A 59210-nucleotide genomic window follows, 5' to 3' on the forward strand; every position below is an offset into this window, starting at 1 on the left:
CTGACTATTGACCTGCATTTCGTTTTGACCGTTGGATATATATAATACGCATTGAGTTGTAAGAAAAGCGCGCCTTCATGCACCGACCATTTACTTTGTTTCTTTAACAAGACCATATGACTTGTGTCCCACTGTTGAATGAACCCATTCTTATTAATTTAAGCCACCACCAACGTAACTTAACATGATGTCAATATAATGCTCACTCTTCTCCTTCATTCATTTTGTTCGCCAACTCAGCTCTTCATTATCTGCCTAAGTCCACCCATCAACCCCCTTTAACTAGCTTCTTCTTCTTCTTCTTCTTTAACATCAATAATTATATTTGAATCTGCGTTTTCTTCCTTGCTCCCAATACACCCTTTTGTTCTTTTGATTTCATCAACGCTTGACCTTTTCATCTATGTATACACACACAAATTTAACTCTTCAACTATATGCCATGATGTCTTTCGTGGTGTGATCATGAAAGTTTTGGTAATGGGGCGCGTAATTTGACATTTTTATGATAAAACAAGAATCTAAACTAACTTCAACCTCTGTGTGTGTGTGTGTGTGTGATCACACGCTAATTGAATTCAAATTAAAGGACGAAGACAGGAACATAACATGTAATTAATATATGGTCTAATTGGTAGATCAAGAAGGAAATTGGCCGGCATCGATGGTATTAACTAATTAAATAGGATATGAAAGCATTTATTCATGGAAATGTAGGAATTGTGCACGCAATTTTGCTTTCAAAATTTAAATTTTGAACGACAAACTGGGTTGGAGACTGAAAATTCAAATCGGTCATTCTCAATTTAGTCACATTTAAATTAATAAAAAAAATAAACCGTCCTTCTGTACTACGATTTCTTATTATGTGTATAATTGGGTGACCGATTATTATCATCATTATTACTATGAGTGAACTAAAATAGGCAATTTCAATAACGTATAGCCATTTTGGTTCATATCCATAATTTTTTATTATTTTTGTTTTTCCTGTTCTTTAATATTTGTGAAAGGGTTTCATGTTCATTTTGGTTTTTTTCCCGGCCTTCTTGCCTCTTTTTAATTACATTAATATATATTAGGATTAATACAAATTTTTGTCCTTCAAATTTACTCTTATTTTAATTTTGGTTTCTCAAATTCCAAATTCTAGGTTTTGATCCCCAAATTTCTGTTCATTTAAAACATTAGTTTCTATAATCCAATAAAAATTTAGACAATTTTACTTTCTGAGAGACCAAAACCCGTGATTTGAAACTTAAATGATCAAAACTAAAATGAAGGCAAACTTGAAAAACCAAAAATTGCATTAACCCTCTATAATGATTGCAATTGATTTTGTCAAATGAAAACAGTAGTGCGTGATTCTCATTTCTCACATGATGGATACATAGAAAAGCTATGTTTTCACGTCTTCAAAATAAAAAGTTAACTTGAAAGTCGTATGAAACCGTATATACTTGAAAATTCGTTGGAAGAAGAGCACGGGATTGGACATTTAATTTAAAGGGTGTTTCTTTATGCATGGCCGATTCTTTTGTGACAGCTATTGTGAGTGAATTGATATCCATGTACAATTTAGGTATCTAAAATGAGTTCACATGCATAGGCTTTTTCGTCAACCTCTTTGTTGATAAATTTTTTATTATAAATGTGGTGTTACAGAACGAGAATTTTCTAATTTGCTTCTACTATTGTATATTCATATTCTTCTATTTATAGTTTGGTGGGTTTTTATCTGGCTACGGGATGTAGGCTGTTGTATCCTTTTATAAGGTGTCCGAAAATGCACGAAATCAACACAACCTAAAAATTAAGTAATTGGGTAACTTTTTAGCAATAACTTAATGATGTAAACAAGTCGCAAAAATATAAATGTGAGGCAGGGGAAGCTGCTTAGATTGTAATTGAAGGGAGACATCATTAAATTCAAAGTCTGCATACATTGGAGCATTCATGAACCACAACCTAAGATTATAGATCTGTCACTCACTCATCGAAACGGCATATCTTGTTTGAGTTGACAATAAGTTCACATGGCACCCATCATGGACATCCCCCCCTATCCCTATTTCGCCTTCCCCTTCACTTCTTATTAATTTCGAATTAAAGCTGCGATACCTCAATTGTATGAGTTCGTCTTTGCTACGTCTCTCTGAAAATAGAAGTGTGTGTGTGTGTGTCTATATATATATATATACATACTTTCTTTAATTTCTTTGTTTCGATTGATTTTTCGTCTTTCAATTAAAATTTATTTTATTAGTTTCGATGAATTTTACGAATGAGATCCAAAATTATGAACTTAAGAGGTAATAAAGGGTGAAATTACCAAAGAAAAAAAATCATGAACTGACAATTGCTTTAAACGTAATTGTGGCTGAAGTGTATCCGTCAATTGATTTTGAATGCACATACGCTTAATATTATGCTATTGTTGGTTAGAACATTGGTTTGCCAAACAATTAATAAGGTAGTGTTTGGCAGTTTTACTGTGATGCAGTAGTGGAGTCTGATATATAACTAAAAGCTTTATATATAACTATTGATTTTTTTTGACCTGGATATATATATCTATTGATCTGGGGATTAAGGATTGAACGACATAAATTAAATAGCAATATTACAAAATCCCCTCTCAACATTCTCATCTTCTTCCACTCTAAAACTTTTCAAAAGAACATGATTATAATCACTTGTATTATGTCAATTTTATAATAATTCTCAAATATCCAGTTTTCAAATCAAATTAATATTAACTGCTATTTGTCAGTTATACACGCTCATCGTCACTAACTTTAATTATATAGCAAAAAAGAAAACTGTGTAAAGAATAGATAAAATACTAATGAATTAAGGACATGTTGAAAAGATTAAAAAAACAAAAATTGACAGGTAAATGTATGAGCGTATGTTTGAAAACATGGGAGAAAATGCCTGCTGTTGATGAGCACATTAATTCCAGAAGGCTCATTTAATTGACATGATGCTAGAATGAAATAGAACTATATACCACTCTGCTCTATTTTATGATATCATTTTAATTAAATTGTATGGTTTAAAAAAATAATTAAAATTAGTTTAAAACAATAAATATGTAAAAATTAAAAAAAAAATTCAAGTATATTTTTACACAACAAGAAAGTAAATAAGAGAGAAAAATATAAGTAATGAGATAAATGTTGAAATATAATGTAGTGTGAGAAAAAAAAATAAAGAGAGAGAATAAAAAACTAATTAGGGATAAAATTAGTAAAAGAAACGCGTTTGAAGTTTAGAGACAACAAAGCAGGATCTTATAAAGAAAAAAAGACCAGACAAATACAAATTTTGAGATGTTAAGATATTTGTACATGTCAGATTCAGTAGAAGTAAGAGAAAATGAGGGGAGTAATTAAGTAGAGTAAGATGCAACATGGAAGTGTGAAACACGATCAGAGTGGCAGCTACTAAGGAGGTATTTGAATATAAATCAAATCATGATTTTAAAAGTATTTTTATAATATACATAGTAAATAGTAAATATGTAAAAAAAAATTTGTTTCGTTTGGTAAAAAACGCTTAAGAAAGGGCCATGTCTTTTGCTAAAACCCAGACAAGCAGTCGTGTGTGGTTGGGATTGCAGTGCACATTTCAACAACACCTCACATGCCTCGTCAACGCCCATTGTTCCCGGCCCCTCATCATCTCGCAGTTCACAATTTGGTATTTTCTTTTTACTTGTTTTTCCTGGAAACATTTTGTTCTTGTTGTTGCTATTTTCTAATTACACTTATTAATATATTGTCCTTCACTATCTGTCTTTTTTTTTTGTGGGTTTTTCCTTCATACCAAGATAGATAAAAATATATTTTGTAGAGGCTAGATTATATAAACATGACTTAGCATATACTAGTACTCGTATAAGAACTGAAAAGAGTTTTGATGAGTGGGATGGGGGACCATCATCCTGAGCGGCGCATGCCAGCGGGGGACCACTTCATTTGGATTTCGGGCCCCAAACTGACAGCATGGTGGTTGTCGTTGTGTAACATGCAAGGATTATGTACTCCTCCCAAGTACACCCCTAAATTAAACTATTTCACTAATTTAAATGAATTAAAATAATTTGTTAAATTAGTTATTTATAATAAATAAATCTTATTTTTTAGAATACTATTGCTAATCATGAGCTAAAACTATAATTTGATAAAATTTTTAACATGTATAACTATTATAAAGACTACTTTAAAAAAAATAAATAAATATGATAAACCAAATGAATTATGAGTCTTCTATTTAAAACTAAATTAATGTATAACTATTATAAAGACTACTTTAAAAAAAATAAATAAATATGATAAACCAAATGAATTATGAGTCTTCTATTTAAAACTAAATTGAATGTAAAATTAATTCTTATATTAAAGACCGTAAATAATATGTACTACCTCCGATTCTAATTATAAGAGCAAACTGACTAATTTGAGAAGATTAAAAAAATAAGTTAAGTTAGTTATTTGTAATGAATAGTTGTTGTCTTTTCTAAAATATCCTTGCTAATCAAGTGCACTGGCTAGAACTATTATTATTAGAAGGACTTTTTTGGAAAAAAAATACATAAATATAAGAAACAAAATGGATTGGGGTTTTATATTTAGGATCAAAATAAAAGTCAAACAACGTCTTATATTAAGGATCGGAGGTAATAAGAGTTAATTAGTAAGTTGTCCATGTTTAATTCAAAATGCAAGGTGTCAGTATTTTTTAAGGAGAATTACAATGAGGTCCTAAACAACAAAAATAATTATTAAAGAGTCCTAATAATAATCCAAACAGCCTGTAATGACAAGTTTCAGAATAAAAAATATTAAAATAACAACTTTTGAAACTCATTTTGTAATTATTTTTTCTATTGGGATCTCATTATGATTCTCCCTCTTTTTTATTATATTTATTATTATTTTAAATTAATTTAACTAATTCATAAACCGATACGTAATTAAATGACACAGACGAGTTATTTTAAAGATATAAATGTCACATCTGTAATAAATTACAAATTTATTTGATTTTTTAATTTAGCCAAATTAATTAAATAACTCTTGTATTATGTTAAGAATCAAAAGAGCAATATCAAGGGGATTATATATATTTCTCAACAGTGTGGGATTCAACAATGGAATTATATACATGCAAGGGATTGAGTCGTGATGAGTAATGGGATAGGAGGACCTGCTTCCGTAGGTGCATGCATAAATCCAGCTCCAATTACCTCGCTCTCTGATTTAGTCAAAACTGTCGTTCTATTACCGGACAGTTGCTTTCCCTAATATTATACTCTGGACCACTGGTTTTTAATTTGTTGGCTTAGCTAGCTGGGCTGCTCCTTCTCTCTTTCCTTCCACTCCTCCCCAACCCCTAACATCGTCACTCTCAAACCTCATTTGCAGCCTATTAGCCCTCTCACATGTTTGAGTCACCCCTTCGGCGTCTCATAATAATAATGTCCCTTAATTAGCTTCTTTTCTTTCATCTTCGTCCCTTGCCCATCCTTAGCACTCTTAATTCCCTACCAATATATACCTTAGCTTGCCTCCACTACTTCTTAACTTAATTTCTCAGGCTTATACATTATAACCCTTCAGTAATCGCCAGCCAGCTCTCTTGCTCCTGTGAGAGAAACCATATCAAACTTCAACTCGCACATAGGCTTGGATTTTATTTTAATTTAAGCATGCTAGTTTGAGCTGGCAAACCCATGGATGTGACCATCGTTATAAGTCGAAAATGACCAAGGCAATAAGAACAAATTTCTTTTTTGGACCAGCTCAATAAGAACAAATTTAAAACATGTTGGGATAATGACTGAAATGGAAGAGTTGAAAACAGGAGGAGGAAATATATGGAATCTATAGACGCGTGGAATTACTTGGGATGAAGTTGATAGGTCAAAGTTCATGAGCATCCAAACGTTGGATGGTGAGAGAGAGAGAGAGAGAGAGAGAGAGAGAGGACCTGCCACAGTGAAGTACGGAGCTTGCTATAACTGACGTGGGCTACAAGGATTTGATTTTGGTCAAATCCATAGATTAAGAAGACACGTAAATGTGACTTTCTTATTTTGACTGGTCAACCTCTTCACCCATCTGGTTTCTTCCCATTTATTTAATTACCACTTGACATCTCTTTTTTTTTTTAAACATCATCGTCGTCATCATTATTATTATTGTTATTACCCCATGAAAAACACACTCCGTGTGTTGCTGTTTGTACAGATATCTATTAGGACTTCCTAATTACGTCTCTATGCTGACTTGTCCTTCATAACGAACAGTGTAGCTTACAGATATTTCCAGTTATCCATCATAAATGTAGTCAATTCCGTAACTAATCTTACCTAATCCCGTTTATTTACAATGTAATTTTCATTACTCCATGAAAAACACACTCTTTATGTGTTACCGTTCCCATCATATATATAATGATAGATGCTGATTAGTCCCTCACTTGCTCTTCATTATCTAACCATTCGTACTTAGCATACTGATATTGTTTGCCTACATTAAGTACACACACATCTCTAGATATATATGGCATGCATGAACTTTCTAAGCAGAAATGTTAGTTGGTGGGTACAGTTGGGCTTTGGTTAATACCAAATACATTGAAAAATTTGGCACGTAATATAAATGCACACAGTAATTCTAATTTTGATATCATTGATTAGTTTTGATGCTACTTACAATTGGAAAAACTTATAGGTACGAGAGATTTTTTTTTTTTGGGAAATAGATTTTCCCATGAATTTTACTATTATAAACCGGAAATTCTAAAATATTAAATTTATGTGGATCAAGCTAAGCAACCTATTTGACCTTGACTGTAGAATTAAGATTTTTAAATGCTACTTTTAAGTTAATTTCTATATGTTGTAGCTAGATCATTTCTCCAGACTCTAATAAAAATGCTTCTCCTCCTATGATTCCAGCTTTTGAATACAAATCCCTTGCTTGGTACACTTGTGAGTGTGTGTGTCCACGAAAACATTATTCTAAGAACGATCATATGATGAAGTAATCATGAAATTCAATGAAACTAGCTACCTAGTGTTTGATTAATTAGTTTGCCGATCTCAAGGTCTAAAGATGACTTGGGGTCGTTCCCAGTTGGTCCGCCTAATTTGTTGGATCCGCAAACTTATTCGCATCTCCGAAATCACGCCTTCCCATGATGGGATCCTCCCAAGAAAATAAGTGTTGGTAAATTCAGATGATTAAATCTGCCTCCTAATATGGCTCCTGCGTGGGTGCTTCTTCATCTCCCATGTAATATAATGTTTGTTTTGATAGTCTCTTTCGTTTATAGACTCTGATTTCGTATCCGTATCTTCGTTGCACTAATTCGTGTCTTGTTGTTCAACAAAGTCTCGTGTTGAACTTGAACCCAATCCCATTGATCAATCCTCTGAGTATTTTTCCGATCCCTTCCTTGTTTGTCTTACCAACCGCACAAAAACTCCATGCTAAATAATCATCTCTCCTTCAAATAAGAAAAATTATATGAAGAATTACATGACTGACTTAGAATTGAAGTCAGAAGGAATCAATAATTTGCGTATATGATGAAGATAGAAACTAATGCACAGAGTGATGGAATAGGGAAGGAGGCAGGCGCCGTTGGCCGCATATATATAGCAAGAGAGTCAATGAGGGGAATGGCTCACGTACGTTTTCTGCTGTGCTTAAATGGGTCAATTGACACCATCATTAAATCTTTAACTTTCATTTCCAACTATAGTACTACTTCTATATATAACTCGTTTTTTAATGGGCAAAAACTATTTCCCATGCATCATATAGACATTCTTGTTCACGTTGTTTCAGTTAAAGTAATGATAAAAAGAAAATGTCACTACCTTTCAAAATTATTCTTAATTTCTTTTTTTTTTGGTATACAATCTCCCTGTATTAAAATTAATGTTATTGACAGTTTGTAAAATGTGCTATATTATTTTAGACGAACTGATAATAGAGTGTCCTGCATGGTGGGCGTAAAAAGGTGAGAATAATCTCGTCCTTTCATGAAAAAATAAAATAAAATAAAAATCGTGAGAATAACGATGGTAAATTGCGGAGGAGAGAAATGGTCAAAGAGGGAAATGGATAGACGCGTGTGTGGGTAAATGAGTTCAATGAATGGGGGCGGTCCGATCCATCCGTGAAATTTAATATACAAGTCATGAAAACCAAATAGCCAAACCCTATTAATTTCATTCATAAACATCCTATTCGATCTCCCAGCTGATCCTAAATTACTCCACATACATATATACCGCATGATGTGTCGTCGGGGCTTAATCCTTAAACCCCACTTAAGGTTTCATAAGCAGTGGTATTTTGTTTGAAGGAAGATGAAGAAAAGGGCGAACGTGGGTTGTCTGTCGTTAGTTACCTGCCTCTACGAGGATGCCAGGTCCACATCCTTTATGGGCAATTTCAGACTCGTGCAGGGTGCGGCTTCTATTCTTCCACTACTCCCACACTAATTAATGCTTTCATCCATCGTTAGATCCTTTCCGGCTCCAGTCTGGCCAACACAACTAAAGGCATCTCTTGTCTCTAACGTAAGAGTTAGTTTGATATTTAATTTGATTATAAATATGAGATCATGATGTGTTCAATTATTTATATGTTAATTCATGCATTTTTTTTAGCCTTTTTGATGTGTTTAATGGTTATAAATTACATTATTGATGAATAAATATTAATTAAGAATGATTACATGAATTAATTGAAAAAATGGTATAAATGTCATTATTTTCTTGATTAATTAGACATGTGGTATTATGCTAGGTGAATTCTGTAAAAGATGAACAAGGACAAGCAAATTTTCGAAACCCCAGTTAAAACCTCGGGACAATGGAGCCTGAATTTCAAAAATGACAATTCAAAATCAATGATGTTGCTGCTCTAGTATCCCAATTTCAGAAATGACTGTTTGGTTCCAAAATTCAAAAATCACTGTTTTGCTCTGCAGATTCAGATTTTTTAGGGTTTTTTTCTAGTCAATCTTGAGGGGAGAGAAGTCCAGAGGAAGTGGTTGGCCACATACCCCGAAATTCCATACCTCCATTCACATCACGATCCCCTCCATCCTCCATCGACCTCGTGTCCTCTGCCCTCCACTATCCCCCTCGTCATCTTCCATCTCTTACTCCACACCACCGTCAACCTCCATAACCACTGACGACCTCCACCATTCTTCTCTACTCGGTCACTCGTGACCTTCGCCCTCCATCTTCATCACTTTTGAAGCTTCCACAACCAGCGACCTTCACCATCTTCTCACATTCTCGTCACTATCGTCGACGTTGTGGCCTCCATCTTCCATTCCCCTCGTTTTAGTTTCTCTGTCCGACGCCTCTTCCCTCTTTCAGCTTGTGATTTGCTACAATGGTGATTGAAGGGTTGAAGGAGTCAGGTGGAGTGGTTTAGCCGACCATGAGTAGCTGAACCCGATATCCTTAAGGAGTAGAGAGCTATGCCAGAACTTAGAGCAATCAACTAAGGAGTTTTTAATGACATTTTTATCTCCAATTTTAGTTTTGCATTTTGATTTTTCTTAGCTAGATATCTGGATTGTGATTCTGGATTTGTTATATTACAGTTGTGGTATAGTTTGGGATTTGAATGTTAAGATTGGATCATTGTGTACTGGTTTGAATTGTTTAATGCTTGACTTGGTTGTTTGACATTGAATTCAGTTGATTTACCGGTAATCTTTTGGGTTAAGTTACTGGTTCAATCTTACGGTGTTAAGATTGTTGAATTTTGACTGTACATAGTTATTAATCTCTTCCAATGGAGCTTAATGAGAGTTCTCAATTCTATTCTGAACTCTTTTAATTAAAAGCTTTTGTTACAGGTTAATTAATCTAAGTTTAAGTAGTTGCTCAAGCTAATTGATTAATTGGCAATTAAAACTCTATAAATCTTTTGAAACAAGGAAGGCATGGTTTAAAAGCTTTACCGAGATCTTATCGATTGTTATCTTTTTAATCAATTATCTTTCATTTTCATTTTCATTTTCAATTTACTTGTATACTAATCGTTATAAGAAGAAGATTGAAAAAAAGTATTTAGAATTGTTTTCAATGCAAATATAGCTTTTTATATTTGGAAAATCAACAAAAACTCCCTTTTAAATAGTAATTTTGATTTTCATTAATATAGGACCTCATAATTTAGACTCTAATAAGAGATCGGCCTAGGTTAGCACTATATAACTGCATTATTGATCTAGTTTTAATTTGACCCCAAGGCGACATGAGAATCAAATTTGGTGTCGTTGCTAAGGGTTAAACTTGGTTGCCTGCATAACAGGCGAGAATACTCACCACTATACTATAAGGTAGTCTTTCATATATATATTTATCTATTTTTTTTAAGATAGTCTTTTATATTTATCTATTTTTAAGGTAGTCCTTATAGTGGCTGTCATATTAAATGTTTCATTAAATGGTAATTATATATAGCTAATAAACATAATTAGCAATGGTATCTTGGGGAAGATACTATTTATTTATTACAAATAACTGATTTAACTAATTTTTTGAATTTATTTAAATTAGTGAACTAACTCTTATATTAAATATAGGAGTAGTATTCCTCCGTTCCTTAATATGAGGCTTAATTGTTGAGTTGATTTTAGTTCTAAATATAAGACCTATTTATCATATTTATCAATCTGTTCTAAATTATACCTATTAATACTCACTAAATTATAATTAAGTAGGAGAGGAAAGAAGCATATTAAAGAAGATGATTATAATATTTTAGACCTAAATTGTCATATTTTCTATAATTATTTAACTTACGTAATTTTTATGACCTAATTAAATTAGTTAAATATTTCTTGACCATAAGAGTGTAATCATTATATTCACCGTCCTCTTTTATATTGTGGGGCAACAGGGAACGGAACACAGGTCCAGTCGCCGTGGAGAATAAAAATAACGAGGTCCTTTAATTTTGGCGGTGGCCGCCCGGCCCCACCCTCTCTTTAATTTTCCATTTGCCGTCCTCCCTTCTCCGCCAAGCAGCCCAAGGCAATCCTCTCCGGCTCTCCCGACCTCCTACCCTACCATCGACTCGAACAAGAAGAAGGGGCCCAAAAGGTATGGGAAAAGGAAAGAGCAGGGCGGCACATGTACATGAAGTATATGCATATATTATATCAAAGCGGCAGGGGCGCTGTTCTTGACTGCATATTCACACTGACTCACGCAACAATTCAATTAAGCTTCATAACTACCACGGAGTCACACACACACACACACACAAAATATATATACACACACTTTGATTCCAAACCTTACTACTGTGCCAACCAAGTCGTCTCAGAGCATGCGTCCATATGAATATATATGTGTGCGCGCGCGCAGCCACGCTGCTATACAAACACCACATCGTATCACTTATATGGGATATGATATCATACATATTACACTTTCAGTCTTTAATATAAGACCTATTTAACTAATTTAATTAAATTAAAAAAATTAAGTTAATTAATCATAAGAAATATAACATGTTTTTTCTAAAACATCATAATCATTTTTTTTAATATTCTCCCTCCCTCTTCTATTTGATTATAGTTGAGATGATATCTATAACGGTAATTTAGAAAAAATTAGTAAATATGATAAATAAATTTTATATTTAGGATCAAAATCAACTCAACAATTAAGTGGGTGTTTGGCAACCCTCAAAAGTGTTTTTGAGAAGTACCTTTCTTCAAAACAAGACAAATTCCTTCACATATTTACTTTGTAAACTGTAAAAGCACTTTTTAACAGGGTTTTAAGAGCTGGACCGGACCGGACAGTCTGACCGGTCAAAGCATCGCCCGATCCACACAACAACTCAGACAGAGGGTTTTGGCCTTTAAGTGGTTAATTCGTTTTGGACCGCCTTTTATTGGCTTTTGGGTCAGAACTTGTTCCGGATTTGTGAAAACTGGACGGGCTGAAGTGCTGAAGGACATCATCAGAATTTAAAAAGAAAAAAGCCCAAAACTGCCAAAAGTCCATATTTGATAAAAAAACGAAGACCCCTCTTTCTGACTTTCTGCTTGGCGCTTTTCGTCGTGAACACGGGACCGAATTCATGAGTCTGAGTGCCCTAGGTCCCCACCACCACTTCTCCATCTCCCTATCTTCTTCCTCCGTCTGCCGTGGTCTACCGTGCTCCGTTCATACACATCGTCGTCCGCCAACATTCACGGTTAGGTTTTATTTCTGATTCAGTGTCCATCTTCATCCGCACGTTCCCGCTTTGAAGGAGTTGGAAAAACCCAAGTTAGAGAAGTAGAGGCTTAAAGGCAGAGGTGATCATAAATTTGAAGTCATCACAGTCCAAATCTGTTGGATTCTAAACAGGTAAATCATTCTCTACTCATTGGATTCTAAATAGCTTTGTATCGGTAATCGGTTGTTTCAATGAACCTCCATGCTCTGTTTATTTTGCCAAAACCAAAGTTGACTACCAGTACCAGAGATGGAAAGATAGCGTTTGATGCTAATATATGTATTAAGTGAGCTGTAAGCCTGTAACTATTTGATTTTGACCTATGTATAAGCTTATATATATGTGTGTGTTGAGTGAGCTCTGAGTTGTGGCCGAGGAATCCATGTTGGGATCCATTTTTCTTCGCAGCGAGCTGACCAACTTGTGTTTACTTCAACTACATCGTGATCTGTCTCCTAAATGTGTGTTTAATCCAGGTTGAATGTACTGAAGAATATGATAAAACAATTCAGAAGCCTGTAACTGTCATATACGTATATATATATCTGTTTCCATTTGCATGTAACCAAGAGGATTTCGTTGAGTTTAGAATGAAGTTAGAAAGAAATATAAAAATAAACAATGGGACCTAGCTATGTGCACAGAGTCAAAGAGACAGAGACTTAATATTTTAGCCATCTTTTTGGCTTGGTATTCGAATATGGGGCATTTGAATATTTAACTATCTTTTTTATTGTCATATTTTATTTGTTGGACTATATTTGTATATTTGTTACCATTTTGATTATGCTCGTTTAGTGTATATCACTATATCTTATAATTCGCAAGTTTATACCTTATGAAACAATGATGATTGATTATTTATTCTTTAACTTAAAGAAGCTTGATGGGTTAAATTTAAAGAAGGCTAGTGGTGGATCTAATTTGAAAAAAAAAACTAAATATTACTTATAGTCCTACATGATCCATAAATTATAATTATATTTCCATGAACTATAATTAATTGTTTAAATAATTGAGTGCTTAAATTCAAAATCCTTTTCTCAATTAACATGCTCTCTAGATATGTTTACTAGTTATAATTAATTGATACTATTGTATATTTGTATTGTATAAATTAGAAGATGTCATCCCAATCCCAACAAGTATCCGGTAATGCTCCCTCTACACAATTTGTGAGATCGAAGGCTGATCCTGCATGGGAACATTGTGTTCAAGTAACTAGCAAAAACCCAAGTGGCAAACCTCGCTTGAGATGTTTGTATTGTGCAAAGGAATTTGGAGGTGGAGGGATACATAGACTGAAATAGCATCTTGCGAGAATAAAAAGAGATATAATAAGTTGTAAAAAGGTTCCGGGTGATGTTCGCTTTCAATTGGGAGAAAATTTGAAAGAAATTGAAGAGAAGAAAGGTAAGAAACAAGATATATATGAAGAGGACAATCCTTATGGTCCTAGTGTCACACCATTTGAAGGGATGCTCCAAATTTGCAAGAGGTTCCTTCGACACAGATTCAAACTCCTACTCCAACTTCTTCTCAGCAAAATATTCAAACTTCTATCTTAAGACCATCTCAAGCTGTGAAAAGAAAGCCATCTGCACCAATAGACAAATTCTTTGCCCCAAGGAGAAGTCCAGGTGCACAATCGGGAATTAGAAGTGTGTTTGCAGGTAAGGAAGCCGTGCATAGAGCAGACTTAGCTATGGCTAGGTGGCTCTATGATTGTTGTATTCCAATTAATGCTGTTAATTCTCCTTACTTCTAGCCTATGATAGATGCTATTGCAGCTATTGGACCTGGTTATAAAGAGCTATCTTATCATGCTTTTAGAACCAAATTACTGCAAGATATGAAAAATGAGGTTCAATTGTTAGTTGATGAGTATAGAAGCTTTTGGGCAGAAACTGGTTGCACAATAATGGCTGATGGTTGGCAAGATCAAAGAAATAGACAATTGATTAATTTTCTTGTTTACTGTCCTAGAGGGATTGTGTTCATTAAGTCTGTTGATGCCTCAGATATTGTGAAGGATGCCCAAACTCTTTGTAACTTGTTCTTGGAAATGGTTACATTTGTTGGCGTGGATAATGTGGTTCATTTAGTAACTGATAATGCAGCTAATTATAAAGCTGCTAGGAGGTTATTAACTAACAAGCATCCTTCTATGTATTGGTCTCCATATGCTGCCCATTGCTTAAATTTAATTTTAGTAGACATTGGCAAAATGGCTATTGTTACTAGTTTGGCATCCAGAGCTTCAAAGGTTTCAAAATTCATTTACAATCATGCATTTTTGCTTGCCTGGCTGAGGAAAACAGAAGGTTGGAAAGAAATTATCCATCCAAGGCCAACACGATTTGCTACTACATTTATTGCATTAAAAGGTCTTCTTGATCACAAGCATGATTTACAAGCCCTGGTAACTAGCAGGGCATTTTTAGATTCCAGATAATATAGAGATCAGAGAGCCAAAGATGTAACAATGATTATATTAGATAACAAGTTCTAGAATGATTGTGAGATTATTGTTGAAGTTGTAAAACCACTTATTCGATTGTTGAGAATAGTTGATTCTGATGATAGGCCTTCGCTTGGATATATCTATGAGGATATGTATAGGGTAAGGAAAGCTATCTAGAGTAATTTCATGGGCAAAAAAACTTTATACAAGCCCTATACAAGAATTATTAAGAGAAGGTGGGATACACAACTTCGCCAAGATCTTCACGCAGCAGCTTATGTCTTAAATCATGCTTTTCTTCATGACCAGGCTAACTTTTCTCAAAAGCCAGAGGTTATGAATGGATATCTTACGGTTATAAATAGGAAAATAGCTTTCAATAAAACCAAGTTCTTGCAAGAAGGCACACAATACCAAAATAGAAGTGGTAGCTTTAATCATCCTTTGGCCCTTGAATCTGCAAAATCAATGCGACCTAGTAACGTTTTATATTTTAATGTTTGATGATAGTTTGATGAGTCATAATTCTTGATTCTTAGACATTAAGCCTGTGACTTAATCATTTGATGATATTCTATTTTTGATATGACAGATGAATGGTGGCGATATTTTGGAGGTAGTTGTCCAAATGTGAAAAAGTTAGCTATTCAATTGTTAAGCCAAACTGCATCTTCATTAGGTTGCGAAAGGAATTGGAGTGTCTTTGAAAGAATACACTCCAAGAAAAGGAATAGGTTGGAGCATAAAAGGCTGAATGATCTTGTCTTTGTTCATTACAATTTTTCGTTTGAGGAATATGTATATTTTTCCAAGTTTTATATTTTACTTGAATTTATATTTTTCAAACAATTAATTAAATAAATGCTAATACTATGTTATTGTCATTTGTTTTTTAGGGTTGTTAACAAGAACAAAACTTCTAACCCTATTGATCATGAAAGTATTGATAAGATTGAATATTGGATAATTGAAGAAGTTGATTCTCCTCCACTTTCAACACTTCGTGCTGATGAGATCGAAGAAGACATCATTTATGATAATACAACACTACCAATGCCAATAGGTTTCATCAATGAAGAAGGTTAGATGTTTTCTAATCTTTCTATTTTTTTAAATTTATATTATACATTTTACTAATTTCAATATTATGATTGTTGCAAATTGTTTTATAAAGATAATTATGAAGAGAGGGGCAATGAGGCTCAAGTTAAGGATGGATGCTTTGGAATTAGAGTTGGAGTAGGTGTTGATTTAGGATCATTTTCTCAAGAAGATATTGATAGTCATAGTGCAAAGGCTGCAGACCCAGATGCCTTTTTGGAGACTCATGCTTGGCTTAATCAAGATCCTCCAATATTTGATAAGTCATCAAGTCATTTGTCTTAGTGCATTGTATTGAGTACTTAGAGGTCATTTAGTGTTAGATTGTTAAGATGCTGTTACTTTCAATGATTTTATTTTGTTAAACTTGAAACATATATAGTGACTTTACTAATTTTACTATAAATTGTACTAATTGTGTTTATAATATTATATATGTATATATTATATACTATATAACACTATTTTTAATTTAATTATTATCTTACCGGTCCGACAGAACGGTCCAACCGTTTGAACCATGACTCGCTGCTATTTCTGGCTTGACTTCCTGGCCAGCTTTTAAAACATTGCTTCTTAACTATGGTTTGATTTTTATCCAAATACCTCCTAAGTTTTATATCAAGGATAGGAGGAGTATATTGCAGCCCTGTGTACAATTATAGACAGATGATTAGTACGAAATTATAACGAAATGAGACGAAAACACAGAAGCCGAAAAATGCAGAGATATTACGTGTATGTGTTGCACGAATCATATATAGGTTAGCCTGCAGTGTCGGCTGCGAATCTTCAGGACATGACATTGGAAATAAAGTTGTTTCTTTCAAGTCAAGGCGCTGCATTATATATTTTGAAACAATACTTCAAATCGGTAGATGTTAGTTAACCTTAAGTATCAATTACTAGTAGTTATGAAACATGAGAAAAAAGAATGCTCAAAGAAAATGCACCAAAGAGGGGGCGCGGGGGAAATTGCATTGGATGCGTGGGGAAACGTATCATCCAACTAACGATGGCTTGGTACCTCAATTTGACAATTTCAATATAGTTTGAAAAATGTAAGCCACGAGAGACGAGTCGATTATCCATAATTTTGTCCACAATCATGCGGCAGAGTGCATGGTTGACACGTAGTAATGAATTTTGAATCTTGTCTCTCTTTTTTTCACGTTATTTGTAAAATAACAATCTAATCAATATTTGGTGTTGTCTAAAAGTTGAACATAGTACTTGAGGATATGGTCAAATTTAGTTGTGTTCATATTTATAAATCCATTTTTTCCTAATCCTACGTCTCGTTCAATCAATCATATATGAAATAAGCGAATGGTGTGGCGTGCATGGAGTACCGGCCAATTTGTGTGTGAATCAATGATTATACTACGATCAAATATTCAAATATCATTTAGGTTTTCTATCTCATTTCAGTTGCTTATCAACAAAAATTCTCATTCCTCGTCCATATATCATTCTTTATTTCTGGAGTTCACACTTATCATTTGGGATTTCTGGCCTTCGCTTGACTTAATAATGTTGCTTTTGATAGGCTTTTTTTACCAGACACGACAAACAGTAAAAATATTTACTCAGATGCTATAAGATCAAAAATATTTACTCAGATACTACACTTGAAATCATTCAGATGGTGAACGAGTTTAAATTTGTACAGAAGTTGTTCAGGCCAAAAACGACTTCAGTGGGACCCACATCCAAAATATGAAAGTTGTTCTTGGTCTAAACAACTTCAGTGGGACCCACATCACAAAATGGAAGTTGTTCTTGGTCTGAACAACTTCAGTGGGACCCACTATTTGTCTTACACTCCATGCGTTTTCAGCTTTCATATTTTGACCAGACTATTTTGCCTTTTCCAGCCCCACGTAAAGTGTTCCTTCCTTCCCCAAATATTCTCATCAATATAGAGTAGTCATTCCTTATCTCTCATGCGTGAGTACTTTATTTTTGCATGTGAGTGTATAGTATGAATTCTACTTATATAAGGCATTCGGCATTCTTTTTATTTAATTATTCCAAAATTATAACTAAAATTCTAAAATTATAAATAGAATATTATTATTTTTTATTTAATATTATTTATATTTAATTAATTCTATTTAATTAATAATTAATATTAATTAGATATTAATATAGATTTATTAAAAATAATAGTATATTGAGGAAATTTCTAGATTTCACATCTAATTGAATTGTAGAAATATGATAATCTCCTCCAAGAATTTTTAGAAAAAAATCCGTCAGATTCACATTTTATTTTATCCTTAGTTTCTAGTCGAAAGCTAATAATGTATTCCTACTCATCATAAGCCTTCTCCTCACTTAACGGAGTGAAAGGGGCTTTTGTTTTGCATGTTTTGGGTTTTGCAATCAAACCCAACTTTGTGTTACTTAGGGAATTTTTAGCAAAACGCTGCAAACAAGGAAAAAATTCTTCAAATACTACATAGTGAGAATTATTTCCCCAAATGCTACACTCAAAGTTCTTCTTAGCTTAAACAACTTTAAAAGTTCATTTTAATGAGAGCAATTTCTTCGATAAACATTGGTTCCCATGCAGTTGAACTTCATCTTGGCTTGAACAACGTTTAAAATTCATCTCAGTAAGAGCAATTCCTCCAATAAACCTTGTCTTCCGTCTAGCTGAAATTCATCTTGATGTGAACAACTTTTAAATTTCACCAGCATCTGAACAACTTCTTCACAGTCTCTCACCACATAAATATTCCTACAGGGATGTTAATAATGGTCATATCATTAGAACAATGAGTTAATAATTATATAATGATAGTAGTAATAATTAATATTATATTAATTAAAAAGTGATTAAAGAAAATAAGTAATGATTAAATGTTATAAAATTAATAAAAAATAAAAATTAAATTGACATGAACAAAAATAAGAATTAATTTACCTCACAAATAATGACTCCCCGTGCCACATCTTGGTCTCCTCCGCGCACGCTATGGCCGTTGTTGTATATTTACTTCTTGAGTTTGATCTAATGTCTCATTTGTCTGCGTAGTTGACGTATTTAAATCAAACCAAGGTGATTCGGCTAAAGAAATTGATTGTCAAGGGGTGACAAATGCTTCATTTGATGGACCACCTTGCTCAAAAGAAGAAGTGTTATATTGATCGATAAATAATGCAGGATCATCAAATAAGGACATGAATGACTGAAATTGAGGAGGATTGGGTGAGTCAGAATGGGATAATGTTGATGATGATGGCATGTGATGAGGGTAAAAATGAGTTGGATTGGAAGAGGTGATAGGGCTTGATGAGACTGGTATGTTATCAAAATGACTAAAATTTTGAAACTCTTGTTCACTTAAATTTTCATTTACAATTGGTGGCTGAGTAGACAAGTAACCGCCTCGCCGTTTGCTTAGTCTATCTCGAGGAATTTGTGGACGGGGTAGCTCAACTGGTGGTGGAGCTGGTTGAGAATTCATATTAAACCGTTGTTCTCTAACTGCAAGTAAGATGTTACGCTGGTCTCGAGCAACTCTTTCTCGATAATCAATACAATCAGAGCATGTTGGACGAGAATTAATTGTTAGCCTATATAACTGTTCTGCTATGTCAGCCTGAAATAAATAAAACATTAGGTTTGAAAAAATTTTCATATAAAAGAAAATGATGATATTGATCAGAAAAAACTAAAAAAAACCTTACCACATAGCCAGTATCACCACTAAACGTTACATATTAAAATTTTATTATAAATTCTAATATATCAATATAAAATTAATAATATAAATTACATATTTCAAATATATTAAATAAATAATTTTCTATTCATTCCATTTTATTCAAAAATATTATAATTAAATATTATTAAAAAATTAGCTAAAATCATTACTTCTGTTTTATTATCAAAAAGGATCTTAAAAACTATAAATATTTAGAAGGATTAAATATATTTAAAAACATTAAATTCTCCCACAACTACATTCCTAAATTTTTTCTAACTTATGTTCCATTATTGGATATTTTTAATGACTAAATTAGATAAATATTTGATTAAATAAATTAATTTGAAAATATTTCTTATTCAAAAAAATTGCCTCTGCTTCATTTTTCTCCTGGTCCCAACTTCATACTTCAAATGTTCAATTTTAATTTATCTATATTATTAAAGAATAATTATATTCCTTTCAACCTCTAATTTCTATATTGCGAATAAATGCTTTTGATGAGATATATACTTTAGTTAACACATAAAGGTAAATTTACATTAAATAATAATAAGCTTATAATAAATGTACTTGTGTAATTTTATATTAGGTACCGTTTAAGTGACCCCAAAAAAACATCCTTATGAATGAAAACAAAAATAAATGTTAATAACTATTTCACACTAGTTATTTAAAAATTATAATTACTTAATATGACGAAACAATTAGCTATTACTCCTCTGTAATAAATATAGTTGAGTACTGTTGAGTGATTTTTTTAAATTTATAGTTTATTATTTGGTCTGCCTAAATAATTATAATTTTTAAGATCCTCTTTAATAAATATTGCTTTCTCTAGGTCCTCCCCTCTAATTTTTCCAAAAAAAAAACTCATTTCTTTTATTATTATTAACCCCATCATCAGTACTCTTTTTATTAGGAAAATTTTGACACCATTTAGTGCTAGCTTTTATTGGCTAGATACAAGACTAGACTAAGCTCACAACCAGGGTTGTCAAACTCACGAGTTTAAGTAAACTCGTGACAGGTATGTAAACTTGAATTTATGAAATTCATACATGAAGTCACTATGCATAATCAAATAATAAAATAATTATAAATTTAATAAAAATTATAACTTGGACCACTGATTTGGATTTTCAATATTTTAAAGGTTTTTATAGTTAAATAATTTAACTGTCTTCTATGCATGCTTTGATATAAATTTTACGTAATTTTAACAAAAATAATTTTATCATTGTATATTAAAATTTTATGAGTGAGGAATATTATTCCATCAATTTTTCTTTAAATATTCAAGTATTTTTCATGACGTATTGACTGGCATAGGAGAAGTTTGATTACCATGCTCACAACCAAATATTATCTAACTAAATACATATTTAATCTGACTACATATTTACTCAAACACTATCTACTAAAAAAAAAAGATATATATTTAATCAGATTATAAAAAAGTAAACTGTAATTTATTTTATATCTACATTTTTTTAATTAAAACAAACTCAACATGTAAAAATGACTAAATATAAAATTCTTATCCATCATTTAGCAAAATACATATCAAAATTTTTAAAAAAATTAATCAAGAGAATGTACCTTAATCAGAAGAAAAATTAAGCCTCAAGTTGAGATAAAACGTATGCAATATTTGCAAGGCCACACACACCACCAACTTCACGTGAAATTGTGGAAAGAGAAAGAAGAACTGAAGGACCTGCAGATAAAATTCAATTCTTCACGCACAATGCCTTATATATAGAGAAAGAATAATTGAATTGTATGAAGAATTGAAGTTGAGATAAAACGTATTTACCTACTTCACGGGAATGCCTTACACATAGAGAAAGAAGAATGTGAGAAGTGAAGAGAAGCCTTCTGATGAGTGGGAATGGCGAATACCTTATATAAATAGAATTCATACTATACACTCACATGCAAAAACAAAGTATTCATGCGTGAGAGACATTGAATGACTACTCTATATTGATGGGAATATTTGGGGAAGGAAGAAACACTTTGCGTGTAGCTGGAAAAGGCAGAAATAGTCTGGTCAAAATATGAAAGCTGAAAACGCATGGAGTGTAAGACAAATAGTGGGTCCCACTGAAGTTGTTCAGACCAAGAACAACTTCCATTTTGTGATGTGGGTCCCACTGAAGTTGTTCAGACCAAGAACAACTTTCATATTTTAGATGTAGGTCCCACTGAAGTCGTTTTTGGCCTGAACAACTTCTGTACAAATTTAAACTCGTTCACTATCTGAACGATTTCAAGTGTAGTATCTGAGTAAATATTTTTTATGTTTGTCGTGTCTGGATAAAAAAACCCTTTTGATACCTGTTGCTTTGGTGGGACTTTCTTAGGACAAATTCTTTATTCAAATTGTCAATTCAGAAGCATGCGATCCAGATGGCTTTCTAGTTTGCGGCCGACGAGGTTGATGGGACTCCGCATGGAACAAGTCCTTTTGAGTAATATTTAATTTATTAATAAACACTTTCTGGTATAAAAAAATATTAATAAACATGCCCACGAGGGGTTGGTGTTGAGTCACAAATCTTCGGATCTCCCAATGTAATTCAATTTGGAATTCAACCCTATTGCTCATCAATTAAGGCGCGAAGAGCTTTCGCAATGTCACACCATGCCAAAACTAAATTTAATCCCTCCAATTAAGTCAACGTTTGAATTAATTCAGCTAAAAGAAGTCACTGTTTGAATTGGTTTAAAAAATTATTTTTTCATTGTATGAAATCAATATATAAAAAAGTCACTCTTCCAGTCCTTAATATAGGATTTAATTGTTGAATTAATTTTGATCATAAATATAAGATCTATTTCTTATATTTATCAATTTTTTCTAAATTACTCTTATGGATACTCTCTCAACCATAATCAAGTAGAAGAAGGAAGGAAGATATTAAGAAAGATGATTATGATATTTTAGAAAAGACGTGTCATATTTCTTATAATTAAGTAACTTATCTAACTTTCTTAATCTAATCAAATTAATTAAATATATCTTATATCAAAGACTAGAGGACTATCTCCTAAAGCATAGAAGTAATTATATTATTTCAAGAGATCTTAAACTCTCCATACAAAATTGGTGGGACAAGTATGCAGAAAGATTGACGCCATTTGATTTCAACTATACTAAGAAACAGGTTCGAATTCTGCAGTATTGTGTATTAATAAGTAAAATCAAAACCCAGGCAAGGCAATTTTTTTTTGTTACAAAAATATAGATGAGTTGGGTTCCAGGATTTATCAGAGTTAGAATATGTCTCTACTCTCTACACTCAAAAAAATACTTACAGATATACTTACAAATCACCTAACAATAAGATATGCACATCAGTAGCAAGATTTAAACTTATAGTTTTACAAGTTGTGAATCAACTTCTTATCAATTGAATCAATTTTTGTTGGCAAACTTGCAAGGTAAGGCAATTGGGAGTAGGGTCCACTGTATAGTGACAAGTCTGGGTCAACAAAACACCACACAAGAAGATGGCCCAGAGGTCTCCCACTAATTTGGGCTTTGAAAGCTACATCATACTTGAGATCATTTGTACCTGGATTTCTTCAGGCCCAGAAAACCTGGATTTTGGGCTTCTCTATTTTCTTGGTAAACCGAAAATTGACCCCTAAAAAAGTCAACATGATGGTAACAATGAAATGCCAAGTGAATTAGATAAAAGGTCTCATCCCCCCCCCCCCCAAAAAAAAAGGTAAAAGGTAAATCCATTTTCTTTCACGATCTTCTAATATCTGTTGGCTAAAACACTAATGCAAATTCTACTGTTCTTAAATTTTAAACAGTGATGCATTTTTTTCACTGACAAGCTTCAAACGTAAAATTTCAATTAAAAACATTTAATTCGTTGACTCATCACGAGATAAAAATTCTAACACACATAATTTTTATTTGATACATTAGAAGGATTCCACCTCCTGCATCCATCCTACTCTTAATACCCAGACTATCATTAGAGAGTCCATCACAAAACATTTATAATTTTATACTCCTCCGGTCCTTAATATAGGACCCAATTCTTGAGTTGGTTTTGGTCCTAAATATAAGACCCATTTATCATATTTATCAATTTTCTCTAAATTACCCCTATAGATACTCTCTCAACCATAATCAAGTAAAAGAGGTGTTGGAAATTAATTTATTTTAATTTCTTTGAATTATTCACCTGATTGCCCATTATTCCCACTATCCCATTTTCCCGTTATGGATTATTTGTTGCGTGATTTTTGCTACCCACATTCCATGCATTTAGGATCAGATTCCATTATCCCATTTTGTGAGTCGTGGCTAATTTTTAGGAGGTGGGGTTATTATTTTTATTATTTATTTATCATGTAATTTGCCTATTTAAAAGGCCCATTCAGTTAATGCAAATTATCAGTTCATTCTCTTATTTTTCTCTCTACTTTATTATTTTATATTTATCAGTGGCATCAGAGCCAGGTTCTGAGAGTGTAATATTTTTTCCTCTAATTAGTTTTTGTTTGCTATAGCAACATGTCTTCTGCAGATTCCAATTTTGTGCAGCCATCTATTCCTCGCTTTGATGGTCATTATGATCATTGGAGCATGCTAATGGAGAACTTCTTGAGATCCAAGGAGTATTGGCAGGTTGTAGAGAAGGGTGTAGCAGCACCTACGAATGCACAACCATTAGAAATTGAGGCATTGAAGCTGAAGGACTTGAAGGCAAAGAACTATTTGTTTCAAGCAATTGATCGTCCCATCCTGGAAACTATTCTTTGCAAAGATACTTCCAAGGATATATGGGATTCCATGAAGAGGAAATATGAAGGCACTACCAGAGTGAAGCGTGTCCAGCTTCAAGCCTTGAGAAGAGATTTTGAAACTCTGCAGATGAAGGATGGTGAATCTGTCACTAGTTATTGTGGCAGGACTTTGGAGATAAGTAACAAGATGCGTTTATATGGTGAAAAAATGCAAGATGTTACTATTGTTGAAAAAATATTGCGTTCATTAACTTCCAAATTTGATTATGTTGTTTGCTCTATTGAAGAGTCGAAAGATATAGATGCACTCTCACTTGATGAATTAGAGAGCTCCTTGTTAGTTCATGAGCAGAAAATGAACCGCAGTTCAACATCAGAGGCACAAGCTTTAAAAGCTTCCACTATTACTCATTCCTCAAACTCTAGAGGAAGAGGTAGAGGTAGAGGTAGAGGTCAAGGTCGAGGAAGAGGAAGAGGTCGCGGTAGAGGAAGAGGAGACCGAGGCCATAGAGATGACAAAGGGGAGGAGGATGAATTTCAAGGCAGACACGAAGAACGAGATCAGAAATTTGATAAATCTAAGGTAGAATGCTTTAGATGTCATAAATTTGGCCATTATCGTTCTGAGTGTTATGCTAGGTTGCCTAACAAGGAAAAAGGAGAGAAGTCAAACTTTGCAAAACAGAAGGCCGAAGATACCTTGTTGATGGCATATCAAGTTACCGAGCCACCTCATTCAAATATTTGGTATGTGGATACTGGCTGCAGCAACCACATGTGTGGAAGAAAATCTTTATTTTCTTCTTTAGATGAAGGTTTCAATTCCACTGTAAGTTTTGGCGATTGTTCTACTGTTAAGGTGTTGGGAAAAGGCAATATTAAAATAAAAACTAAAAATGGTTTTGTTGAAACCATATCTGATGTCTATTATGTTCCTGATCTGAAAAGTAATTTGTTGAGTGGTGGTCAATTGCAAGAAAAAGGGTATACTATTACTTTTCAAAATAGGACTTGTGAGATATATGATCCTTCACGAGGTGCTATTGCTGTTATTCCAATGACTTCAAACAGGTTATTCCCTCTGAAGATAATGAGTGTTCAGTCTTGCTTGTTGGCTAATGAGAAGGATGTTTCGTGGCTTTGGCATTACCGTTATGGCCACTTGAACTTTGGTGGATTGAAAACTCTTCATCAGAAAAATATGGTCACTGGTCTTCCTCAAATTTCTGCTCCTTCCCAAGTTTGTGAAGAGTGTGTTGTTGGCAAACAACCACGTTCTCAGTTTCCTCAAGGAAAGTCATGGAGAGCAAAAGAAGTCTTGGAGCTAATTCATTCTGACATCTGTGGGCCAATAACACCAACTTCTAATGGTGGTAAAAAATATTTTATCACATTTATTGATGATTTTACTAGAAAAACTTGGGTTTATTTTTTGCAGGAGAAAAATGAAGCTTTTAATATATTTAAAAGCTTTAAAGCTCAAATTGAAAAGGAAGCAGGAAAGATGATTAAAACTCTCCGTACAGATCGCGGTGGAGAATATTGCTCAAAAGAATTTGCAAATTTTTGTGAGCAATTTGGTATTCGAAGAGAGCTTACAGCTGCTTATACACCACAACAAAATGGTGTATCAGAGAGGAAGAATAGAACCATCCTCAACATGGTGAGAAGCTTGCTAGCAAAGGGAAAAGTTCCAAAGAATTTCTGGCCAGAAGCAGTAAATTGGAGCATTCATGTATTGAATAGATGTCCTACTTTTTCTGTTCAAAACATGACTCCACAAGAGGCTTGGAGTAGACGAAAGCCAGCTGTTGACCACTTCAGAATTTTTGGTTGCATTGCCTATGCTCATGTTCCAGATGAGAAAAGAAAGAAGCTTGATGATAAAAGTGAAAAATGTGTTTTTCTGGGTGTAAGTGAACAATCTAAAGCTTATAAATTATTTAATCCCCTAACCAATAAGATTGTGATTAGCAGGGATGTTATTTTTGATGAAGATAGTACTTGGAATTGGAATGGGCAACAGCCTTCTCAAATTAATTGTGATGATGAAATTGAAGATGAAAAGGAGCAAGTGCCACACCTAGAAAATACCACTGTTGCTACTCTTGAACATTCTCCAAATGGTGCAGAAGCACCAACCACTATAATAGTGGAAGAATCTCGTGCTAGTCGAGCTCGAAAGAGACCATCTTGGATGGTGGATTATGTAAGTGGAGATGACTTATCTAATGATGATTCAGTAGCTCACCTTGCTTTGTTTGCAGATTGTGATCCCCTCACATTCGAAGAAGCTGATAAAGATAAAAAATGGCAAATTGCCATGGATGAGGAGATCAAATCTATAGAGAAAAATAATACATGGGAATTGGTGGAGCTCCCGAAGGGGCAGAAATCCATTGGAGTCAAATGGGTTTACAAAACAAAGCTGAACAAAGATGGTGGAGTTGACAAATACAAAGCACGCCTTGTTGTAAAAGGCTACAGGCAAGAATTTGGGATTGACTATAAAGAAGTTTTTGCTCCAGTTGCTAGGCTTGACACTGTTCGTTTAGTGTTAGCCATGGCTGCCCAAAATTCTTGGCAAGTTTATCAATTAGATGTGAAATCTGCATTTTTACATGGTGAGTTGCAGGAAGAAGTCTATGTTGATCAGCCACTTGGATATGTGAAGAAAGGGAGTGAAGAAAAGGTATGTAAACTGAAAAAGGCTTTGTATGGCCTAAAACAAGCACCACAAGCTTGGTATAGTCGTATAAATGCCTATTTTTCTAAAGAAGGTTTTCAAAAATGCTCTCATGAACATACTCTCTTTACAAAATTTGGAAAAGATGGAAAAATTCTTATTGTGTCTCTTTACGTTGATGATTTAATTTATACTGGAAATGATATAGGCATGATTGACGCCTTTAAGGAGAACATGATGAAAGAATTTGAGATGTCTGATTTGGGCTTAATGCGTTATTTTCTTGGCATTGAAGTTATGCAATCATCAAGTGGGATTTTTATTTCACAAAAGAAGTATGTTCTTGAGATTTTGGACAGGTTCAGAATGAGGGATTGCAATCCCGTTCGTACTCCAGTAGAATGTGGCTTAAAGTTGGTGAAAGATGATGGGGGAAAGAAAGTTAATGCTACTTTCTTCAAGCAAATGGTTGGAAGTTTAATGTATCTCACTTCTACAAGGCCTGACATCATGCATGGTGTTAGTCTTATAAGTCGTTATATGGAAAATCCAACTGAGAATCATCTCTTAGCTGCAAAAAGGATTTTGCACCATTGATTTTGGTATTTTTTATAAGGCTAACCCAAAAGAAAAGTTTCATGGCTTTTCTGACAGTGATTATGCTGGAGACCTGGATGACAGAAAAAGTACATCAGGCTTTGTTTTTATGATGAGTGATGGAGCTATTTCTTGGTCTTCAAAGAAACAACCAATTGTTACTTTGTCGACTACAGAAGCTGAATTTGTTGCTGCAGCAGCTTGCTCGTGTCAAGCTATATGGCTAAGAAGATTGATTGAAACAATTCAGAATCAAGAAAAGGGTCCAACGACTATTTATTGCGACAATGTTTCAGCAATTAAAATTTCCAAAAATCCAACATTGCATGGAAGAAGCAAGCATATTGACGTGAGATATCATTTTCTGCGTGACCTTTGCAATAATGATACTATTGATTTGGTATTCTGCAAAAGTGAAGATCAAGTGGCTGACATTTTTACTAAACCACTCAAGCAAGATCTGTTCATGAAGCTTAGAAAGATGCTTGGAGTGTGTTCTATGGAAGATTTTGTTCATGGGAGGGCTTAGCTTAAATCCTGGTACTCTTAAACTAAATGTTTGCAAACATTAGTTTAAGGGAGGGATTGTTGGAAATTAATTTATTTTAATTTCTTTGAATTATTCACCTGATTGCCTATTATTCCCACTATCCCATTTTCCCGTTATGGATTATTTGTTGCGTGATTTTTGCTACCCACATTCCATGCATTTAGGATCAGATTCCATTATCCCATTTTGTGAGTCGTGGCTAATTTTTAGGAGGTGGGGTTATTATTTTTATTATTTATTTATCATGTAATTTGCCTATTTAAAAGGCCCATTCAGTTAATGCAAATTATCAGTTCATTCTCCTATTTTTCTCTCTACTTTATTATTTTATATTTATCAAGAGGGAGATGAGGTATTAAGAAAGATGATTGTGGTGTTTTAGGAAAAATGTGTCATATTTCTTATAATTAACTAACTTACCTAACTTCCTTAATCTAATCAAATTAGTTAAATGAGTCTTATATTAAGGACCGGAGGAGTATATTGTTTTATTTTTGGAATTGCAATGCTTAAATAGAATATTATGATTATAATTTATATTTGCGATTTTATATTTGTGTTTTGTACTCCGAAATTTAAAAACTGAGTCGTTGCTTACGGTTTGCGGATAATCAATGTGTTGTAAATTATATAAATTGATAATGGTTTCTTAATTTAAATGGTGACGTAAGTAAATAGGAATATTAATAGACACAACTATACGTAGAGCTAATTGCTATGAAATTTTGCTATTTGTAGCTTCACTCAAATAAATATTTTTATTATATTAATCAGTGATATAAAATAAAAAATTTACAAGTAGGAAAAAATTACAAAAAAAAATTAAGGACAATTATAATTAAGTCTAAAAAAAATAATTACTACAAAGCCCTAATAAAAATTTAAGCAGTATATAATGAATAATGATAAGCTTTATAATAGAGAATGATAATTTTTTGAATTTGTTTTGTTCTATATTTTTTTTAAAATCTTATTGTAATTCTGAAAAAAACAATTATGAGTTACTGACGTCTGATGATAAGGGGATAACGCCGGCCAGGCCATACGTCTGACCGCACCGTGTCAGCGAGAGATGATCATGTTGGCACCCGGCGACACTCACCAAATTTTCCGTCATGTGTCACTACCCTCCCCTCCGGTTCCGGCGATCGCTCTCCACGATTTCACCAACCACATCCACCTTCGTCGCCGCCACCTCCTCACTGCACTTACCCTTTCCTTCAACTTCATTTCGCCCTTTACAACTTCGCTACCCATTGCGGAGCCAGTCGCCGTCGCTCGCGGTCTCTTCCAGATGCCCCCATTTCGTCTCACTAATCGGTAATTCTATGAAACTCCATAATTGTTATTCGATTCTAAGTTTGCTAATGACAGTAGTTGGTGGTTTGGGAAGGTATTTTCTGGTGAGGGCTGGAGAGTCTCAATTCGAAACCATGGGAGTGATTAACACGAACCCGGTGGCCAAGACTTCTGTCGATAGTGGCTTATCTGAAAGAGGGAAGAAGCAGGCGGTGAAAGCTGCTTTTGATCTTAAGGAAATGGGGGCTTGTGATAAGAGTTGCTGGATTTGGCCTGCCATTACCCAAAGGGCTTATCAGACTGCAGAAATTATTGCATCCGTCAATGGAGTTAGTAGAAGGTGTAGCAATTAACTTTTGAACTTGATTGCCATTGGTACGACGAGTATACACTGATCTTTTAAAATTCTTGAGTCTCAAATCTGTTTTTTATTTTTATTTTCACCTTTTGTTGAATGGACTGCTTCTGATCCTACTATTAGAAGTTAATTGATATGTCAGATCACTTAGAGCGACTATACTTTGGAGGACAAGACTGATTCTCGCGATAAGTAATATCCACTTAACATTTGTTATTAATATTCATGAACATTGCACCAACGTTTTGTCCTATGTTGTTTTCCAGTGACAAATTTATCTGCTTTTTTCATTGACACAGTCACACTAACAGAGAGGATCGTTTGAAATGTTGCTTACATGGTTTCAACTTTTAAGACATCCAGAGCAATATTTTTCACTTAAAATGTGCCATTCCATCTTAGAGCCAGGCTGTGCTGCACAAGAGCTGAGCGTCCTTGTCGATTTCTTTCATTTCAGTTTTATAGTCCCAGAATACAGCTTTCTGGATGCCCGTGGGTTGGGTGCTTATGAAGGCAAAAACTTGGAATCCATGTCAGAAGTAAGATTTCTCCCTGGGCTGTTTAGCTGCTTTGGATGCATATTCTGTTAGATCAATTTCCTTACTACCATTATCTATCATAGCTTAGAGGAATTTATAGGATAACGGTGTTATGTGTGATCTACTAAACTTCAGTTTCGTTTGAATTCCACAGATATATGCATTAGATAGTATTTCTCCAAACAGCAAACCCCCTCCTGTGGATGATGGAACTCCAAATGAGAGTGTTAGTGATGTTTTTGTCCGAGTAACACAACTCATGTCAATTCTCGAAACTCAGTACTCGGGCGATACTGTGGTTATAGTTTCCCCAGATTCTGACAATTTGACAGTTCTTCAGGCCGGTTTGATAGGACTTGACTTGCGAAGGTAATTGACTGTACTACTGATAAACCATTTACTCTATCATTCTACTCTTCAGAGTATAAATGAGGTTAGATCCTTTCACAACTTGCTTACCTTTCTGCTTCTTTGATATTTCAGGCACAGGGACCTGTCTTTTGCGCCTGGTGAAGTCCGTTTTGTTGACATCAAAAGCATTCCCACTTATAAGCAGCCCGCATCTGCAGTATATAAATGTTTGAACCCCCCAAATTGTAATTAACTTTTCCCTTCTAATCAAAAGCAGAAAAGAGGGTATTGATGAATCAGTTTGATATTATCGATTTATCATGTATTGTTATCTTGACCAACAGATCGAAACAGAAATTCTATCCATAATAGTTATGCATGCATGATGATTTTAACTTAGAACTCAATACTAGGAAATTTAAAATCAAACCAAGTGAAACAATTATTAAAGATTTAAGATCTCAATTTATGAGATTAGTGCTTCGTACGCTTCTTTGGCAATTCGACCGGAATTAAAGGAGGAAAATCAATTGGATACCATGGACTAATTATAACAGGTCTTGCTGTTGCTGTTATTTGCTGTACTGGATAACTCCCAATTACTTCTGATCAGATTTGTTAAACAGTTACCCGGCCCAGTGTTCTAAGCCCAGCCAGCCCATAGTTGTTTTAGAAGTAGAATATCACTCTGTTTCTATTTATAAATCACTTGTATTGAAAAAATTTTTAAATTTGTTGCTAAATATAAGTTGTAGGATAATTATTAATTTTTTTTTCATTTTTACCCCTGTTGACTTGAATAGGTAAAAGAAAATATAAAACATAGTTTTTAATACCCTTCTTTTAATAAGAGCAAATCTCAAAAGAAAATTATCAATTTAATGTATTTCTTGATCTGTGGGCATTGAATATAAGTGACTTATAAGTAGAAATAAAATGATAAATCTTTATAACAACTGTATATTAGCTGTAAATAACTAATTAAGCATGTGGTTCCCGTTTAGATTAGCTTACATGGATATAGCCTACAGGCTCTCTGTACATAATACACTCATTATAAATAACAGGTGTTAAGCCTCAGATCATTATGGCCTTGCTCGCATTTTCTTATCGTAAATACTTATAAGCACATACACCTAATGAAACAAAACTCTCACTAGATTGTATTTGGTATATCACCATTGACAGTTCAATTTTAAAGGCTCTTTCAAATCCTCTCATTTCTCTAATTAGATTGTATTTTTGTTACAGTTAAAATCACAACCTTTTTTATTATTTAAGGCAAATGGGCGGGTTTGCCCCAAATTTTTTTTTTTTTGGGGATCAGGATGACCTATTGAAATTGAGGCTGCAAACTCGATACAGAGCTGAAGAACTAAGAATATATATTTTTTGGCTCAAGAAACTGAGAATATATATTTTTGGCTCAAGAAGAACTAAGAATATATTAGATGTCCTAAACCATTCCAACATTTCCTGGATATTTTGAAGGATGATTTGTGGATGGACTAATAACTTGGGTTAAGCTTGTAAAATTTATCAAAGCTGGTTCACAGCCACCATGGACATAGTTAGATAGAAGCCTGCTGGGTCAACTATGTGACAAGCTGCATTACTTCTCAAGTAGCTTTCAAAAATTAATCCAACATCCCAACGCATAAATGTTCGTTTTATGACCAAGACTAACAATCGTGTTGCCAACCCAAACTAAAATAGACTGTAACTGTCTAGAGAATCTGGGCATAATATGAAGCATAATATTAACATACCAGTGATCAAGTAGAAAACCGTCCTTCCAATTTGGGAAGTGATCCACTCGTTCATGTAACTGGAGGACCGTACTTATTCGCCACTCAGCAAAATAACATACATGATGCATAAGTTGGGTCTCAATTTGATTCCTTAAATATACACCAGCTAACATTGCCAAACTGTAAATACGAGGAATGAGAGTGAGAAGGATTGTAAACCCTGAAATTCCTCACTAAGTGGTCCTGTTATAATAAAAGGATTTCTTTTCATGCAGGAAGAGAACTACAAAAATAACTGATGCCAGTCCTTTTCCTATTTTGGGTGCAACGAACATTGATTAGAACCGCATATGTGCAAGCCCCTTTCTTTTTCTGACGAAGACGTAAACAAAGTTGAAATTTATCATAGTTTTATGTTCAATTTTGTCGCCGCCTCTGTTCTTGTTTCGTGTGGTTACGTCCTTCGCTTCTAGTGTTGATGTTTTCTTTGTGTTTTTTTCCTCCCAGAATAGTGTTCATGCTTGATGCAAAGCAAGAAATACACGAGCTAAAACGACGAAGCTCTCACATTTTCATAATTTTCCGAATGTTTGAGCGTGTTGATGACGTAGACGATTTCTTACTTCAAAAGTTGGGGAGAAAGTAGCTATTGTTGCTTGTAGTACTCAGATTCCTGTATAAAAGACCAAATTAAACAATGGTGCAATAAGAAAGATATAAAAAAGAAGTATTGGGAGATAAAGGGCAAAGGCTCCATTATTTGGCATCAGTAGGTTGCTTTCCCCAATATTCTTTATACATATGAAAGAAAAGACGTTATTAAAGCAGAGATTTTTCCACTTTCCAGCAGACCAATGTTGGGAAAGCTTAGTCTGAAAGAAAATTGATAATTCTTTCATCAATGAATCCTGTTTAAGCTTTTTGCGAGGCCCCACTTCGATTTTCTTTGTATTTGTATTGATCCCATTATCTTGTCTGTACATTATTATGGAGACACCAGAATTTCGACCTAAAAGACAACGCATTATGCATAGATTGTGAGGGGAAAGCTTTCTAATTCAAAGCCTATCTTTATGTGATGCTGACGCTGAGTGATCGTTTTAAGTGAAAGTATGACGAGCATAAAGAAGATGCTTAGGATATCTAGATGTGATTTACTTTAGTAGTTTGGTGGGATCTTATATAAGATGCACAATTTGATTTTGTCCCCGCAGGCTCTCCACCAATAAAAGCATGCCACATAAAGAAATCTGCATGATTGGCTTATTAGGTTGCAAGCTCATTGACCAGAGCCTTTGTTGGCCCCACTGGAACACTCAAATCGACTTGGCATGGCCCTACAGCTGAGAAACACGAGGAAGTAACTAAAGCCTTAGACTTTTTTTACACGGTCTTCTCTTCTTCTTCCCACCCTTTCTCTTTTGGCTTGTAATTTATTTACTAAATTTTCTGCTCCTTTCCTTTTAATGTCTTCACGATCCTGAATTGAAGTCCGAAGAACTAGCAACAGTGAAATGGCAAGCATGAAGCGGGAGTCTCGTGGGGGTCATCAGTCGGAGCTGCATCACGCTGCAGGTGACACACCAGGGTCACGCTACCACACGGCTCAGAACACACCGGACGTGCAGTGGGATAACAGTCAGAATCAGCAGCAAGGAGTTCCGGCGGAGACGGTTGCAGCAGCGTTGAAGAGGGAGACGTCGACGGTGGTGAGGACGACGGAGCTAGGGTTGAGAATGAGCGAGGTGGTGTTATGTCTAGTCTCTGCTTCGATAATGGCCACGGACAGGAGCCAAGGTTGGGCTGGTGACTCCTTCTATCGCTACAAGGAATACAGGTACGATAATACTCTTCATCACATCGATCATTGCGTGTGTAAGCAAATATATATATATAATTAAAGAGAGTAATATTAACGAATGATCATCATATACTTATGAATGATGATGGCAGGTATTGTTTAGGAGTGAATGTGATAGGGTGTGTATACTCAGGATTTCAAGCTTGCGAGAAGGCGTATCAACTCGTGTCTGCTAAAAACAAAAGCTTCTTCAATCCCAATCTCCGCTCTCATTTTGATTATCTCATGGATCAGGCAAGTTATATCACACCCCCACCTTATTAAGATGCATGTTAGCTGAAGAAAAGAATAAGTCATGGATTATTATTGAAGTGCGAATATATGTATAATACACAGGTGGTGGCGTATCTGTTGGTATCGGCATCATCAAGCGCAGTGACGAGGGTGAAGGACTGGGAATCAAACTGGGGCAAAGACGACTTCACAGAGAAGGCGAGTGCTTCCATTGCAGTGGCCTTTCTGGCTTTCGTTGCCTTCGCAATAAGCTCCCTCATTTCCTTCTTCAAGCTGGGAGCTTCCAACTCATCTTCCACTTGATCCATCCTTTCTTTTGCTACTTTTTCGCCCCTCGCTTTATAATTTCCGCCTTCTTGGACCTGCTTTTTCTGTTCATTATTATTCTAATTTTACTGTCGTAGTTTCTGTACAGACGGAAAGTGAATGCAGCACATCATTTGAGTGTTAATTAGTGGATGAGTCTTTTTAACCAGTGGAAGGTGGGACCACATGATCTCAGAATTCCAACACTTATGGTCTCTCTGCTACGTTGCTTCCCACTATCACCCAATCTTCCTTCCTTTTTGCCTACAATCGTTAGTTTTTCCTGCGTTGTTCATGTATGCATAGAAGCCTCCGCGACTTCGAAAGATTTTTTTTGGCAAGAGCTGAGACGCGGGAATTTGTTGGGCCTGAGAGAATTGGCAGTGATAATCCAAAATTACTCTTCGGCCCACGTACGAATAGGTTAGCCCAACCTAATTGTTTTCATCAATACGCAAAGTTGGCTGGATAATATTTGTAAAATATGTGTCTATATAAGTCAGAGCCCAGGCCATTCTGATTAATTTTGCGAGACCAAAAGAAGTACTCCCTTCAGTTCTAAATATAAAACCTATTTTATAGTATAAATTATATTATAAAATGGGTATTATATTGAGAATCGGAGGAGTAGTAGTTATCAACTAACATAACAAATTAATATTTAAATTCCTGTTAAAAGCTATGCTCACATTTATTGACAGTATCTCAACTCTTAAATATGATACTCCGTCCGTCCTTTTTTTATAAGCAGCCTTGGATTCCATCACGTAGATAAAAAAGTTACTTAAAAATAATAAATGAGTAGAAATTAGAAGTTCTATCTTTAAAATACTTTTATTTATGGAAAGAAGAGAATATAAGGAAGAGAAAAGAATTATTATAATAAAGAAAATAATGAAAGAAAGAGATTGTATGATGGAAATAGATGATGGTATTAAGTATTAAAATAAATAATTAATAAAAGTAAAATAAAAAATTTGGACAAAAATTTAAAACAATTTGTAAATATTGTTTATATTTAGATACAAGAAAAAAATAATAGTTATTGTTTATAAAAATCGACGGATGGAGTACCTTTAACAGGAGAATAACTATACATAAAAAGAAAAGGTAGTTCTTTTGCTTTGTAAATTAGAGTCGTAAACATGGGAAAAGATAACGGTCGACGGGAAAAATGTCAATAAAATTACACTTGAGGGGGGGGGGATATGCAGATGAATGAATTCAGATTTTGTGATAATCAGAAATCGTAAATGATTTTTTTAGGGAAAAAAAAATCAGTGTGCTTTTTGAGTGGTACATTTCGCCTCAAGACCGATTAGAGCTTGTTTTATTTTTGTTTTTGTGTTTGTTTTTATTTCTCTCAGATAGAATTTTGGCCTTTGTGCCGCCAACGTGGATCCAAACAAGATGTTAGTTGCTGTGGAAACTCTTGAGCGGAGAAAGTACACATAAATAATTAAGGTTATGTTTTTTTTGTTTTCTGTTTTTTGGCTTGAATAGTTAAGGCGTCAAAAATGACAAGCTCTGGCCAACAGTGATAGAGATTGCTCTGTTTGGATTGTTTCTAAATTCAACAATTCCCTTTTTTTTTTTTTTACGTGTTCAAAACTGACCAACTCACATGCCCGTTGCTCATAAATTATGTCTACCATTTTTTAAAAAAATCTCACAACACAAAAACAATAAGGACAGTCCATCATAAATGTTCTGCTTCGTTCCTGTTTCATTATTTTTAAAAGAGTCGTGTTTGAATTGTCTGTTCATTAAAAAAAAAATCAGGATATTATTGCTAATCTTAGACTCAATTACTTCTAACTTGAATCGTTTAGCCTTTTTTTTTTAAAATAAATTTATGATTATATTTTGGGAAAATAAATTTTAGAAGATAACAATACAATGAAATTACTATTTTGTGGCAGAAAAAAGGATCCATAAGCGTGCATTGGAGAATCGGGGAAATGCAAAGGTTGTATTTTTAGTAATATCAGAAAATCAGTACAGAATATTCGTTCTGGTGAGATCTCATCTGAGTTTGCTGAAAATAGATATGAATAAATAAAACTTTTTGTTATTAAAAGTATTAATTTTTTGGCTCTAAATATCCCTTGTTTTTATATCTCTTTTCAAGTTCACTCACATTATATTAAATTGGCACGATACAGGGACTGCCAAGATGAAGGCATCCTTACTGCAGGTGATTTGCCACTATACATCAGATTGGTAACAAGACTTTAACAATTAGGAGCCAAAACAGCATGTAATTGGACTGAATTTCTTCAAAGCTGGAGCGGTTTTCAAAAACATTTACAAGCATTTATTAATAATTTTATATAATTTAAAAAATAGTTAAAATTAGTTATTTATTATAGAATTCTGAAATTACAATTATGTTATTAATAAGAAGAACTTTTCTAATTAGTTAAAAATGTTTATAATTTGGTAGGCACATTATATGGAAAAGATCATTACTTTAAACAAAGCATGTTGTACTTAAGACTCATTTGGCTTAATTATAAGTAATCGTATTTACATTTCATAAGACAAAAATCTTTTTTCATGTTTATCTCATCGTATGAATAAAATAAAGAATGTTTTTTTTTTTTGGTTGAAAAAAGTGACTCAAACTGCATGGAAACATATATACTCCTCCTGTTTTAAATATAAATTCTTTTTTATAATGTAAATTATATTATAAGATTTTTATATTTAAAACCAGATGAGTACGAGAGAAAGAGGCTAATAATTGGGATGATGCGCGAATAATTGGATATGAGAAATCCTATCACAATTCACACATGGGTGCCCTCGCCTTGATTTATTTATCACTTTTGTTTATACGGCGGTGGTACCATTTGTTGGCGCATACCAAAATCTGCCTCAATCCCTCCATACTTCCACATATCTTCCCCCATTCCCTTCTCCACTCCTTACTCCTTGCTCGCTCTAAGAGAGTGCGGACGCATTTGCATCGGTTCAAAAGTAACCGTTATAGGGACATGTTTAAAAGGATACATAAATATCTTTTTAATTATATTTTATAAAATATGAAATAAATATATGAAAAAAAAATTGTCTTAACTTAATTAAAATGTGTCCGTAAGCACTTATAAAAACATATTCAAATGAGCTGGAGAAAGTGAATAGTACTCAACCCGATAACAGACCGACCAGGCAATCATTCCGGCCCCAGGAGAGGTGGAGACCATTCTCAATAATTGAGTTGAGCCGAGGAAAAGCCTCGTCAGTCGTCAATTTATCTTAAGTTAAAAAAAAAAAAAAAATACTACATGCATACATTTCTTAATGCCTTTTCATGTTAAATCTTACCATCTTGTTTGTCAACGCTTAAAAGTACTATCGGCTCTATAATATAGAAGTTTAACAAGTAATTTAAAAATATTAAGAAATTTGATTAAATTAGCTGTTTGTAATAAATATGTATTAATTTTTTTAAAATTACTCTTATTCAACTATATATATTGAAACTATATTTAGGTAGAAATACCTTATAATTAATAGAAATATTTTTTAAAAAAATTATAAATTAAAAATATAAAGTAAACTGAAATCTTATATTTAAAACAGGAGGTAATACAAAATACAAAATATATATTTAAATCTGTGCCTGTTAAATCAAGAAGATACTTTCAAAATTAAAGACAGAATTTTATTTTATACATCATAAAATTACTTTTAAAGTCATGCCGGAGACTCCACCCATATATCCCTCAATGAATTACAATGACTGATGTCTAATTGAGCAAATGGAACAGCAAAAGATGGGTAATGGGATTTTACGGGAAGGGTACGGTGTTGGGTTGCTGCTGGCATCCAAAATTTGGTGGTATCTGTGGTCCCCACTATCCAACAATCACGATCTTCCCCTCCACCCCACGTGGTGGCCCCCATTTTTTCTCTGGTTGTTAGGTTGCTCAGTTTTTTATTTAAAAAAATTCAAGCAAAATTTTAACTAAATTCAAGGATTTAAATGCGATAATTAAAAATAAAGAATATGCTAGTTTACCACATCTATCATTATGGGTAAGAATTAAAAAAGGGTGAGCTAAGCCCATACAAGCAAGAAAGGAAAAAGTGAGCTAAGCCTAAGGATTAAGATAATATTTCATTATTATTATTATTTTGCTGGAAAATAAATTTATTAAAAGGGGAGCTCCCTCGGGGGGTAAATGCGAGGAGACCGTATACGGAAGAGGACCATCCGTCTTGTCCCCACAATTTGATGCATCAGCCACCCCTCAGCCCCCCCCCCCCCCCTCATGCGCTCTCTCCCTCATTATTATTTAATAAGACATTTCTAAGTTTGTTACGAAATTATTCAAATTCCTAATTAAGTTCTTTCTCGTCAGTTTTGAATTTCGTTTTCACTTTCCAACGAAAACCTCAATCTTCACCCAGTTTACTTAATGGTTTTAACCCAGCGTATTTGAAAATTTGTCTTCTACCAACTCTAATAAGCATTTATTTATTGCCCATGTTTTGCTTTTCTTTTCTTCCCCTTTTGCATTAAGATTCTATTTCAAACCAGAAAAAAAATGCAATGATTTTAAATTCCAATAGAGAGCAATAATCGCTTCACACTGTTTTGTATATTTGAACTGGGTGTTAAGAATCGCAATAAAATAATTTTTTAACTTAAATAAAATTCAAGGCTGTCAAGCTGTCACGACATTTTATTCTAAAAAAAATATAAATATTGAAAACGAGTAATCTAATTGAAGACTAACTTTATTCGTCTATAAAAGGAGGTTCCTTTTTTTTTTTTGCCATGGAACAAGGCTTGTTATATTATTAATAATAAAAAGTAGTATATAATTATTATATTTAAATTAAAACTTAGTTAGCTTTCATTTTCATTGGGGGAGTCAATGTTCAAGGCAGATGTTACATACAAACAGGACATGCAGCATTTGCTAAATTGTCACTTTCCCAAATGGCATTCCCACACATAAAAGCAACCTTTGCCCAATCATTCCTTTGGAACTCATTTACCCCCCCCCCCCTCCCAAAAAGAATTTTGTCTTTTATTTCACCCCAAAAAAAAAATTATTATGCTCATAAGATTGGTCCAGCTAGTAAGAAATTTGCTTATAACTTATAAGGTCATAAATTTGTATCCTACTACCAATTAAAAACCTTATTAGTAGATAATTTATAAGTACTTGTGTAAGCTCATTCTAAGTATGAAGATATGTCTTGACCCTAATGAGTCTCCAAAACCAAGCTCACATAAACTATAATAAAAAAACAATTATTATATTCCACTCATCATTTTTTTATGGCCATAAAAACTTGAGAGATCCGTATTTAAGTAAATTTTTTTTACTAGCTTACATGTTGCAATCTTCGTTTAGTTAAAAAGTTAATGAGAAAGGAGAAGGGTTTTTTACCCGTTCCAAATGACTTATAAATACTCCTCTACTTCTATTTATAAAATATTTTTAACATATTTCATACAGATCAAGAAAAATCTTAAATTGCATTAACTTTCTATTAAAATATAATAACTTTCTAACTTTACCCCTATTTAATATATACACCTCTAAAAAAAATCATCCACACTATAATAAATTAAGGATAAAATAACACATTTACACTAAAATTTTAATAAAATGATTTATAAATAGGACCAAGAAAAAATTTCTCTCTTTGCCTTATAAATAGGACTAAAAAAGTAACTTTTTAATTATAATTTAAGAAATACAAAATAGGTATATAAGAAAATTTTTATCTTAACTTACATAAACATGTTTATAAGTGATTTTAAAGATAATTCTAAACATGACTTCAACTCATCAAATGCACAATATAAAGCACAATCAAAATACAAAACCATGACATGCGACCTAATGTTTGACCACCTTTGACTGCTGATGGGGAAAAAGTGATAGTTTCTGAAAACAACGGTAGGACGTGTATGGTTAAGATACGGGGCAAACCGAGGACCTTGAGCCAGCAGGGGAAATATTTTTTTTATTTTTAAAATGGCATATAAAACTAAATAAATTAGTCTTACAATCTCCAGCTGTGTCATTAGCTACTAAGAATTTTATGTTGTCAGGCTAAAAAAAATAGCAATTCGAAGTTCAATTTTTTTATATTCAAAATGAAAAAAATTACTATCCACCTATCTTAAATAATTTTTTTGACATTAAAAACATATCTAATTAAATAAAAGTAGCCTAAAACATCACATATTCATAATTATTTTTAACTAAGTAAATAAAAAATAAATTATTTCACTTAAAAGCGTATAAGGTAAAATAAAAAAAATAAATAATTTGTTTAAAAAATAAAAAATAAAAATATAATCATTGAAGAAACATAAATCATCGATGCATGTGGAAGGTCCCACGCTGGCCCGTTACCCGAAACCCAGTCTCTCGTGCTTTACTCTCTTACCCCGCGGTGCCGTGATTTGCGTTCTCCTTCCAAGCCTGGCTGCAACATTCTGAGAGGTATTTTATTATTACTCCAGTGTGCATCTTCACCTTACTCAATAACTACTATTTCAACCTCATTAACCAGTAAACGGTCCATGCATCACAGGAGTATAAAAAAAATCATATGCACATATATATATAGGCCAAAAAAAATCCTAAAATGGGTAAAATAAACTGTATACCAATCCTTCATTCCTTCTCATGATATTGCTAAACATGCAATATGGTGATGTCCCATAGTTTATTAAGAACGCGGTAAAATGGCATTGAGGGAAATAGAGGACAAAGAGAAGGAGAAAGAGAAAAAGAAGGAGGAAGGTCCCTATCAGGCAGACCCGGTTTGTCTGCTTAGCGGAGGATCTTGGCATGTTACTCCGCAGCGTACAGGAGTGTGTGGGTACTGTGTAATTAGCTCCTCAGACCCCCGCGGAATTTCCTTCTCTGATTTTTCTGTTTTGCATTTGTTTTCTCTGCTTCCTTGAATTTCTAGGCCATCATCTTCTTCACCCGCTTCTCCTCCAACCCATTCTCTTCTTCTTCTTCTACACTCCCGCTTTCAAATTTAACGACGCCATACCTTTGCTGTCCCTGCTTTTCGCTTCTTATTTTTTTCAAATTAATTCACCGTTCTAGCCCCCAGAAGGTAAGCCTTTCTCAATTCCATTCTTATCAGAAATGACCCAAATTTCTGTTTTTCTGCTTTCCCCGAAAATTGTAGACTCTCCCTTCACACCTTTTGGAAAACTTAGCCGATTTGGTCCGTGAATATGAATTACCTTATTATCGTTTATGCAGTTACAGGACATTAAGAGGAAAGTTAGAGTTGATTTATGGTTTTGGTCCCTGTTGCTATTGCAGGCATCAGAAGAAGCATTAAAATGTAGTCTGTTAGCAACAGTTTAAGCCATCAAAATCAAGAGTTCTAGGCATTTTAGACCTTTTTTCCCCCCTTCATATATATATTTATTTATTTTTCTTTTGGATCTGCATTGGGTTCATCTTAGGGGTTGAATTGAACCTGGGTGATTCTGAAAAGAACTAACTCCGATTCCATGAGGAATTTTTGCTGGTCTAAACAAGTTCCGCTCAACCAGAAAATTGGGAGACGGCTTTCTCTTGGCGAATACAAGCGAGCAGTGTCGTGGTCCAAGTATCTGGTCTCCCCTGGGGCTGCAATAAAGGAAGATGGAGAGGAGGATTGGAGCGCCGACTTGTCCAGGTTGCTCATTGGCGCTAAATTTGCTATTGGCAGTCATAGTAGGATCTATAAAGGTGTATACAAGAACACCGAAGTGGCAATTAAGTTGGCAAGTCTGCCGGAGGAGGACGAAGACTTGGCTTCTTTGCTAGAGAGGCAGTTTAATTCTGAGGTTGCCGTGCTCTTCCGATTGCACCATCCGAATATCCTGAAGGTAAAGCACTGCTTCCTGAAATTCCTCTGCATCTACTGACTTTGATTCTTTTGTCCAAAGTTATGTATCTGCTTGGGACTGTAAAATATCTCAACCAAAAAGGGAAAAAAATTCGACTAGTTATCCGCAGAGACAAATATGAATTTTACTTCTTTTGTTCCTCCTATTCCCATAGATGGTGCTAGAGAAGTTCTTGCAAAGCCGATACTGTTGGTGCCAAATTGAACAGAGCTGAGATTCATCATTGATTTATCTTATTGCTTCTTGCGTTGTCGTAAACTGTGATTTGGTAGGTCCCCAGAATGTCCTTATCCGTGTAGTTCTCACTGTTCAGACTCTTACGGATGTTATTGCTGTTAAATTAACAAACTTGGTTAAGTACTAACTGAAATCGGAGTTTTGGTTGGTGATTTCATTACTTGTTTCGAAAACCTATTATATGAGTGCTGACTGAAAGCAGTCTACGCTGAGTTATTTTTTCTTAAAAGAGAAGAGAAGGCTTCATGCTTTGATATGAGAGAAATTGTACATTTCTAGCAGCTATTGACTTGTGTCAGTCCTGCAGCTTGTTGCCGCTTGCAAGAAACCTCCTGTTTTCTGCATAATTACTGAATATATGCCAGGGGGGTCGCTGAGGAGGTACCTGCGGAACCAAAATCCCTATTCACTCCCACCCAAAATTGTTCTGAAATTAGCCCTCGACATTGCACGGGGTATGCAATATCTTCATTCTCAGGGGATACTTCATAGGGATCTCAAATCAGAAAACCTTCTGCTGGGAGGAGATATGCGTGTAAAAGTTGCAGACTTTGGAATCTCATGCCAAGAATCTGAGAGCTTTACTACTAATGAATTTACTGGAACTTATCGTTGGATGGCACCTGAAATGTTGAGAGATAAGAATCATACCAAGAAAGCAGATGTCTACAGTTTTGGCATAGTTCTATGGGAGCTTTTAACAGCATTGACACCATATGAGAACATGACACCAGAGCAGGCAGCATTTGCGGCTTCCCAAAAGGTATTGTATCAAAATTGTTGACCTATCCTGGAATCTGGCTAGTGTAACAGGTACTATTATTGTGAGAAATAGTAGTCGCGCTTCTTGCTGCTAGCCAGCACTGGATTTAGTATGGAAGGGACTGTAGCTATCATAATTACAATAATGATATCAGTTAGGATTATAAGTTAATCGGATAGAATTTTTAGGGACAGGATGTTCAGGAAAGGATGTTCAGTTAGTATGGAGATGTATGTTGAGTATAATGGCACTATCTGGTTCGGCAGTTTGCCTTTTTATGCGTATGTTTGTATAAAACAAAAAATATTGCGTGAATGTCCATGTAATGTCGTTACGGTACGTGTATACGTGTTAGTGAGTTGTTTTCAAAAAGAAAAATTGGCCATCATTGTGCATGATCTTTACCAGCACGTGGACCTGTTTGTGATACCCCTACTACAAGATTGATATGCAATATGGGCAGATGCTAATCTGTTTTGGCTGACATATAAATGATTCTTACAACTCATAAGATTATTGACATCTGCTATACCAGTTATCCAAATCAATGATTGTTGATGTACTCCCACTCCTCTGACTCATTTTCTCTCACACTGATACAGAACATCTGGACGATGCATATTGATACACAGTTGAATGAATCACTGATTAGTTAGGAAAAATTCATTTAATTTAGATTGGTTTCTGATCAAGTAGAACAGGGTGTGTTCATTTGTATGCGTTTTCCCATTTCTGATGCAAAAACACTTGGTGGGTTTTGTGCAGAATGCAAGGCCACCATTGCCACCTGAATGTCCACTGGCGTTCAGTTGTCTGGTCACCAGATGCTGGGCAGCCAATCCACATAAACGGCCGCACTTCGATGAGATAGTTTCCATCTTGGAGGGCTATTCAGAATCCCTGAAGGAGGATCCAGACTTCTTCTCTAATTTCATACCACCGCCTTCTAATACTAATATCATTAAGGAATACTTACCAGAATGCATTTCTGGTCGTAAATCAGCTCTGTGTAATGCTTAATCTCCTAAACGGCAAATTTGTTCAGTGAATAAGTACGAGCTGTCCATAATCCTTTTCTTTTCTAAATTTATGGAGATTCGTTTTTTCCCCCTCCTGGTGCAAGAGAAGAAAAACAGCTGTATCCTTCCTGGGTTATCGATGAGTTGATATGGCTATGGCCATTATTTCTAATGCCCGAGAATGTAATTTCTTAGAAGTTAATAATAAAAGTGAGTCTGAGTCTGATTCTGAAAATTCTCAGCCGATGTCTCAACAAATGTGAGTAATTTGTCCATGAGCTTGCAATGAAAAATCTCCTAAATAGAAGGTCATTAGCCAGATCCGTTCGTAATCTCTGCCCCTATAATTGAAAAAGAAAAAACTGTGCATTTTTTTTTTAGCTGAACTAATGATAATTCAAACATTAGTTAGTCACGTCGTAAAAACTAACCCCTTTCAGTTAGACTCAATTTTCATTGGTAAAACTGTGTAATTTAATTGTTGGACAAAGAAACAGAGTCGACCCAATCACCATTGGTCTTCTGCTGAAAAGGTTCGTGATTGTGGATTTGAGCCGCTTTCGTCGGGCGACGTGGGGTGGGCCACAAGGGGGTGCAGATTTGACTGCGCCTGGAAATCATCATATCATGACCTAAGAGTCCGAGACTCCTCTTGTAATTCCCTCGCCTTAAACGGATGCATTTGAATAATCTTACATATGAATCGGTAATTTATTTGAACATGGGGATAACTATTGATGCATTTCTCAAATTATCTCTATCAATGCTTCCTCAGTGTTAACTAAATATAATAATACACCCATACATTTCAGTAATTTGTGCTGTTCATTAATGCCACACACATCAATTCTGCTATTTTTGTTTTTACATTTTTTCTTTCAAATGCCTCATTTTTTTTAAAAAATTTAAATAAGGGTAGTTCAGAAAAAATATGTTATACTAGTAATAATTAAGTAGGTTAACTAATTTTTTAACTGAATTAAATTAATTGCATATATTTTAAATTAAGAAGCAGTGAAGTAACATTAATTATCACGCAGGTGTAGGATTTTGAAGCATGATATAACGATCTATGTTCCGCCGTTGCAAAATAAACGGGTGAAGTGGGAATTGGGAAAAGCAACGCGCACATGTTTACTTGATATATAAATTTTAGATCATCCGTTAGCATGTGAATGACAGTTTGGCCGAGTGGTCTAAGGCGCCAGATTTAGGCTCTGGTCCGAAAGGGCGTGGGTTCAAATCCCACAGCTGTCATTCTTTATAAAAATTCTCCGCTGCAAGCGTGTTTTGGGCTAATGCCGGCGCCTCAGTATTTTCTTGTGGGCCAACAAAGGAACAGACTCAGGCTTTTTTGCCACTGGCCCAAAAACTTCTTGGTCCTAACTGCACCCAATCAGTTTGACCTGACTTCCCATTTCTCATTAAAGTAATAGATTGAAATCAGATAAAATAAGTGAAAAACTGAGATGTTAAATAAAATTAGCAATAAGAATGTATTTTTGCCGCCTACTTTTCCTTCCTAATGTTAAATAAATTAAGAACGAACGGTAAATAAAAATAAAAAGCAAGCCTTTCTTGTGTAATAGCATGGGGAAACAAGATATGATGCTGATATCGCTTCAAGAGTGGAGGGAATGAAGTCCTGGGACGCTACGAAATAATTTGTATTTGTTGGGAAACTGAATTTCTGAAGTTGCGCGTGCATTTAAGTAAGGAAAAATTGCAAATAAAGACTCTCATATATATAAAATAGCAATGAGGGACCCTGAATTTGAAAAATAGCTGGAAAGGACCGAGTCTCAAATTGCAAATATGAAATCTTGGTTAAAAGACAAAAACATCCTTCTGCTCTTCATATTCTATTCCTATATCCATCTCTCTCAATTTCTTTTGCGATCTCCATTTTCATCTGTTCCATCCTCACAAACCCACCTTCTAAAACTTTAATTGCATTCACCATCTCTCTCACTAGATTCCTCTCTCTTTCTCTCTCTCACCCACAATGATGAAAATGATGAGGCTCGTTATTAATCACCTAGAAGTTGCTTCTTGCTGAAAACAAAAACCCAATATCCATTTAATGCTTCTCATAACTTTGATTATGAGCTGTGGGCAGTAACTAAAGGACACGATTCATTCACTCGATCGCGAGTAATAGTATGCCACCTAATGATATTAGGAACAAGGATCCATCGTCACAAACCCCCCTTCTATGGATAGTTGAGAAGTAGGAACTATTATATAGGATCAACTAATGATATTTATACTGAATGGAAATGGTAAGTCACCTATTTAGCATTTGAATGTAAGTTGATTAGGAGCAACATTGTGATAAAATAAGAGGGGAGATTAGTCTTGATGTCATTTTGATTCTCATTATAACTTTGTGCCCACTATATGGATGCTCTGGATTGAACCTCAATCTTCACAACATATATATAGCAACATTGTAGAGCTATTTAAATTCTCATTTCAATAGAAAAATTTAAAATTGTACGAAAACCTTATCGGACCATGTTATTGACCTTACTTAACTTATCATTCGCCTAACTGAACTTGTCATGAATCCTATATTAGAAGTCCTTGCTGTCAAATAAATTTGCAAATTCTTCGGAACTTGTCATTGGCCTTACTTAACTTGTATTAGCCTAACTGAACTTGTCATGAATCTTATATCAGAAGTGCTTGCTATCAAAGAAATATACAAATTCTCATTTCAACAGAGAAATTTAAAGTTGTACAAAAAATTATCGAAACTTGTCATTGGTCTAAGTGAACTTGTCATGAATCCTATATCAGAAGTACTTGCTGTCAAAGAAACGTGCAGATTCTCATTTCAACAGAAAAATTTAAAGTTGTACGAAAACCTTATCGAAACTTGTCATTGGCCTTATTTAACTTGTCATTGGCCTAACTGAAATTGTCATGAATCTTATATCAGAAGTGCTTGTTGTTAAAGAAATATGCAAGTTCTCATTTCAACAGAAAAATTTAAAATTGTACAAAAACCTTATCGGAACTTGTCATTGGCCTTACTTAACTTGTTATTGGCCTAACTGAAATTGTCATGAATCATATATCAGAAGCACTTGCTGTCAAAAAAATATGCAAATTCTCATTTCAGCAGAGAAATTTAAAGTTGTACGAAAACCTTATCGGAGCTTGTCATTGGCCTTGCTTAACTTGTCATTGGCCTAACTGAAATTGTCATGAATCTTATATCAAAAGTGCTTGCTGTCAAAGAAATATGCAAGTTCTCATTTTAACAAAGAAATTTAAAGTTGTACGAAAACCTTATCGAAACTTGTCATTGGCCTAACTGAAATCGTCATGAATCTTATATCAGAAGTGCTTGCTGTCAAAGAAATATGCAAGTTCTCATTTCAATAGAGAAATTTGAAATTGTACAAAAACCTTATTGGAGCTTGTCATTGGCTTTACTTAACTTGTCATTGGCCTAGTTGAAATCGCCATGAATCTTATATTAGAAGTGCTTGCTGTCAAAGAAATATGCAAGTTCTCATTTCAACAGAGAAATTTAAAGTTGTACAAAAACCTTATCAAAACTTGTCATTGGCCTTACTTAACTCGTCATTGGCCTAACTGAAATCGTCATGAATCCTATATCAGAAGTGCTTACTGTCAAAGAAATATGCAAGTTTTCATTTCAACAGAAAAATTTAAAGTTGTATGAAAACCTTATTGGAACTTGTCATTGGCCTAACTGAAATCGTCGTGAATTTTATATCAGAAGTGCTTGCTGTCAAAGAAATATGCAAATTCTCATTTCAATTGAGAAATTTAAAGTTGTACGAAAACCTTATTGGAATTTGTTATTGGCCTTACTTAACTCGTCATTAGCCTCACTGAACTTGTCATGAATCCTATATCAGAAGTGCTTACCGTTAAAGAAATCTACAAATTGTCATTTCAATAGAATTTAATTGTAAAGTTGTAAGAAACCTTATCAGAACTTATCATTGGCATTACTTAACTTATCATTGGCCTAATTAAAGTTAAGAGAAGCATTAAATGGATTAAAGTTGGATTTTTGGGTTTTTTGTTTTCAGCGAGAAGCAACTTCTAGGTGATTAATAACGAGCCTCATCGTCTTCATCATCGTGGGTGAGAGAGAGAAATTCAAGGTCCTTTCCAGCTATTTTTTAAATTCAGGGTCCCTCATTGCTATTTTATATATTAGAGGGTTTTTATTTGCAATTTTCCCCTTAAGTAACTCTATTAACAACCTGTTACTTGATGTTTTTTATTATTTTACACCACAACCATGTGATTGTTGCCATGAATACTGTTGCTAGATGACTCTATGAAAGATGGAGACCTCAGTGTAAGGAAAAGCACTTGTTTGCCTTCACTTTTTCCCTTTATTATTGAGTGATTCTCCAAAATGGAATCAAAGTCAAAATAATATGGCTCTTTATTATGTGTTTTTTATCATATGAGCCAATATAATCTTTGATATTTGAAGTTTATTCTTATTTTGGTTTTGATTTCCCAAATTTCAAACAGTAAGTTTTTATCTCTAAAATGGTAAAGTGGTTTAAGTTTAGCTTGCCTTCATTTTGATTTTAATCTCGTAAATTTCAAGTAATAGGTTTTGATCTTTTAAACTTAAAAGAAAAAATGATTCAAATTTTTATTAAATCATAGATATTAATGTTTAAAATAAATAAAAATTAATGGACTAAAATCAAAATGTGAATAGAGAGACTAAAAGTCACATTAACCTTTTATTGAATTATGAAAACCAATATTTTATATGAAAAAAATTGAGTAATCAAAATCTATAATTTAAAACTAGAAAATAAGACAAACTTGAAAGAGTAAAAATTATATATTAATCCTTAAAGTTAAATGACGAGTGGGCCTTCTTTCTGCATTCATTTACATTATGATAATGACATCACAAAGTAACGCTTTCCATAATAAACAGCCTTCCCAGTTACTTAACTAGCGTGCACGCATTTGAAGTTTTCGGCAAAATTGTAGTGGTCCTATTATTCCACTTACAAAATTGACGCAGAAATATAAGGAACACATTATTTGGAAAAAGCAAGGAAGCCGGATCAATGGGTGGAACCAAATTTGAATAGGATCTAAAAATGGGTAAAAATTATCACTAAAAAAAGAAAACAGGTAAAATTATGTGTGAAGAAATGCCCAGAAGTGAAGCTGACGAAAGCGCTTTTAAGAGAAACGGGTCCAAGCCTTAACAGGGTCCCTACAATTATTTCCCCCCACGTGCTCTATCGCAGTCTTCATTCAATGTCCCATCCCCCACACCAACTTCATGACGCTCCTTCAATTTTTAATGACATCACAATACGCACTTTAATATCTAATCAGAAAATTTAATAAAATAGATATAAAAAGTATGATTTTTTTTACAACAGAAATATAATCTAAGTATTGTTGTTTTAAAAAAAATATTAAATATGAAAAATAAAAAAAATTAAGATATTATTTTAGGATTAAAAACAAAACCATTTATAGCTAATTCTCACGGATAATGCCGAAAGGAAGGAAGTACTTTGTACTTAGAGTGTTTGAGTAAGAACAAAATCATGATTTCAGAAGTGTTTTTACAGTATACGAAGTAAATATGTAGAAAAATTTGTTTCGATTTATAAAAAAATATTTTTAAAAAGTGATTAAAAGGTTATCCAAATATTTTTTTAGTTAAACATGCCCAACTGGTAAAAATACTAAGATGGGTGATGTTTAGAGATATTCTCAAACTGCACCGCTTTTTGTTAGCAATTTTAGCTTTCGCCGAACTCTCTTGGCATCCTTTTGCACATACACTGTATCCATTTATACACCAACGGTATCACAACTATAACTAAATAAATTTAAATGTGCTGCCATCCCTTAAACAATCTAATATTTATCTATTTTTAAGATAATTCTTATAATAATAATTCTAGTAAATATACTTGATTAGTAAGTATATTTTAAAAAAGATAACATTTATTTATTACAAAATAACTAACTTAATTATTTTTTTAATTTAATCAAATTAGTCAAGTAATTTTTATATTAAAAATCAGAAATAGTACCAATGGAGGATGAATAAATTTAGTTATTAAATAAGTTATTTATGTTCATAATTTTTTTTATTTTATAAGCATGTCATGTAAAATTAATTTCTATTGTCAAAACTGAGTCGGACAGGTGTACAATTATGAAAAGTCTAAATTAATTTTAAGAGAGGGACCGTCTGTCTCTGTCGCTGATGTTTCTGGTCATTCCAAACACAGTTAAATAGGAATAAGCGAAGAACAGAGGGGAAAGCGTCCGCATTTGTCTTTACTCATTTGCCGGTGGCATAATTGTCCTTAAACAAACACGATGCCACGTGGCATGCTGCCAGCGTGTTGACAAGGACCAAATACAGACAGAAAAAACCTCGGCAGTTGCAGTCCCGCGGCATTAGGCCCGACGTCGCCGTCCTCTCTGACATTCCGACCCTGCTAAACTTTCTCCCATTTTATCATTTTCAGCCCTTAATTCCCCACTCATCCCCTTTGAATTCCCCATTTTGCCCCCATTCTTTTTCTTAAACCCATAGCCTTAGTCCTCTGTTTCATTATCGCCCCAGGCTAATATATGCATCTTACCCAAATGGTGGAATTTTTCTTCCTATGACTCTTTTCTATAAATAAACTCCTTATTATCTCTCCTATCTCTCTCTCTCAGAGAACGGGAGGACAAAGCTATCTGGTTCTCATGTTCATGGTTCGTTAATGATTATAAAGGTATGGTTTCCTATTTCTTCGCTTTTTTGCAATTCCCCTGTTTTCTTCCAATTCATTTGCTCCTCTCGTCCAATCAAAAGGAAAACGCAAAAAGGAAAAAGACTCTTTATTCATTTTACTCTTTCTATATTTGCTTCCTGTTTTATCATCTTTAGAGTTCTGGAACGATTTCTTTCTAGGAAATATCTCCTTTAGTTCTCTATGGGTTTGTGTTTCGTGTCAATCGAGCTAAGGTTCGTTATGCATAATACAGTAATTTCTGTTTGTCTGAATTCCTCATGATTATATTTAAACTCATCATCGGAGATCCTATGGGTTTCCTCTGATTATTCTGGATAGGAGGGAAACAGAAAAGGCAAAATATGGAGAGCTTTGACCTTTTCAATAATGCTTTTTGGCCTGATTTTTCATGCTTGTACTTTGAATGATCATGACTTTGCATACATAATGCCTTAACAAAGCTCCTTTTTTTTTTTTTTTTTTTACTACCACATTACAATAAACATAAATTTATTCGGACATCTATGTTTTGATAATCATGCTTCTCTTTGTTTTTCAGGATCATTGGTCTCTGTTGGTTGGATCTGTTGTGACTAGCTTTTTTAATTCTTGTAGATTATCTGCTTGATATTAGTTGTCCCAGCCCGGTAACTTTGGTTCCTAAAGGGATTAGAGATGCCGGGAATAACCGATAACGGAGTTACTGATGAGGGGAAGGCAAATGAAAGGAATATGAATCCTTCCTCCTCTAACTCTAAGGAGGGCTCTACTCCAATTGAGTCACAACATCCAGAGAGTACAGGTGGTGATGGTGCCGTTGAGACCTCTATCGACCAGCTTTATGAAAATGTGTATGATATGCGAAGTTCTGATCGGTCACCTTCAAGGCAAAGTTTTGGATCTGATGTTGATGAGTCTAGGATTGATTCAGAATTGCATCATCTAGTTGGGGGGAAGATGAGGGAGGTGGAGATAATGGAAGAGGAAATGGAGGAAAAGCAAGGTGGTGATGGAATTAGTGAATCATCTTCTAGAAAGGGTAGTTCGTCGAATGATAGGAAGGTGGACAATGTGAATGAGATTCAACCTGCCAGTACAAGCTCTGGCACTTCTGAGAAACCAACCAAACCATCCACTTCAAAATTGCAATCCAAGACAGCATTAAAATCAAAACCCAGAGTCAAAAGTCCTCCTGTGAAGCCTTCTGTTGAGAGAAAGAATGATAAGCCTCTGAAAAAACAAAGCCCAGGAGTTGTTGGCTCGAAGAAATCACAAAATGCTCCTCCTGCTGGAAGGTCAGTGTCACAGAGTCGTGCCAAGAATTTAGTTGAACCAGCATCAGATAAGCCAGAGATGGGTCCAGTTTTGCTTAAGCAGGCAGCGGATCAGATGTCATCAGGGGATAATCCGCATAAAGCTCTTGAATTAGCTCTTCGAGCTACAAAAGTGTTTGAGAAGTACGCTGGTGACAAACCAAGTTTGGACCTTGTTATGAGCTTACATGTTATAGCAGCAATATACTGTAGCTTGGGTCAATACAGTGATGCGATTCCAGTCCTGGAGCGCTCTATTGACATTCCTGTTGTTGAGGAAGGCGAGGAGCATGCCCTGGCTAAATTTGCTGGTCTGATGCAACTGGGTGACACCTATGCAATGCTGGGCCAGCTTGAGAATGCAATTACGTACTACCCCAGAGGTTTGGAAGTCCAGAAACAGATTTTGGGAGAAACAGATCAGAGAGTTGGTGAAACTTGTCGGTATATGGCTGAAGCTCATGTTCAAGCGTTGCAATTTGACGAGGCTGAGAGGCTATGCCAAATGGCTTTGGACATTCATAAAGCAAGAGATTCACCTCCTTCTCTTGAAGAAGCAGCTGATAGGAGGCTCATGGGCCTTATATGCGAAACAAAGGGAAAGCATGAAGCGGCTCTGGAGCATCTTGTTTTAGCAAGCATGGCAATGGTAGCAAATGGACAAGAAGCAGAAGTGGCATCTGTTGATTGTAGCATTGGAGACACGTACCTATCCTTGTGTCGATACGATGAAGCTGATTTTGCTTACCAAAAAGCACTTACAGCCTTCAAGGCCAGCAAAGGAGAGAATCATCCAGCTGTGGCTTTGGTTTTTGTACGTTTAGCTGACTTGTGTAAGAGGACAGGGAAGATAACGGAATCCAAATCTTACTGTGAGGATGCACTTGAAATCTATGAAAAGCCTCTTCCTGGAGTCCTTCTAGAGGATATTGCAAGTGGTCTTACTGATGTTGCCGCTATCTATGAGTCAATGAATGAACATAAACAGGCCCTCAATTTGCTGAAGAAGGCATTGGGTATATATAACGATGCCCCTGGTCAGCAGAGCACAATAGCAGGAATTGAAGCTCAGATGGGGGTCTTGTGCTACATTATAGGGGACTATGCTGAATCTTATAATGCTTTCAAGAATGCTATCTCAAAGCTCCGTGCTATTGGAGAGAAGAAATCAGCCTTCTTTGGTATTGCTCTTAATCAAATGGGACTTTCCTGTGTGCAGCGTTATGCCCTAAGTGAGGCTGCAGAATTGTTTGAAGAGGCAAAGAATATTTTGGAACAAGAGTATGGGCCATATCACCCTGAAACGCTTGGCGTGTATAGCAATCTTGCCGGCACATATGATGCACTTGGCAGGTATTCACTTTTTTGTTCTTTTTCTTGTTGTAACATACCTTCTTCCACCTGTAAAATGCCCTTCATCATTTAGGCATCTTGAGCACTTTGGGTCTTACGCGTGGTTAAGTAACTGAAGTAGGCTTTTATGTTCTTTATATTATTGCATGGTGTTAGGTCTCTTATGAAGCGTTATGACTACGTACATGCCTGTATCATTTGATTTCTTCAGTCAACTAACGATTTTTACTGCTGAATCACCCTGCAAGATTCAAGGTTTTATTTTCTGATATACCTCATGAAACCTGTGTCACTAGCGTTCCAGGAAAGAACAGATCCTACCAAATGACTGGCTTTGAGGGATAATTGTATTAATACGGATGATGGAACTTACTGGTCCTCTATGTATGATGTTTATTTCAGGTTGGATGATGCAATTGAAATTCTGGAGTACGTTGTAAGTTTAAGGGAGGAAAAACTTGGGACTGCAAATCCTGATGTATATGATGAGAAAAGAAGGTTGAGTGAATTGTTGAAGGAAGCAGGCAGAGTCCGGAGCAGAAAATCCATATCACTGGAGCGCCTCCTTGATTCCAATGTTTATTCTCTAAACAATTTTGTCATGAGGATGGCTAGCTAGGGCACAGAGAGAAATATAATGCCTTTACAACACAGATGAACAGGTTGTGAAATTCAATTATTGAGGAGATATGAAATGACCGATGGGGGTAATGATTTGTACCATATTTTATTTAAAGATATATATTCTTGTATGATACGATGTAAATTATGCATGGTCTTCCGATATGCTCATTGTTTGAACACTTCGATTGCTGATGCGTCAATATATTCTTATAGATTTGGCTACACAGCTAAAAGCTGAGACTTTTAGTCCCCATCCCCCATATATATATATATAGTTCTGCTTTTTCTAATAATAATTGGGGCGTCTTGCTTTGTGCGCACAATTTCTATGAGGTCTTGTTGATTTGAACACGCTCGTCGTTAGCTTTGTTTTTTAGGCATTGGATGTTTTGTGAATTGGCATATATAGAATCTGAGAAAGCGTGACAGTAAAATTGAAGAAGGTGGAGAATGAGATATTCAGAATCACCACTATGCCAGGGCCCAAGCAGATGAAGAATGAGAGGTTCAAGAATCATAAAAGTTGTTGCAGCGTGGTGGAGGAGGACCACCACTCCACCAGGGCCCAAGCTTATGAAGTAAAAGTAAAAGCAGGATTTGAAGGGTTTCAGTAAATGTTTTGCGTCTCTCGGAAGTCCAAGAGGGCTTTTGTCCTGTGAAATTAAACCAACTTTTCAGTTATTAAAAGTGTGTTTGGATGGTGTTGGGCAAAACTGACTCTATTCTAATTGATTTTTGTAACTGAAATTAGAGTAAAAGTCAGTTAGTGTAATGTAATTTATGTTTAGATATGTATTTATAAAATGTCAGTTAAAAAAGTTAAAAGTTATTTGGATGATTAATAAAAAAGTTAGTTTAGTTATAAAATAACTAAAAAGACATGGATTTTATTGAAATAGTAGTGTTTAAAATTTTATGTTTTTAATGTGATAATAGTTTTTAAAAAAATATGAAATTATTATGATAAAATATAAATAGTTTATTTGTCACGTTATAAAATAAAAATATTTGCTACGGAGAAAAATTTAAAAATATATTGTAAATAATTAATTAAATATACCTAACAGACAAACATGAATATAAATTAAAATTCATTTGGTTTCTAATTAAAGTAAATGAAATTACATAACTAATTAGATTGTAAGCTCTACACAATTGTTCTATAAATCAGTTAGAAAAGTTGATCCAGATTGCGTTGGAAAAATCAGTCAGAAAAGTTACTTTTTTTATAAGTCAGTTAAAAAAGAAACCCCATTCAAACAATCTTCTGAGCGACAATAATTAAGCCACAAAAATCAGTTGCACACTTTCTCATATGTTTTTTTCATCTGCAACGGAGATCCAAACGTAGCCTAAATTTATTTCATGGCTTCATGTTCCTTTTCTGTTCTTCCTAGGAGGCTGTCGTTAAGGTTTGACATGCTCGTTCTTGTCTGGCAAACCCATCTTTATAAACGTGTTTAATCTCTTGCTTCTCATTCTTCTGTTCTAAATATGCTTTCGGCTTCCTGTTCTGGGACTTTTTCTCTTGTCGAACGGAAAGCACATGGGAAGAATCTTGTTAGCGTTTTCTTTTCCCAATAATGCAATGACAATCATTCCATATCCGTTTATTGACTGGCATAACTCATGAAAGTAGCTCCATGTCATCGGAACCAGTTTGTCTTTTCCAAATTTTTGCTCCGCTATTTTCAATTATTGCCTTCTAGATGCGATAATTTGTTCAATCAATGAATTGAACTTTAATTCATTCTGGAATATTATAAAAAACAAACAAATTAATGTATGTTAAAAAATAATATTTAAAAAATACTCCTCTGGTCCTATTTATAGGACAAAGAGATAAGGTATTTTTTGGTCTTATTTATAGGGTATTGAGAAAATTTTTTGTATAGATATACAATTTTACCTCTCATTTATTATTATGTTGACTTTGTTTATATAAAGTATAATGTATATTAAATAGGGATAAAGTTAGAAAGTTATTAAATTTTAAATGAGAGTTAATGAATTTTAAGATTTTTTTTGTCTGTGTGAAATATGCTGAAAGTGCCTTATAAATAGGACCAGATGAGTAGTCAGCATTAAGCCCATAAAAAAAAATTCTATTTTTATATCAAACAGTTACCTTTTAAGTTAGGACGCCACTAATAAACTATGAAAATGCTGAGAGAATGAAAACAGAGTTGGGATCAACTTTATTTGATATTTCACGAGAGGTACAAAGGCAAGGCACACGACATTTATTAACAAGACATAACAACATAAGGAGGGGGGGGGTAATTAAAATGCGAGGAAAAACTACAAATTAAAGGCACAGAAAGCAAAGGAAACAGGTGGAAGTAAACAAGAAGTAATTAAGAGAGAAGAGCAAGCAAGGATGGTCACTTGGAAGAAGCTGGCTCAATCCCAACAGGCGGCTGAATGATCCCGAATGGCGGACGGGGAGGCGGGCCTGGAACCATTGGGAGCGTAATGGGTTCTGTCACGTGAGCGTCATACTTCCACAGCTTGAACTCTCCTTTCACGAAGTCATAGTACCCTCCGTACAGTCCCATCTTGTTCTTCCTCATCTCTCTCTGCACATATGGATACGTCTGCAGGTTCACCAACGAGTTGTTCACCGATCCTGCAAACTCACAGCACCCATCATCTTCTCATCTTAGTTCCATATTCCTCCTCATTCACACACACACACACACACACACACACACACACACGTTTTAATTACTTCAGCTTTAGAGTAATGGAATGAAAATTAAGTGAACTGACCTTCTCACAGAATTTGCATAACTCTTCGAAACTTGTATTGCTGGGATCGTGTTCGCTCTTCACCTTGATTTTGGCGGGTAAACCAATTTTCACCCACTCTATATGAAGTCACTGCACCGCCACACTTACACAAATAAGAATTCAAAGCTTAAAATGTCAGGTTTTGATTTGCCTTTTTCATCAAATGGTTTAGACTTACAAGGGAGGAGAGTTATCCTCTGGATGCTCCATGAGCCTTTTGATTCCACCACACCTGCTGTGCCCAATCACCAGAATGTTTGGTATCTGTCAAATCATTGTTTCCCATTCTTAATTACTTTTATATTCACGACCAAAACAGTTGAACATTGTGATGTTGAGCTCTATATATGTGCACCTTGAGGGCTGTGATACCATATTCAAGGACTGCACCAACTCCGCCGTACCTAAGCTGTAGGTCCACCAGGACAACGTCAAAACCTTTCTCCCGCAGAGGAATCAGGAAATGATCAAAATATTCTTAATAATTTAACTGAAACGAGCTCAGTGTGAGTGTATATTTACAAACAGTCAAACACAGAATGAATTAACAAAAGAGATGACCTGATCGAAAGGAGGGACCATGTTAGCAATGTTGCGAACCATGAAAGCTTCTCCTGGTTGGAAGTTTAGGATCAGATCGGGGCTCACTCGTGAGTCTGAGCATGCAAACACCAGGAACTACCACCCCCACACGCACACACAACACACACACCATAATATCAGATTAAAACGACAGAAACACACGAAATGAAAGTATAAAGACAGAATATAATTAGTGTGGTTAATTTAGTTACCTGGGGGCTCTGACCTTGGGTAAGTTCCTGGAACAGACCTGGGTTCTTGCTGCCATTTGATAAATTACATCCACACAAATTAAACAAGTTAGCAAGCTAGAGAAGAGAAACAGTGTACAGTGAGATTTAAATGGTGATTAACATATGTTAATTTACTCGAATATGTTGAACTTGAAGTGGCTGAAGCCGATGTTGATCCTATCGACAGCCGGATCGTCTAATGGATCCAGGTGGATTCCCTGCAGCTCAGCTATTAGCTTGCCGATCTTTTCCGCCGCCACACCCTCCAATTCTTCCTTTTCTCTGAAACACACACACACGCTTCATTATTATAATCATTATAACGCTAACAAGTGTGTGTGAATCTATTACTATTTATGTTTCCCAGTCCATGTTAAGCACAGGTTATGTAGAAGTATATATTATGTGTGTATGTATATATGTTTTCACCTGACAAGCTTCTTAAGCTCTTCGATGGCCAACTCGGAGGACTGCTTCTTAGTCATATTTCCACCTGAAGTCAGAACTGTGGATTAAAATGCACGGTAACAACACTTAACCTGATAAGTAATAGATTTACACATGCCTAATTATCAGAAGCCTAATATTCCATGGAGTTCTAGCTCCGTTCACTCAAAAAGGGGAACTGACAACTAGCTAGAAAATAATGCTCCAGTTTCGTCAATTTCGTAATGATGAATGGTTTTTTTGTGATCAAGTGACAAAAAAGTTCTGATAGCTGCAAGAACTTTTCTG

At 34.6% G+C, this 59210-nt stretch overlaps 5 protein-coding genes, 1 non-coding gene and 1 pseudogene across 7 annotated transcripts; 6 read left to right on the top strand and 1 right to left on the bottom strand.

Annotated features, from left to right (window-relative positions):
* Positions 1 to 13414: 13414 nt before the first annotated feature.
* On the top strand, positions 13415 to 16140 carry LOC114737910 (uncharacterized). The gene is made up of 5 exons (XM_028925912.1): positions 13415 to 13507; positions 14059 to 14712; positions 15347 to 15384; positions 15651 to 15835; positions 15929 to 16140. The coding sequence occupies exons 1-5, from the start codon at positions 13415 to 13417 to the stop codon at positions 16138 to 16140; spliced, it is 1182 nt and encodes a 393-aa protein (XP_028781745.1).
* A 13078-nt stretch (positions 16141 to 29218) lies between these two features.
* On the top strand, positions 29219 to 31113 carry LOC114737907 (uncharacterized). The gene is made up of 5 exons (XM_028925908.1): positions 29219 to 29503; positions 29577 to 29822; positions 30298 to 30379; positions 30534 to 30748; positions 30863 to 31113. The coding sequence occupies exons 1-5, from the start codon at positions 29256 to 29258 to the stop codon at positions 30981 to 30983; spliced, it is 912 nt and encodes a 303-aa protein (XP_028781741.1). The 5' UTR covers positions 29219 to 29255; the 3' UTR covers positions 30984 to 31113.
* A 2492-nt stretch (positions 31114 to 33605) lies between these two features.
* LOC114737897 (CASP-like protein 4A3) lies at positions 33606 to 35406 on the top strand. The gene is made up of 4 exons (XM_028925890.1): positions 33606 to 33871; positions 33973 to 34318; positions 34435 to 34576; positions 34679 to 35406. The coding sequence occupies exons 2-4, from the start codon at positions 33996 to 33998 to the stop codon at positions 34877 to 34879; spliced, it is 666 nt and encodes a 221-aa protein (XP_028781723.1). The 5' UTR covers positions 33606 to 33871; positions 33973 to 33995; the 3' UTR covers positions 34880 to 35406.
* Positions 35407 to 41790: 6384 nt separating this feature from the next.
* On the top strand, positions 41791 to 45033 carry LOC114737895 (serine/threonine/tyrosine-protein kinase HT1). Of its 2 annotated transcripts, XM_028925889.1 has the most exons (4): positions 41791 to 41989; positions 42351 to 42758; positions 43324 to 43779; positions 44545 to 45033. In XM_028925889.1, exons 2-4 carry the CDS (start codon positions 42399 to 42401, stop codon positions 44797 to 44799), a joined length of 1071 nt encoding a protein of 356 aa, XP_028781722.1. In that variant the 5' UTR covers positions 41791 to 41989; positions 42351 to 42398; the 3' UTR covers positions 44800 to 45033. The 2 variants fall into 2 exon arrangements, with proteins under 2 accessions (XP_028781722.1, XP_028781721.1); XM_028925888.1 differs by lacking the exon at positions 41791 to 41989 and having other exon boundaries at positions 42087 to 42758.
* A 942-nt stretch (positions 45034 to 45975) lies between these two features.
* TRNAL-UAG (transfer RNA leucine (anticodon UAG)) lies at positions 45976 to 46055 on the top strand. The gene has a single exon. It is a non-coding gene; the product is annotated as a tRNA-Leu (tRNA).
* A 5473-nt stretch (positions 46056 to 51528) lies between these two features.
* LOC114737920 (protein KINESIN LIGHT CHAIN-RELATED 3) lies at positions 51529 to 55113 on the top strand. Its single transcript, XM_028925925.1, has 3 exons — positions 51529 to 51577; positions 52137 to 54243; positions 54646 to 55113. The coding sequence occupies exons 2-3, from the start codon at positions 52253 to 52255 to the stop codon at positions 54860 to 54862; spliced, it is 2208 nt and encodes a 735-aa protein (XP_028781758.1). The 5' UTR covers positions 51529 to 51577; positions 52137 to 52252; the 3' UTR covers positions 54863 to 55113.
* A 1926-nt stretch (positions 55114 to 57039) lies between these two features.
* LOC114737915 (carbonic anhydrase 2-like) lies at positions 57040 to 58975 on the bottom strand (annotated as a pseudogene).
* Between the last annotated feature and the right edge of the window lie 235 nt (positions 58976 to 59210).

This window comes from Neltuma alba, unplaced genomic scaffold (assembly GCF_004799145.2).
Source record: "Neltuma alba isolate B1F8T4 unplaced genomic scaffold, ASM479914v2 tig00013509_pilon, whole genome shotgun sequence".
Lineage (NCBI taxonomy): Eukaryota > Viridiplantae > Streptophyta > Magnoliopsida > Fabales > Fabaceae > Neltuma > Neltuma alba.

Coding starts and splice junctions, on each gene's coding strand:
- LOC114737910 (XM_028925912.1), top strand. CDS start 13,415: ATGTCATCCCAATCCCAACAAGTATCCGGTAATGCTCCCTCTACACAA. Junction 13,508..14,058: donor CATGGGAACATTGTGTTCAA/GTAACTAGCAAA, acceptor CCTTACTTCTAG/CCTATGATAGATGCTATTGC. Junction 15,836..15,928: donor AGGTTTCATCAATGAAGAAG/GTTAGATGTTTT, acceptor TGTTTTATAAAG/ATAATTATGAAGAGAGGGGC.
- LOC114737907 (XM_028925908.1), top strand. CDS start 29,256: ATGATCATGTTGGCACCCGGCGACACTCACCAAATTTTCCGTCATGTG. Junction 29,823..30,297: donor GTCAATGGAGTTAGTAGAAG/GTGTAGCAATTA, acceptor CTTTCATTTCAG/TTTTATAGTCCCAGAATACA. Junction 30,749..30,862: donor ATAGGACTTGACTTGCGAAG/GTAATTGACTGT, acceptor TTGATATTTCAG/GCACAGGGACCTGTCTTTTG.
- LOC114737897 (XM_028925890.1), top strand. CDS start 33,996: ATGGCAAGCATGAAGCGGGAGTCTCGTGGGGGTCATCAGTCGGAGCTG. Junction 34,319..34,434: donor TATCGCTACAAGGAATACAG/GTACGATAATAC, acceptor TGATGATGGCAG/GTATTGTTTAGGAGTGAATG. Junction 34,577..34,678: donor TTGATTATCTCATGGATCAG/GCAAGTTATATC, acceptor TATAATACACAG/GTGGTGGCGTATCTGTTGGT.
- LOC114737895 (XM_028925889.1), top strand. CDS start 42,399: ATGAGGAATTTTTGCTGGTCTAAACAAGTTCCGCTCAACCAGAAAATT. Junction 42,759..43,323: donor ACCATCCGAATATCCTGAAG/GTAAAGCACTGC, acceptor TCAGTCCTGCAG/CTTGTTGCCGCTTGCAAGAA. Junction 43,780..44,544: donor CATTTGCGGCTTCCCAAAAG/GTATTGTATCAA, acceptor GGTTTTGTGCAG/AATGCAAGGCCACCATTGCC.
- LOC114737920 (XM_028925925.1), top strand. CDS start 52,253: ATGCCGGGAATAACCGATAACGGAGTTACTGATGAGGGGAAGGCAAAT. Junction 54,244..54,645: donor ACATATGATGCACTTGGCAG/GTATTCACTTTT, acceptor TGTTTATTTCAG/GTTGGATGATGCAATTGAAA.